This window comes from Xenopus laevis, chromosome 4L, assembly GCF_017654675.1.
Source record: "Xenopus laevis strain J_2021 chromosome 4L, Xenopus_laevis_v10.1, whole genome shotgun sequence".
Taxonomy (NCBI): domain Eukaryota; kingdom Metazoa; phylum Chordata; class Amphibia; order Anura; family Pipidae; genus Xenopus; species Xenopus laevis.
Window position 1 is genome coordinate 117,239,793 of NC_054377.1, and position 72,089 is coordinate 117,311,881.

Consider the following 72,089-nt stretch of genomic DNA (forward strand, 5'->3'; position numbering starts at 1 on the left):
ATATTCTGTAATTTGTATTGTTTTGTAACACATTGTCATAGGAAATTTTAGCACAAGAAGCTTGTTATCAGTACATCTTTTATTTTTTATAGATGCAACAATGTTGTAACTGTGGAACAAGCGACACATTTTTTTCACAATATGGACACTTTGATACATTTGTTGCATATACGAAACCTTTTATTCTTCACTACAATGTCATCTGCTTGGACACTTTCACAAGAATTTTATGAATGTTTTACTATTTTGTATGAACCCTTATAGGGGCTGGTCACTTTATTAATTATGCTAAACATGTTAATTGATCACATGTTATATACTTGCATTTTGGTCTTTTTTAGTATGCTTGATAAAGGGGTTGCCACCCCGAAACGTTGCACGTCCGCACAATAAAGAGCACGGGGTAACCCGGCACCTGAATTGCCACGTGTGCCAGTGATTTCGTTTGTTTCGCTCACATCACAACACTTTGCCAGGCGAAAATTCGCCAGGACAACGCTAATTCACTAAAATGTGAAGTTGCGTCCAGGGTGCCGAACGATGGCGAAGTTTCGCTAGCGTTAATTCGGCAAGCAAATCGAAGTTGCGCTAGCACTGGCTAATTTGCATACGCGGGAAGTTAAATTTCAATGGACGTATATTGCAGCAAATACATTACACTACACAAGGGAACCTTAATAAAAGAAAATAGAGTTGTTATAATGCCCTACACATGAGCCCAGTGTATAGTTTATGTGCCATATGTTAGGAAATGTAGGGGGGAAGCCGGTTACCCTAAAAAAAATGTACGATCTTTTGTAGCCGATCATCCTGAAAAACTGAAAAGTCGCCAGCATTTTTTGGGACTTAGAAAAATGTCGATCTCCTTCACTAGCGAATTTTCACCAGCTTTAGTCACTTCACCCTTTAGTAAATTTGACCCATATAGTGTCTACTCCGTAAGTCCTCTAGTTATTTTAATATGACTCACTCACAGCCATACTTTTTTGATTTTGCATTCAAGTAAAATGGACACTTCAAGCAACTCCCCTAGTAACCTCAGACCAACAACAAAGTGTTTTTTTGTCCAGAGATCAAAAGCACTGACTGCCTTTCCCTCAGATTTACTAATATCTACTACCAGCCATGCCACCACTTGTGTTATGGCCTGTATAGTGGTGATCAGGTAAGACTACCTGTAGAGAATATAGGACTCATTAACTACCCACAACCACAGTTTTGTTTGCAAATATTATTTGTTCTTTGTCTCTGGAATATTGACATCAAATTGCTATTTGCCATCTGTAAAATTACAAAGAGTGCAGGAGCCGCACATATATGCAATTGCTGCCTGATATTCACAATTTGGGAGGGTATACAATATGCAGGGCCGGCCTTAGGCCTATTGGACCAATTGGGCCCAACAGGGCCCGCACCTCTGGGGCAGCACAGATATTTCCCTCAGCACATGATGCTGCCTGGCCTGCCCCCAACTTTGAGAGTCCAGCCCATCCCCAAATCCATAGGTCCAGCCCACCCCCAACTCTGATAAGACAGCCTATCCCCCAACTCTCATAGGCCCAGCTTTCCTCCAACCTTGATAGGCCCTGCCTGCCCCCAATCCAACCAAGCCTGCTCCCAAGCTGAATCGGCCCAGCCTGCCCCAAACTAATTGGCCCAGTCCACTCTCCTATTTCCTCCCTCTCTCTCTTACCCTGTGTGCCCCTATTATGTGCCCCTATTTCATCCCTCTCACTCTCTTACCTTGTCTGCCCCTTTCCTTTCTATTTTGTGCCTGTATGCCCTTATTTTCCTAAATACTTGGTGTGTCAGTAGCCAGCAACACTTTTTCTAGGGGCCCCGCCAACAGGGTTCCAATTGGGCCCCACATTTGATAGGATCAGCCCTGACAATATGGGTGACTTGTCATACATTGCATGCAATAAGGACTCATGGATTAAGCACAGCAAATCATGTCATGTCATGTCATTACCCCTCCCTCCTACTAACTGATGTAATGTAAACAGAGCCTTTTCTAGAGAGCCTGTCAATTGAAAAATAGGCAGGTATCAAGATAACAGCTCTCACTGACAATTCTTCAGAAGGATTCTGCTGAATGGACTGAGAGGAGCTCTGTAGCTGCCTGCTGTTACCAGTGCTTTGCTCCACAGCCTTGGACTTTCTGAATTGACTTGTGCAGTAAGGTAAGTTGCTATGGGACACTGAAACTCTATAATTCCAGTGTGTGTTAATGCAATATTCCACACACACACTGCCATTGTAACTTTCTCTGTCTAACACTAAGGGGGCCCAGCCTAAAGGCCGTTAGAAGATTTGGGGTGAGTGATTATTTGTGCCCTAGGTATGCCCTTTTAGCAGGGTGACTGTTACCTCAATGTTTCTTTATATATCTGTAACCTTGTTATGAGCTAAGGGGGCCCAGATTGAAGGCCAGTTAGGGGGAGATTTGGGGTGAGTGCTTATTTGTGCCCTGGGTACCCCTGGAACTATAGCAGGGTGACACCCCAATGTTTCTATATATCTGTAACCTTGTTATGAGCTAAGGAGGCCTAGCCTGAAGTCCAGTTAGGGGGAGATTTGTGGTGAGTGCTTATTTGTGCCTAGGATTGCCACCTTTACTCAAAAAGATTACCGGCCAATGGGGGGCGGGCACAAAAAAGGGGCGGTCCGTGATGTAAAATGGGGGAGCTATGCGACGTGCCACAAAAGGGGCGGAAAAAGGTAAGTTCTTTGTGAATTGGGGGCAGGCCAGGGGCTTTTTTTTTAAGGGTATTACAAATTACCGGCAACTGCATTGCCGGTAAATTTGTAATACCGGCCCCGGCCTTGGCAGGTGTTTTACCGGCTAGGCTGGTAAAATACCGTCCGGGTGGCAACTCTATTTGTGCCCTGGGTAACCCTGGAACTATAGCAGGGTGACTGTTACCCCAATGTTTCTATATATCTGTAACCTTGTTATGAGCTAAGGAGGCCTAGCCTGAAGTCCAGTTAGGGGGAGATTTGGGGTGAGTGCTTATTTGTGCCCTGGGTAACCCTGGAACTATAGCGGGGTGACACCCCAATGTTTCTATATATCTGTAACCTTGTTATGAGCTAAGGGGGACCAGACTGTAGGCCAGTTAGGGGGAGATTTGGGGTGAGTGCTTATTTGTGCCCTGGGTACCCCTGGAACTATAGCAGGGTGACTTACCCCAATGTTTCTATATATATGTAACCTTGTTATGAGCTAAGGGGGCCCAGCCTGAAGGCCAGTTAGGGGGAGATTTGGGGCGAGTGCTTATTTGTGCCCTGGGTAACCCTGGAACTATAGCAGGGTGACTGTTACCCCAATGTTTCTATATATCTGTAACTTTGTTATGACCCCTGAAATTATTGCAAGGTGAATTGTAAACCAGTGTTCTGTCCTCAATACCAATCTTTAGGCCTGCAGCATTATTTGGGAAAGTAGACACAGACTAAGCCTAATCCTAAAAAGGAGACAATTGCATTAGAAGAATGAGACCAGACAGGTAGCTGTTGCTTGTAACATATTCAAGGTGTTTCAGACACAGACAATTGGCTACTCTCATTTGCATCTCTGAGCGCTAATCTATTTATGAGTTTAGCATAGTCTAGCATAAAAGACAATCATGGTGACATTGGGAATGCCTTTTTTATATTTTGCCCTGGGTACTCATGGAACTATAGCATAGTACTGTCAACAATATTTGTTATATATTTGGAACCTTGTTAGGAGCTCACAAGGTTGAGTCCTCAGCGTCCTGCCTTTCTCCCCGTGTGGTGTCCCAGGGCCTAGAAAAAAATTAGGTAATAGATTTTGGGACAACTCCACCTCTATTCTATTTTCACTTTCAAACTTTTAACTCATGAAATGCTAGCTATATAAAAAAGTTTTTAAAAAAAAACAATATTTGATTTATATTTAATAATTTAATTATCTTTCGGATGAATTTATATTCTAATTGATACGTTGCACGCACTGGCACTTTAATTAATGAATTTACAAAATTTGGTTATTAATTGGAATGTAAGTACTAAGTTGTTTGTATGAATTTTTAAATTAATTGAAACAACCAAAAGATGGATTAAATCATGTGTTAGTAATTAATTGCGCATATAATTCTTGCACTTATATTGAGCACTAAGCTCTTTATATCATTCTACTTAATTTATTCTTTATTCATTATTGCAATTGAGACAAATAAAGTAAACAGACAGTGTGGGGGTTACTACTTTTTTCGTCTTATGGTATATTTGTTGCCTGTGCAGTCGAAAAGCAGAAGCCAATAAGATGCCTTGTTCTGCTTTCCTGTTAGTTTGCTACTCAGCATTACTTAATGCTGAGCAATATTTTCTTTTCAGAGCAAGGAAAATGTGTTGTGTAGAACAAAAAAGGGAAAGTTGTGCTCACCATTACATTTTCAACAGTAAGGCGGGAATGCAATGAGGCTAACACTATTCATATAGACAAAGACAAAAGGATTCTGCACTCAACCCATTATCAAAACATTAAAGGAACAGTAACGTCAAAAAATAAAAGTGTTTTAAATATAATGCAGTTTTGCCCTGCACTGGTAAAACTGCTGTGTTTGCTTCAGAAACACTACTATTGTTTATATAGATAAGCTGCTGTGTAGCAATGGGGGCAGCCATTCAAAGGAGAAAAGGCTCAGGTTACACAGCAATAAAAAAATAAGCTCTGTCTTTCTAAAAGTATTATCTTTTATCTATTAGTTAACCTGTGCCATATAGCCGTTTTTCAATTTCCGCCATTGCTACACAGCAGCTTGTTTATATGAACTATAGTTGTGTTTCTGAAGCAAACAGATTAGTGCAGTGCAGGGCAACAGTACATGATATTTTCATTACTTTAAAACACTTAAATTTTTTGGTGTTACTATTCCTTTAAGGACATTGAGAAATGTTGTGCTTTAAACCATTAAAATGCCCTTCCCTTTAAACAAAACATGGATTGCAGCTACAGTCAGGTGATTCCTGCAACCACGTGGGAGTTTTAACCCTGAATGCGAGCAAGTTGTCTATTATAAGAAATTTTGCAATGTGCATTCATTATTATTTTTTTTAATTCCAAGATATTTAAGGATAAATGTACTGTTAACATGAATGAATTTTGTTACAACGGCGCCACCTTTAGGTGAATTTCTGACCATTCTCACCACCAAGTAGTCCAGGATGTTGTCAGGAGAAAGAAAGAGGGATGTTCTGGTTATGAAAAATGTCTATTTTTTTCCTAAGCAGAGCAGCCTCTTTCTTTCTCCTGGCAACTTCTTTGGCTACTTGGTGGTCAGACTGGCCAGAAAATGACCAGCAGGTAGTGCTGTTATAACCAAATTTATTCATGTTAACAGTACATGTATCCCTTAATATCCCTTAATATCTTGGAATTTTAAATGTTTACTCATCCTTTAAATATTTTGCAATTTATGGACAAACAATCATTGGGGGGGGACATTTTATTGTAGCTTAATGCACACAATGTCTCGGTGTCCTTCATATAATGATAATCGGTTGAGTGCAGAGGACCTTTTTTCTTTGTGTAGAACAAATAATGAGAAATGTAAATTGAGAAGCAAATGGAAATTCATATAAATTCAATGTAATGTAAGACAGAAAGGGGCATGACTGAAAAAGGCAATATGAGAGTGGAAATTTGTGTTTATCAAGAAAGAATAATGCAAATTTTGATGAAAACAGAATATATAATTAGAGCTAGAAGAGGAACATAATCAGAGAAGAGGAACATTACGAGATATAAGTCTAAATAAAGCAACTGATAGGGAGGCCATACGGGTTTGTATTGTAAGGTAAAAATTGTTCAGTATAAAAATAAAAACTGCATAAATAGATAACCTGTCCAAAATAATAAATGTTTCTAATATAGTTAATTAGGCAAAAAAGTAATGTATAAAGACTTGAGTGACTGGATGTCTAACATAATAGCCAGAACACTACTTCCTGCTTTTCAGCTCCACAGGCAGTAACCAATGTGTGACTTGGGGGAGGGCCATATGGGTCATAACTGTTGCTTTTGAATCCAAGCTGAGTGCTAAAGATCAATTGCAAACTCGCTGAACAGTTATGTCCCATGTGGCCCCCCTTCAAGTCGCTGACTAACTCAGAGTTAGAGAGCTGAAAAGCAGGAATTAATGTTCTGTTGTTATATTAGACATCCGGTCACTCCAGCCTTTATACATTACATTTTTTGCTAACTAACTATATTAGAATTTTTTTTATTTTGGACAGCCTATCTATTTACCCAGTTTTTATTTTCACACTGAACTGTTCCTTTAAAGGGGTTGCTCACCTTTAAACTAGCGTTTACTATTATGTAGAGTATGATGTGATATTTATGAGAAAATTTTCAATTGGTTTTCATTTTTTATTATTTGTGGTTTTTGGTTATTTGGCTTTTTATTCAGCAGCTCTGCAGTTTCAGCAATCTGGTTGCTAGGGCTTTAATTATGGGTAATTAATTACACAATTGATTTGAATGAGAGACTGGAATATGAAAAGGAGAGGGCCTGAATAATAAGATGAATAATAAGTAACAATAACAATACATTTGTAGCCTTACAGAGCATTTGTTTCTAGATGGGGTAAGTGACCCCCATTTGAAAGCTGGGAAGAGTCAGAAGAAGAAGACATAATTCAAAAATAATAAAAAAAGAAATAATGAAGAGTAAGTGAAAACTTGCTTAGAAATGGCCAATCTATAACATACTAAGGTTAACTTCAAGGTGAACCACCCCTTTAAAATCTGCTGTTGTTTTATATTTATTTCTGGTTTAAGGGGTGTCCTGGTAGGAGCTGAATAAAGGACAATGTTCACATAAGGTGTGACAAGTACAATGCTTTGCATCAGTAAGAAACCCATTATTGTACAAGCTAGAATGAAAATGAGGAGCACTGGGGCAAAGTTACTTTTGTCGCTGGTACCAATGGTACTAATGCCCCCATCATTGCTTTCTGATTATAGGTTCCTTCTCTTTTAACAAGAACTAATATAAAGACTATGTGCCAGGTCTAGGATTACTATCAAGAACTGAATGAACAGAAAGCCTAGTGGGGATATCTGGAGCTACCACCACAGTCAACCTGGCACCTTGGGATCCCTCTGCAAATGATGTCAATAGATGCACCAGACTTGCACTTCTGGATGTAATAACTGTTTTGAATACACTTTCAGGAAGTGATGCAACTGATTTTTTTAAACTCAAAACTGCAATTGCATCTGTTTTAATGCATCCGTCACAAAGGGGGTGGATGCAAATATGTTGGCAAATCAAAGATAAATATCCAGCTCTGGGCAGCTATGATATCTGTCAGGTCATTTACTCAATACTTAAACTTGACTTCAACAATTTAGTGCATCACTGTGGCCACAGAACTGATGAAATATCCTGAAATATCTGAAACCCAAGTGAAAGTGCGAAGGGGAAGTCCAAGGTCATTGGATTTTCCTCAAAACGTTAATTTCTGCCTCATCCTGGTGCCAGCTCATGGGCTGCAAATATTTCTGTTGCACTAGTTTTGTTCCATAAGCAGAAACAAAGTCAGTGTGTGACTGGTACTATTCACTTTATTGGGCACTGGACTTTTCTTTGCAAAGAGATCAAAATTCATTTTAATCAATTCAAATAAATGGCTTATTTAGATTTAGAGATATTTAGAGAAATAAATGCAGCCGTGAGGCTAAGCTATGGGGGAGACGCAGTTGGAAAGATTACATTTGCGATACAGATTGTCCTAAACAGAAGCAATTGCTGCCTTTAGCGCAAACTATTAATTATTTTTCTCTAAATGCTAGTCTGCTGACCAACTGGTAGGAGACATGACTTGATAGCTCAATGGAGACATCAATTTCACACCCTAAAACCATAGTCATACTTCTCTACTATTGGCTTAACTGAGAATTAGCAACCATAGTTGCATAAACATTGCATAGATATTTTGGGTTGCTGACACTCTTGGTCTTTAAAGGAAAACTATACCCCCAAAATGAACACTTAAGCAACAGATAGTTCATATCATATTAAGTGGCATATTAAAGAATCTTACCAAACTGGAATATATATTTAAGCAAATATTGCCCTTTTACATCTCTTGCCTTGAGCCACCATTTCCTGATGGTCTCTGTGCTGTCTCAGAGATCACCTGACCAGAAATACTTCAACTCTAACTGTAACAGGAAGAAGTGTGGAAGCAAAAGACACAACTCTGTCTGTTAATTGGCTCATGTGACCTAACATGTATGGTTTGTTGGTATGTTTGTGAGTACAGTGAATCCTACATTCCCAGGGGGCGGCCCTTATTTTTTAAAATTCATTTTCTATTTATGATTACCCAATGGCACATACTACTAGAAAGGGAATATTATTAAGAAAATGGTTTATTTACATGAAGCATGGTTTTACATATGAGCTGTTTTATGCAATATCTTTTTATAGAGACCTACATTGTTTTGGTGGTATAGTTTTCCTTTAAGGAGCTGCTGAGCTGAAGTAGTAGAGTAGTGCTCTAAGTGTGTTAACATAGTTTTTCTTATTATGTTGGCTTTGAAAAAGCCAACATCTTGATCTACTAGTTTTAAGTTTGAAACCCCATTTACTCCTAGCAACTTTCAGTTTCTATAATGAAGACTTCACTTTGACACTCTTGAGAAATAAAGGAAACAAGTATATTAAGAAATGTAGAAATTGGGCACTTAATGAGTGTGTTAATAAACACACTAGCTTGCAGTCAAGTTTATATCCACATATGCATTTTATTATGCATCGACGTTAATTGCAGGAGGCAGTTATCATAAAGAATGGAATAATACTTCCATGAGTTCTCCAATTAATATCTTTCAAAATAAGCACCTTTCTGATATGGGAGTAACATTGTTTTTTTTTTTTTTATAACTCTTTATTTATTCAACATAGAGTTTTCATTTTCATCTGTACAACATCTATGCAATGACATGTATAGACCTCAGATCAGCACATTATTTCACAGTATACAGAAAAAGCAATATAAAATAAAATACAAAGGCATGGCATCCATAATATGAAAAGAAATCATATGCATCCTAGGTGTACCTGTTCCCAATAAAGGGAAAGCTCTTCCGGATAATTGCAAACAGTGTCAGCATTCCGTACATGAATACAGAGAGGAAAAGGAGAACCGAAACAACAGGTAGGAGGAAAGAAAGAGAAAGAGAAGAAAAAGAGAAGGAAAATAAAGGAACATCATAAAAACAGCAAAAATGACCGAGCTCGGGAGTGAATTGAAAAAAATAAAAAATAAAAAAAATAAAAGGGTCCCTAACCGGGAACAAGTTAGCATGTCGTCGGGGGATATAAAGTGTCCCAAGGAGACCAAACTTTCTCGTAAATTGGTAAGCGGGAGGCATGCAAGGCCGCCATATATTCCATTCGTCGAATGTCCTGGATAGCTGTTTTCAATTCGGTTGCTGTGGGAGGTTGAAGCTTCTTCCAGTTGCGGGCTATAACCCGTCTAGAGGCAGTTAAAATCAAATTAGCTAATTTTTGGCTATGTTTCTTAAGCCCAGGGAGTGGAGATCCGAGCAAAAAAGAAAGTGGGTTTCGTTGTATATCGGTACCAAACAGTAGAGCCAACATGTCCCGCACTTCCTGCCAATAATGTGCCATAAGAGGGCACGTCCAGAAAACATGATAGAGAGTCCCCACGTAACATTGTTTTTTAATATTAAAGCCCTGCAAAATGTTTATCCATTTACAGCATTGGATTGGGTACCTGGGGCTCAGTGAGAATGAACTACCACTACCTGAAACCATGGCTACCAAGTTGATTCAGGGGAGTTTATGTTGGAGGGGACCACAATAACCAGTCCCAGTACTTCTTTATAGCTGTCCAACACTGTCTATTCTCTAAAACCATAACTATTCTGCGTAGTGCACTTTCAGTTCTGGAAAATGAATGTTCAGTGATTGTACAGAGGCAAGTAGGTACAAGAACTTAGTGAATGGCTTTTTAATTGGTTATAATTCTGTGCCCATTTCTGTGGTGCTATGCCTAGCCTTAGTATATAAGTCCTCAGATGTTTACTTTCTATTGTTTTGTTCACAACTAATAACTATTGCCTTTGTAAAACACAGCCTGCTTTCTTGAAGTAGTGATGTGTTTCCAGTCATGTTCTGTCTGTTGCACCTAGTGGCATTTCTAGTGAGTGAATTTCCACACAATTCTATTGAGGTTTACTCATGGGAGGGGAGCAGAGAGCGTGACTGAGGTTACCCAATGTATATTGATCTTGTAAACAGAGAAATGTATATCCCTCCTAGCACTCCCATGGATACATTAGCAGAGTGTGCAAAATGAATACAACCAAGGTATAAAATGTCTAAGAAAAGCATACCCACAGAAACGGACACTCACAGAACTTCAACATTTATAGCAACATTTGCTATTCTTAGGGGCACATTTACTAAGGGTCGAATTTCAAAGTTAAAAAACTTCGAAATTCGAACATCGAATGTGATACTTCAAAGTATTTTTTTGATTGAAAACAGCCGTTTTCGAGCGAAGAAAAAATCGTTTGATCGAACGATTTAATCCTTTAAATCAAACGAGGTTCTAGGAGGTCCCCCACAGGCTAAACAGCAATTCGGCAGGTTTAAAAGTTTAAAGTTTTTTAAAGAGACAGTACTTCGATTTTCGAATGGTCGAATTGGTGAAGTTTTTTCAAATCGAATTCAATGGTCGAAGTACCAAAAATTACTTAGAAATTCAAAGTTTTTGTATTTGAAAATTCACTTCGACTCTTAGTAAATGGGCCCCCAGTGTCATTTTCAGATTCAGAAATGCAAAATTAAAAATGGCTTTATATATTTGGATAATGCTTTTTACTACAAATATAGATAGGGTATTCAGCTTACTTTATTAAATGTAGACAGTATGAGACCTTTGGGTTGTGGGCCATCCTAACAGTTGGGATAGGGGCCCACAATAAAAATGATCTGGCCTAATATGGGTCATTTATTCTCTGCAAGCTGAGGTCCGCTACTTCTGGCATTGGTCTTGGTGCTTATTCACATTGGACTTGTGGCTGGAGTATTTTTAGTATTTTGCTGTTAAAGGCGGGTACTGTGCAAAGGCCTGAAGGCTATTCTGCAAAGTGGAGAGCAGAGTAACGAAGTAAAAAAAAATTGTGGTTTTGCACCCTTTCCATGAGGCCTAATATGTTTGGCACAATATAGAGTTAGGAGATGATTCATAACATGTGAAGATGAAAATGTAGTTCAGTTTCAACTAATATTCAATTTTTGTTCCTCAAAATATAAAAAGTCAAGGTGCTCCAACTTGAGATCCACTCAAACTCATGGGCATAACAGAGTATGTTTGAATGGAGATCTTTGGATCACTCTTCTAAAGTCTTTGGCAATATTTTGCAAGGCAAAAAATATTCTTGAAAAATCAAGCTACAATTGATAAATACCCAAAGTGAATAAATATATAAGAAATGCTCCCTTGACATTTCTTATCATAAAAATTCAATGAGAAAAGTCAAGAAGAGTTTATGAATTTTGATAAATGTGTCATTTATTGAACATTTTAATGAGCGTCTTTTAACAGGTTCACCTTGAAATATGTTATTTATGAGACATTCTTTAAATAGTTTTGAAATATAAAGTGACCTAGATGCAGGCACACCTTTCACCCAGAATATTACCAGGTTGCGTGTATGGTATGAGCGATGTATGTCATGTAGTCGGCTAAATCTGCACTTTGAATAGACTTTTTTTAAATTAAAGATGCTCTTCTGCTGAGCAACGCAGCAGACACTGGAGCCTTCAAGCTGGTCATAGACGCAAAGATCCGATCGTACGAATTTTCGGAATGAAATCCATTTCTCAAAAGTGCAAACAGAATTTTTTATATTCAATTTTGAAATCTGACATGGGGCTAGACATATTGTCAATTTCCCAGCTGCCCCTGGTCATGTGACTTGTGCTCTGATAAACTTCAATCACTCTTTACTGCTGTAGCAGCCAAACAAAAGAACAATGGGACGGGGACCAGATAACAGCTCCCTAACACAAAATAACAGCTGCCTGGTAGATCTAAGAACAACACGCCATAGTAAAAACCCATGTCTCACTGAGACACATTCAGTTACATTGAGAAGGAAAAACAGCAGCCTGCCAGAAAGCACTAGTCACATGACCAGGGGCAGCTGGGAAATTGACAAAATGTCTAGCCCCATGTCAGATTTCAAAATTGAATATAAAAAAATCTGTTTGCTCTTTTGATAAATAGATTTCAGTGCAGAATTCTGCTGGAGCAGCACTATTAACTGATTCATTTTGAAATATTATTTTTAAAAGATTTCTGTCGGCTGCCGATAATATCTCTGCGTGTATTGCCGATCGTACGATTTTCAGAGGAAGACAGCATTAATCGGACATAACTTTCGTATGATTGCTGTCAGGGGCAGAACATCGGCTCATCTGTTCTTTTACTACTTTATTTGATCGGAATGGTTAGTGGCAGGTCGGGAGATGAGGATTCGAACGATCGGATCTTTGCATCTATGGCCAACTTTAGGCCATTAGTTCAGAAATATGAGAACTTCCTATAAACAACCCTTTGCAGCCTTTTATTATACCCTTGAGGGTAAGTATAAAGAGATTGAGAATAAAAGGATTGAGAGTAGAAGTTTACCTGCTTGGGTAGATTTACATGTGCTGTTAGATAAAAATGTTTTAGGGTTTACAGAGTACAATACAATTAAACGGCACTACACACAACAGTTTATAAACTAAAGGGTTAGGGTACAATTGAGACACAGCGATTTTAGAAACGAATGTGTTATTTATAACACCTTTTTGACTGACTAATAAGAGACATTGAATAAGCTTCCCTAAACAGTTGGGTCTTCAGGGAGTGTTGAAAGTTTGGAAGGAATCCATACTGAAACCCAATCCCCATTGCTGGGAAATCCAACAATGAAGGATGAAGTGCATAAGGCTATGTAAAAATGTAATTTCAATATAATAATACATATTAAATAAAAATATATGTATCCTTGGATTGTCCATACAAGAATGGAGATGTTTGAATCATTGCTTGAATTGCTTTCTCAGACATCAAAGTACTGTTGCCCAAAGGGGGTTAATTTGGAATACAAGAAACTACTTTCTTCGACATAACAATAACTGTATGTGTTCACCCAGCATCCTCCAACTACTGCTCTATAAATTCCAGACTGTTGGGGAACACTTTACCTGTAAACATTTATAAAAGCCTTTCTTTTTTACAGAGCTATATAGAAATAAATCTGCAATTAACAGAAAAATTATCATGTTGCATAAAGGTGGCACCAAATGATGTGCTAATTTCATACATTAATTAGTGGCATGGTTCCATGCAGAATTTGGGAGGAGCCTAGTTAGTTTTGACCTTAAATCATCCAAGGTTTAAGTTTATGCAGGTTTCTGGGATGTGCCATAGTTATTATGCTCCTTCACAAAACATGTACAGGTATATGATCCCTTATCCGGAAACCCAATATCCAGAATGCTCCGAATTACGGAATGGCTGTCTCCCATAGACTCCATTTTATCCAAATAATCCAAATTTTTAAAAACAATTTCATTTTTCTGTGTAATAATAAAACAGTAGCTTGTACTTGATCCCAACTAAGATATAATTAATCCTTATTGGAATCAAAACCAGCCTATTGGGTTTATTTAATGTTTAAATGCATTTCTACTAGACTTAAGGCATGAAGACCCAAATTACGGAAAGATCTGTTATCTGGAAAACCCCAGGTCCCGAGCATTCTGGATAACAGGTCCCATACCTGTATATAGTTGTAACCTGCTGCCCAGTGACCTGACTGGGAGATAAAAGCAGCCCTTGTAACGGTTGACTACAAGATCTCAATAAATTCTGTACTAAAAACTTTGCTTATACACTCTACAGTCAGACATTCCTCAACTCATTATAGGTCTGATTCACCAAATAGCTCTATTGCACACAGTGACGTACTCTTAAAGGGAATGTCCACTCAAAAAGTAAATTTACATTCATTGCAAAAAATGTTTTGGTTTTTAAGTTATTTGTATATGTACTGCCATTGAAAGCAGTGTTTGTCTACCTGTTTCTATTTTCTGCACTGATGGCTCAGACTGTTGATACAATGTAAGACAAGGCAGCTGATTACCGTAACAGACCTGTCTTTGCTGGGGAACTAAGCCTTCTGCAACATTGTTTACAAAGTTACAACCAAAAGTTAGGCAAACGCTGCTTTCAATGGCGATTGTTTTTAAAAATATTCAATATATGTATACTGGATATGTATGCTTAGAATTATGTTCTCTTTTTTAAGGCACATTTTTATTTTGGGGTTGACTCCTTGGGCATATGGCACATGTGCTAAGGCTCTCTCTGATTGTGGCAATCAAAATATCTTTTACTGCCAGTCATTACCAGTTGACGCTGCTCAGCATTTAAATGTTTCCAACCTGTTGCCACCACTTTCTACCGTTGAGTGTTTACAGGGACCTGTTTACAAGAAATTGGCTGATACAGTTTTTTTACTCTGATGGTATAGCCACCAGAAAGGAACTAACCCACCCAGCTTGCATGCAACATATAAGTGTTCCAATATATATGTTATGTATTATTATTACCCCACATGAGTTGGCAGGGCGTGCCAACTGAGAACCGATCTGTGGAAATTTGATTAATGAAATGCTATTGTGACTGTGCTTAGTTTAAATACACAATAACCAATAACAGTGGAAAATTCTCAAAGCCCATTAGATTTAGCTCACTGAGTTTTTAAGACTTCATTTGATCTTACGCAAAACTGAATCTTATTATTATGTCTCACGATTTTAGCTGTTTATACTGCCATCTGATTTGCATGTATTTATATGTGTGTGTGCGTGGAATGACTTTGCACACGATTATATGTCTTCAGGCTTTTTGCCCCTATTAGAAATACCAGACGTCATGAGTTTTGTAATTTTAGGGCAGCTTAGAGGATTTTTCCTTTGCATCTCACTAAAGATTGAGGTAAATAAGTAGTGCCATTCACAATCAATATAGCAGATCATAGTATAGTCACTTTTGTAAATATATTTTAGGTGGAAAAAGTAAATATACAATAGAACAAACAAAATAAAAAATGTGTGTATTGTTATTATTATACAGCAGAAAACAATCGGACTAGTTCTGCCATAAATCTACTCATGTGGTCCATTTATTTTAACCTATTTTCATTTGTTTAATTTTAAGCCTGAAGAGTTTCATAAAAACACAACCAAGCTGCTGTATGTGCTGGAGGAACAGCAGTCTACGATACAAAAAAAAAAAAACAGCCCACCGTTTATAAAGCTACCTTCTCCACTCATCAGTGCTCTACCTAAGCCATTTTTATCATGCTGTTTTGGTGAGCCCTTGAATATGCAGACTTGGCAGTAAGCAATTACCCCAACACAGCACTTTGAGGGTTGTTAAAAGGGAGAGGAGTGCATATCTTATGATGGCTGTCATACATAGTAACATAGTAACATAGTAAGTAAGGTTGAAAAAAGACACGTCCATCGAGTTCAACCTTTTTTTTTTTTTTTTTTTATTAACTACCTATCTGCCAGTTGATCCAGAGGAAGGCAAAAAAAAAACCCATCTGAAGCCTCTCCAATTTGCCTTAGAGGGGGAAAAATTCCTTCCTGACTCCAAAATGGCAACAGACTAGTCCCTGGATCAACTTGGACTATGAGCTATTTCCCATAACCCTGTATTCCCTCACTTGCTAAAAAGCCATCCAACCCCTTCTTAAAGCTATCTAATGTATCAGCCTGTACAACTGATTCAGGGAGAGAATTCCACATCTTCACAGCTCTCAGCTCTGTCACTATAGATTCATATAGTATTCCTATGCCAAGTTGGTGCTAACAAAATTGAGAGAAGAACATGCAATCTAACTGTGGGCAAATGCCCTACTGCATTTATTACGAGAAAAAATGGATAGCACAAGCCTTCGTTCCTCGGGTGCAAAAAAAATGTTTTGCGTAAAACTATTGCAAGTTTTCCCAGAATTATATCAGTTGATTGGGTCAAAAATTTGCTGATTATAAAATTATTTTTTGTCAGTTGAAATTCTTATAATGGGTGTGTATCGGAAAGTCTCACGTGCTGAAGAGTATTATTTTGCACATTTACAGGCAGGAAAAACAATGTCGCCAATAATCGTGAAAACCTTGAACAATTAATTTTCACTTGATAAGCTTGAGAATGTTTTAATTAATTCTAGTAAAGATTAAGGATACGGTTAAGGTTTTGCAGGCTGAAATAAGGGCACACATCCCTTTTTGGAAGACCCCCCCCTTGGATAGCCCTGTGTGTGTCTTGTAGGAACTAACCTGAAAAATGTCCATTCTCCATTTAATTAATCTGGGGTTCAGAGATTATAACATAACTGTACACAGGATAAGAAGTCAGCACTCACCAACAGGAGAAGATTGACATCAAGTGCACGTCTCTGGCAGCCACTCACAGCCGAAGTATTAAACTCTATTTAGATTAGACAGCACCGAAACAAGGCAATTTTTCTTAAAAAGCCTTTATTTAGAGGGCTTTTTCTCCGACAGACATACAGCTCAGCAACGTTTACTTACAATAGCCTTTCCAACACACCCAAAAACTGAGCTGACCTGGTGGACATGAGCATGTTATGTTTTAGAGCAGTGTTTGCCAAACAATGTGGTTCCTTCCCCCCAGAGGGTCCACAGTCTTGTCAGGGGGATTCTGCCTTAGGTCCAGTTAGGGTGAGGTTTTGGGGAGAATGTTAGTTATTCTTATTTATATTCCTGGAGTTCCGGTTTGAAAGCCAGTTACAATGAGATGTGGGGGAGAACTTGCTGTTCTTGATATTATATCACTGGTTTCCTATGTCAGTAAACTGTTCATTGAGCTGAAGAGACACTGACCAAATGATGATCCGAAAAAAGTAGTTATGAACACATTTATGGCCACCTTTGTATAGCTCCTTTTGTTTGGGCAGACCACCCAAATGATTGAACAGCACAAAGTGAAGAGGGACGGTGACTCATTTTCACTTGCTTTTGTCCAACTAACAGAAATTTTCAATCAAGGCAGATAATACTTGATTCATCAGGACTGCAGGATCATCCTCTTAAATGATCCTCCAACTAGCCAAGCTGACCAGATGGTTGGGCACTATGGTCAAAATGACCAAAACGGCACTCATAAATTGGGCTTTGTACCACTCTAGCAGGAAAAGCACAATCGTTGCTGATCTAGTGCAATAATTAGCTGGGGCAGACAGTTTTCATAATATGCAAACAATTTAAGAAGCTTTTACTGGTTGTACCAGTAAGCAATGCCACTCATTGAGGGACTGCCCATAACAAATGAATCATATGGTGTGGGAGCTAGTTTTTTAAAACATTTGGGGGTTTTCTTTTTCATTTCACAAGTAGACAAGTTGTGAAAGACTTTGACCAAGCAATAAACAAAATACAAATCAACATCTGGATGCATATATCAATCTTGTGACATCTATCATAGCAGTAGTTATATACCAGAAACAGTTAGGTCCAATACACTGACCCATTAGTAGACAAAATATATAATAATTCTCCAATTATCTATTATTGAATGCTTTATATACATCAGTACTTATAAATGTGCTGCCACTATTCTACATTAAAAAGCTATTTACAGCATCTTTGATAGGAAATAGTAGTAAATACCGTAGCCCCCTACCACCAGGAACCCATCAATCAGTAGGGGTAAATCTTTACCAATATTAGGGGGTTGTAATTGATTTATGTTGCAAAACCTGTTACAGGAATATTACGACACAGCCTTGCAGATTTTTTGTATCAGGAACAAGGTGGCTTAATAGTATATAGTGTAAATATATAGTATTTACATCTGCCCCCCTACCACCAGACACCCATCAATTAGTAGGGGTGTATCTTTATCTGTTTATGGGTATGTAATTGATTTATGTTTTTAAAACCTGTTACAGGACTATAAGGGCACTGCCTTGCAGATTTTTAGTATCAGGAACTGATATAATAGTATATAATGTAAATATATATATAGTATTTATCCGTAGCCCCCTACCAACAGGAACCCATCAAGCAGTAGAGGTAACTTTTTACCAGTGTTAGGGAGATGTAATTGATTAATTTAGTTTACAAAATTAATTTAGTTTACAAAAGCTGCTACAGGCAGGGGTATAACTACAGACCCTATGGTTGCAGGGGGTCCAGGAGTGTAGGGGGCCCAGTAAAGCTGTAATGAGCATTTTCAAAATATCTTTGGATAATAGGTCAATTTACAAATGCTTTGGGGAACTAAATTGAATTTGCTGTGGGACCCAGTAACATATGGGGGCAGATTTATCAAAGGTCAAATTTCGGAGTGAAATATACTTCGAAATTCGACCATTGAATGGCTATACTTCGACTTCGAATATCGAAGTCGAAGTTTTTTTTACCGAATTTGACCATTTTGCGGTCTAAGTAAAATCGTTCGATCGAACGATTAAATCGTTCGGGTCAGCGATCGATCGAACGATTTTACTTCGACTACAAAAAACTTAGAATAATGCATTAGAAGGTCCCCATAGGCTAACATAGCACTTCTGCAGGTTTAATTTGGCGAACTATTGAAGTTTTTTTTAAAGAGACAGTACTTCGATTATCGAATGGTCGAATATTCCAACGATTTTACTTTGAATCGAATTCGAAGTAAATTCAAAGTCGTAGTAGCCTATTCGATGGTCGAAGTATCCAAAAAATTACTTCGAATTTCGATTTTTTTTACTTCGAAAATTCCCTCGAATTCGCTTCGACCCTTGATAAATCTGCCCCCTAATTTCGCCACTGGTTACAGGAAAGTAAGGGCACTGCCTTGCCAATGTTTAGTATCTGGAACTTAGTAGTATAATAGTTTATACAGGGGCGTAACTACAGAGGAAGCAGACCCTGCGATGGCAGGGGGCCCCAGGAGCTATAGGGGCCCCATTAGGCCCTAATTCATGTACAATTTCAATAAATATTGGTAAAAACATGTCCTCTGCTAAACATTTTGGGGACCTGAAAAATAATTTGCTGTGGGGACCAATTAAATATCTAGTATTTACCCCCCTACCACCAGGGACCCATCAATCAGTAGGGGAACATCAGTGTTAGGGGGTTGGATGTTTACAAAACCTGTTACAGGACTATAAGGGAACTACTGAATTTACTCTGTAAAAATCATTTTTCTTATGGAATTCAAAGGCTGTTGAGCTTTGTGTGTGAGGGAATCTGTCAAGTGCCAACAAGTACTTGACTCCATTCACTACGTGTGTGTGTGTGAGGGGGTTTGTCTGTGATGATGAAACCGCATCGACCCCTCTGAAGGAATTCCCCTACGTAACGGGGAGTGCTGCTGGTGACGCCCGCGTTTCCTGTATAAAAGAAGCGCTATGAGGCTCCTACTTCAGACTCCAGAGCTAAAGCGATAGCATCAGCGGCTCCTTAGTGGGAAATACAAAGAGCACAGGCCGCCTGCACCTCTCACTCTCCACTGGAATGATCGTACTACCCGCCGCTGTGTTCCTCTCTCTGCTGCTCTTCTCCCAAGCAGGTAACTCCGTCTTCTATACATTCTTTCATTCTGTACAGCATCCCCTCCATTCACACTCAGTAGCCTTTAAATGCCAACTGTCCTGTAGTCACAGCGCTGCTCACTATTCTTTATACTCCATTTACCTTCTATCAGTTCATATTCCACTTACTACAGCTATGGGACCCGTTATCCAGACTGCTCGGAACCTGGAGGTTTCTGGGTAACGGGTCTTTCTGTAATTTGGATCTTCATGCCTTAAGTCTACTATAAAAATTACATAAAGCCAGTAAGTTGGTTTTGCTTCCAATAAGGATTCATTATATCTTAGTTTGGATCAATTACAAGGCACTGCTTTAATATTACAGAGAAAAAAAGGAAATCGTTTAAAAAAAAAAAAAAAGTGATTATTTGATTATAATGGAGTCTATGGGAAACAGCCTTTCTGTTAATGGGTTTCCGGATGATGGATCCCTTACCTGTACCTGAATAATTGTCATCCTTATCCCTTCATTTGCACTTGGCACTGGGAAGCAGTTTGGCAGCACCTTTCTGGATAAAATCTAGAACAGATTTCAATTGATTCCATTTCTAGGTGTAATTGCTTTTGGGGGCGGCTAATAAAGCAGGTGCCTGTAGCAATTAAGGCAGACTTGGACTGGTCAATGATTTCTATACTGTAATCAGAATAAGGTTCATTATACTATGCACCCTTGGATACGTTTTAATGGGCTTAAAGCAGTTTAATATTGAGCAAATATGTTGATGAAATAGGATTTCTTTATAGCTATGACATAGAAGAAATCAGGTGTGAAACGCGTCGGTTGAATATAACTATGATTTGTACAATATAATGCCCTGTGATTTACAAGAGGACACTGGACGGGTTTTATTGATATGAACGTGTTTCTGTAATTATTATCAATTTGTATTGATGTGTTTATTTCCGTTCCCCTAGCAAGCCCATGCTGTTCAAATCCCTGTCAAAACCAAGGGGTGTGCATGACCGTTGGCTTCGACCGCTATGAATGTGACTGCACGAGAACTGGCTTCTATGGAGAAAACTGCACCACACGTAAGCATTTCTTCTTCATCATGACCTGCCTCCGATAGGATTTATTCAGCTTTTTATAAAAACGATACTTACCTATCGGCGTTCCTTACAGCGGAATTCTTATCGTGGTTGAGGCTGAAGCTGAAGCCAACCCCCAACACCGTGCACTATATCTTGACTCACTTCAAAGGAGTATGGAATATAGTCAACAGCATCTCCTTCCTGCGGGACGCCATTATGAGATATGTCTTAACATGTAAGTACTAGTTCATATTGCAGTCTGTACTGTAACTGGAATTAGAGGCAGATTTTCCAGATACTCTCTTATTGGCTGGATTTGTTTTTTTGGGGGGGGGTGGGCTTGGGATTTATTTTGCAAGTTTTACCTAGAAAATATGCTCTGTATTAGAAAATCCAGTAATTCTTTAAATTCTATAGTTGGAGCAGTAGAACATTTCCATAGCTATAATATATATATAAACAAAAGTCTAACAGGGGAAAATGCATACGAGCAGTGTGTTCTATAAAAGTCAGATGTGCTTTACTTCCAGTAACATTTTTCTCTTTGCATTTCCAGCACGGTCGCACCTGATTGACAGCCCACCCACCTATAACAGCCACTATGCCTATAAAAACTGGGAGGCATATGCCAACCTGTCCTATTATACCCGTGCCTTGCCTCCTGTGGAACGTGACTGCCCTACCCCAATGGGAGTTAAAGGTAAGATAAATACCTTTTTGTATGTATATATGAATCATAAGTGTAAATACTAATAGCATTATATGTTAGATATGTTTTAAATCTCATTGAAAGACAAGCAGAATGCACAGTCACATAAATCCCAATTGTGATGATATATTGAGCAATTGTAAATATTCCTATGAATCATCAGTTTAGGCGTAATATCGTTTTTAAATGGGCTGAATGTAGTTAACTGCTCTTTAAAAGCTAAACCTTGCCTGGGAACTTAACCTAGTGGGTGGCAGATTAGTACAGATTAGTGTTCAGTTAAATTACCAAGAATATTTGGGCTGATACAGGTGTGGGACCTGTTATGCAGAATGCTCTGGACCTGAGGTTTTCCGGATAATGGATATTTCCATAATTTGGATTTTCTTACCTTAAGTCTACTATAAACCCATTTAAATATTAATTAAACCCAATAGGCTGGTTTGCCTCTAATAAGGAGTAATTATATCTTCATTTGGATCAAGTACAATGTACTGCTTTATTATTATAGTGAAAATTTGGATTATTTGGTCCATGGGAGGTAACCTTTGCATAATTCAGAGCTTACTGGATATGGATTTTCTGGATAACTGATTCCATACATGTACTGGAGAGTTATATAAATACAGCATATAAAATAAAAATCATGTACAGCCACACAAAGGTTTTTGCAGCGTATTGTGATGAGTCTTCTTGTAAGGCTTTAATTGGCAGATGTGTTTTGTATGACTTTCTGGCATATACACCTGCAGCTAGAACACTAAAGGTTACATGTCTTAGGCCACTAAGCAAGCAACTTAGCCATGTAGTCCTAGCCATAAGGGTTTGGTATATGTACATGTAAAGAAAGACTTAACATTGCAAAAAAAATCCAGCCTTCAGAGACTTCTTCCTCATATGATGTAATGTAAAACTAAATGGATTCTTGCTGGGTTGTGTTGCCATACAACTTTCCATAATAGGATTACAAATACGGTTCTGCACAAACAAATGCAGATTCTATTTCATTTTCACCATGAGTTGACCGTTTGATGATAAATTCCTTTGCTTTTTTTTTTTGTACAGGACTGAAAGAGCTTCCAAGTGCAAAGTTGGTGGTGGAAAAATTCCTGATGCGAAGAAAATTTATTCCTGACCCTCAAGGCACCAATGTGATGTTTGCTTTCTTTGCGCAACACTTCACACACCAGTTCTTCAAAACGGATATGGCAAAAGGAGCCGCCTTCACCAAAGCATTAGGCCATGGGGTAAGGGATACATTGCCTTTCAGTTCCTTTCTTTTCTTTTGTCTTTTTTATAAAGGAATAAAAGTAACTGATTTTTTTTTGTCTCTTCTCACAGGTTGATCTCAATCATGTCTATGGGGAAAATTTAGAAAGGCAACATAAACTGCGTTTAATGAAGGGCGGCAAACTAAAATATCAGGTACATGTCTTGTATTTCTTGGCAGCCCTTAATTATATCTTGTATATTCAGATGGTAATACGATAACTGGCACACCACTTGTACCATATCTAGTAACCCATAGCAACTAGAAGTTTTCTTTTTTTAATCAGGACATGCAACCTGGTTGCTTTGGATTTAAAGAATGGGTGCAAATTTCACCTGCTACAGTTAATAAGACAGGGAAAATTGGCAACACCCTGTAGACCAGTTATTTAATTTTTTTTTCCTTATTGCTTTCAGATGATAGATGGGGAAATGTACCCACCAACAGTGAAAAGTGCAGGAGTAGATATGATGTACCCACCCCATGTTCCAGAACATCTTCAGTTTGCTGTTGGGCAAGAAGTTTTTGGCCTTGTTCCTGGGCTGATGATGTATTCCACAATCTGGTTACGGGAGCACAATCGAGTTTGTGACATTCTTGCTGGAGAGCATCCAGAATGGGACGACGAGCGTATCTTCCAAACTGCAAGACTTATTTTGATAGGTAAGTAGAAGTACAGATAATACAGCACATCATTTAACATGACTATAATGCTGTGTTAATAAACAGAGAAGCAATGTTGACTTGGTAGGTACTATAGGTATACTTATGCCATCATGTCCTATTTATGCACTAAAAAGTTTATTGGCTTAGTGTAATTATGCTTGTAACACTTTTGAATTATACGTTTTGAAAGCAAATGTCAAAGTAAAGCTTCAGGGATTAAAAAAAATGCAGCTCTGACTGTAAATCGTAATATCAGTGCCATTGGCTTGCACTGATTGAGAACATAGAGTATAAATAGAAAATTTGTGTTTTCTTAAGCAAACAGCAGTATACACCCCTGCAAAAAAATGGAAGGAATGCAGAGTACATTAGCTTACAGCATTTTGCTTCTAGAGAATTCCAGTTCATTCAGGTTGCAGGTACTTGTTTCACTCGGGTTCTAGATATTTCGAAAAACCATAGCATTAGATTAACAAAAAGGCCCAGTAGCTTCTTCCTCAACAAGACCATAGGTATCTTTTATAGAATAGACTTCAAAGCACCCCTAAATGTCTGCGCTTTGTCCTTTCAGTGGTTGGATGTAATTGACTAAACTAAGTTTTTAAAGATCTGAGGAAAAACTTGAACCATTACATTGTTGGCATACAGAATTACATACAGTCAAGTCGCCAGTTGAAGAAACTCTTTTTATATGATCATCCCATCTTGTTTCAGGTGAAACCATCAAGATTGTCATAGAGGATTATGTACAGCACCTCAGTGGATATCACTTCAAACTCAAATTTGACCCACAACTGTTGTTCAACCAGAAATTTCAGTATCAAAATAGAATTGCTGCAGAATTCAATACCCTGTACCACTGGCATCCCCTTCTACCCGACACTTTTGCCATCAACGAAAAGGAGTACGGTTACCCACAGTTTCTCTACAACAATTCGTTGATTTTAAACCATGGCCTCACTCAGATGGTCGAATCTTTCAGCAGGCAGTCAGCAGGACGTGTAAGAACCATTTTTATGCCTTAAAAATATCTATGAATTCTAATGCAGGCATTGGACCTGTTCTCCAGAATGCTTGGGACCTGGGATGTCCATACATTTTCTACTAAAAAATTATTTAAACATAAATATGATTATTTTGCCTCTCATAATAAATATATCTTGGTTAGGATTAAGTGCAAGGTACTGTTTTAATACTACAGAGCAAAAGGAAATACTCTTTACAAATTTGAATAATTTGATTAAATTGGAGTCTATAGGAGATGGCCTTCCAGTAATTCAAAGCTTTCTGGATAACTGGTTTCATGATAACAAATCCTATACTTGTATAGGAGATTTGTTTTTTAAATGTTTAAATCCATGTCATTTTATATCTAACATGTTCTTTATCTGCATAGGTTGCTGGAGGTAGGAATTTCCCTGCTGCCATAACCAGAGTAGCCGTGGCATCCATTGAACAAAGCAGAGAGATGAGATACCAGTCACTAAATGAATACCGCAAGCGTTTCATGCTCAAACCCTTTGAGTCGTTCGAAGAGCTGACAGGTGAGTTGCAGAGTTACATTTAATGATACACCATTGGTTTATTGTAGCAAGGTGCTCGGAGAAAGGCTTACCCAGCAAAGTTGATTTAATGTTGTGTTTGCTTTTCTTCCAAGTCACTAGAAGTCCAAGTTCTTATCAAACGCGATTGTTTAGAACTGACAGTGTGTTGTAATGGCCCTGAAAGCAATGTTGAAATTACACACGCAAGCAAAACAATAGTCACGATCAGTTAACCTTGTGACTGCCAGTAATCTCACTAAACTAATTAAACACAGCGCAGACATTATCACTTTCCTCACATTTGCAAGAAATCCCTGTAGACTCGGCTATTTGATTGTAATGTTCCTAATATGAATATCACATTTTTAACTTTTCCTATGGGATGTAAAGGCAGACTGGCCCTATTGTGGTTTTCTATCTGTAGATCATAGTTGATGTGAGACTACATCGTGGAGAGGCTGTTTAATTGCACTTGTCATTTGTTGACACGTTTTGCTCATTTTTTTTTAGGAGAGAAGGAAATGTCAGCTGAATTTGAGAAACTATACGGTGATATTGATGCCATGGAACTTTATCCGGGACTACTTGTGGAACAGCCTCGCCCCGGAGCTATTTTTGGAGAGACCATGGTAGAGATGGGAGCTCCATTCTCTCTAAAAGGCCTGATGGGAAACCCCATATGTTCTCCTGAATACTGGAAACCCAGCACCTTTGGCGGAAGCGTGGGTTTTGATGTTGTAAATTCCGCCTCTTTACAAAATCTGATATGCAACAACGTGAGAGACTGTCCTTACACTGCCTTTCACGTGCTAAAAAGCAAGCCTTCCGGAAAGGATTTCATTAATGCGAGTTCAGATTCAACACTGGAGAATGTAAAGCCATCTTTAATCCTGAAAGAGCATGCGTCTGAACTTTAAACTGACACTTTAGTATTTTTTCTTCTGAAACCACTGTCACCTTGTTAGATGCTATACACAATGCTGGTTGGGATTGATAGGATTGCTGGGTAGGGAAAAATACCAGCAAGGTTCAAACTCCTTCATAAACAACCTGTGTGTACAGTTTCCTTTTTTTTTTTTTCATTAAGGGGGGTTAATTTATTTATTTATTATTTATGATTTAAATATTATTTAACTGTCATGTCCAGTGCTGCCTCAAAATGTCTTATGGTCATTATATATTAATATATATTATGATTATATATTGATTAATATGTCGTGTTCCTCCCTGTATTTCACATACAGCTCTTTGCACCATTGTGCCTTCAAATCATTTCTGTATACAAATCCTGCATATACTTGAATATGTGCATTTAATAGATAAATTAAACACAAGACCATTAAGTCTTAAAGCAATCGTCCCTTGTCTTCCAAAAATGTTTGGAGGCATAGCGAGCTATTCTTTATACACTCCTATATATTCGTTCTTTCAAAATTTTAGAAAAACCACAGGTTCATTCTTGAAACCCTTACTTGAAATATAAGTGTAACTGCACTGGACAGTGAGCCAGTGAAGGGCCAATGGCTTTCATTGGTAAAACAAACCTGTCACTTTACTCATTAAATGTAGTTGTTTTCTAAGATAGATTTACCATGCTGCTACTTTTTCATGATATTTAAGGAAATATAATATGGTATGTATAAATATTATTTATAAAACTGCTTACTTTTTTTATCGATTTATACTGAGTGTCACTCTTGTAAATGGCAATTTGTACAGTCAGGTGGAAATATGTTCTGTCTGTGGTCAACATTCCATTGTTACTGCCAAAAGTTGTTTTACGGAATAATTTATGCCTGAGATAATGGATAATGTATTTATTTAAGTACTGTTTTATAAAGATTGTTTTATTTTTCTTTGTAATAAACTGAGAGTTAGCACAGAGCAGGTTCTCTGGGTTATCGGAAAGAAGTGCTGGGTAATTCGGCTTATTTACAATCCATTGCTTTTGGGAAATCATGCGCTAATTGTGGCACATGGTTTTTCTTTTGCATTTGTGTTCGAATTCAAGCACGAAGTTAATAACGTCATTAATGTCTGATTCACTTGGTGCAAGTCAGTTGTAACTATTGACCCAACCCAGTAAGGAAACCCTGGAATTACTGAAAAAACTGGTAATTCCATGGTTTTCTTGTGTCAATATGTCCACTTGCATGTGGTGTATCAGAGTAGTCTGAATGGGCTCATGTCACTCCCTGCAGACAAAAAAAAGCTTCTTTGGATTGTGTCAGTTTGTACCATTAGCAATTTGTGTTTGTAAATAAGCCTCATGAATATACGTTACAATACATCATTCCAATTTTTTTCTTATTAGTATTTTGTAGTGTTACACGGAATAGCAATAACACTCAAGTCACAATCAATCAAGTCGGGTCATTTTTGGAATCTGTCTCGAAAGCCCATGTAGTTTGAACTTGGCATTATAGATTTACAAAAAAAAAAATCAAATGTCAAAGAAATGTCAAGTCTGTGTAATTTGTTGAAAGTTTTTTTCTATTTTGTATAATTGAACTGCGATTGTCATGATCATGTCACCATCAAGAATGTTTAGGTTTTTTTTACTGAACAAAAAAAGAATATTTTTACAAATAAAAATATCTGGGAAGTAAATTTTTTCGAAATGTTTAATTTTCAAAGAAGATGTTAGTAGATTTGCGGCTGAATGGCAGCGAGAATGGGATGTTTCTGATGATGAGTGAAACTTGTGTTTAACAGGATGACTTTTTAGTGCATAAAGGTGTGCCTCCCATAGACTCCATTTTATGCAAATAATCCAAATTTTTGGATCTCCATTTTCTCTGTAATAATAAAACAGTAGCTTGTACTTGATCCCAACTAAGATATAATTAATCCTTATTGGAAGCAAAACCAACCTATTGGGTTTATTTAATGTTTAAATGATGTTCTAGTAGACTTATGGAATGAATATCAAAATTATGGAAACATCCATTTTCCCAAAAAACCCCAGGTCTGGAGCATTCTGAATAACCAGTCTCATAACTGTATTTTGTACCATTTTCCTCACAGCCAGTAAAGCAAAAACACATTTATACTAAAGCCTGTTGATAATATTCCATCAAAACATATAAAAGTAAGCCATATGATAACTTGCACACATATTAGCAGCTTCATATGGCTCTTTGCTTAGAGTAACTTGAGTTCTTATGTGGTCTGTTTTTACTATGTAACTTTCTAATATCTGTACTTTACTGGAGGGTTTATATTATTATTATTTTAGAGTGGATAGAGCTTTGCAGAGGAATATAAAATGTACACAGAGGTTAAATACATGGTACATCCAAGGAGAGGCCCACTTTCAAAAACAGACTTTCTACGTGATCGCAGAAACCCCCCCCCCCCCCGAGTTCTTGCTTTCTTCTAGTTACTCCTACAGATGCTTGTGTAAACATGTTTAGTCATTTGAGAGATGTCCTTAAGAACCCGACTAATCTATCAGGGTCCCCTGCAGCCATCACTGGAATGTATGTGCATGAGAAGACTTGCCTTGCTCAGTGTTGGCTCAAAGATATTGGTACATTATCTGTTTTTTCACACTATCACATCCATCTCATGGGAACTTTATCTTTTTTTATAGTACCTCTGGCAAAGCATTTTAATGCTCCAAAAAAGAGCAGGGCGTCTGTATCCCTTTTCCGTAACTGGATACATAAAGTATATGATGCTTAGTACAGATGTATCCATTGTATTGATGAACTTGCACCTTGATACAAGACATGGGTACCATGGGCATCATGTAATCAATGCATCAGATGCAGGAAACAAGCACAGAACAGAGGAGTTCTGCAAAAGAAAGCGGGTATGCATATCGTTTTTTAACCAGTGTTGCATTAGAGCAAAAAATATGGGGAAATGAAAGTGGAATTGTTGTGCATTTGCATTTTATCAAATTGTGCACAGTTAAGTGCAGTACTTTGTAACCTTCCCATAGAATTTTAACAAAACTCTGACAGTGCACCTCTTTGGTATCTTCCCATATTGACAATTGTGCCTTTGTGACATACTTCAGAAAAACGTGAGCACATGAAAGACACATGGTATGACCCTTTCTGTGGATTAATACTTTACATTACAGTGCACAGGACATGTGGTATTCTCTATATGTGGCATGTGCATATTATACAGCACTTGGAGGTTAACAAATTAATTGCTCAGGACCCCTCTGCACCCAGGGGAAACCCAGGCAAACACAGGCAGAACTTTACACTGATAATGTCACATCACAAACTATAAAAATACAAGTATGGCTGCTGGCATCCGTTATAATTCTTAATTTAGGGGTGATCTTATACAGGTATGAGTTTTATCCAGAATGCTTGGGACCGGATAAGGGATCTTTCCGTAATATGGATCGCCATACCTTACGTCTATTTAAAAATCATTTAAACATTATTTAAACCCAACAGAATTGCTTTTCATCCAATTAGGATTTATTATATCTTTGTTGGGATCAAGTACAAGGTGCTATTTCATTACTGCAGAGAAAAAGGAAATCATGTTTAAAAATGTAAATTACTTGATTAAAATTGACACAGCCGTTCAGTAATTTGGCATTTTCTGGATAACTGGTTTCCTGGTTATGGATCCTATACCTGTACTAATTTGTAATGGCAGTTTCAAGACATTACCAAAGTACAAAGGCTGAGGAAACTGAAGGAGCTAGGAACGGTATATGAACTAAGGGAATAAGGGATCTTTCCGTAATATGGATCTCCATCAATTTAAAAATCATTTAAACTTTAATTAAACCCAAACATGCTTTTTGCATCCAATTAGGATTAATTATATGTTAGTTGGGATCAAGTTCAAGGTACCATTTAATTACTACAGAGGAAAAGGAAATCATGTTTTAAGATGTGAATTAAAATGGAGACAGCCTTTCTGTAATTCTGAATTTTCTGGATAACGGGATTCCAGATAACAGATCCTATACCTGTACTAATATATAATGGCAGTTTAAAGACATTACCAAAGTACACTTTCAGCAAAGGATGAGGAAACTGGAGTAGCTCAGAACTGGATATTGAAACCTGGTCTTACATATGCATTATTATGCAAGTGGAGGTAGTGCATTTAATACAGTGAGACAACAAATCTAACCATTGGGACACTGGCCAACACCAATGTTCCCACAACTTTAGATGGCTAAAACCTACATATTTTAAGCAGTATATGTTATTCATGACATTTTAATATTGATAGTTATTTATGCGGTGCCACTAGGGTGACACCTCCATCTGTGTTTACTTGCATATAGCTACCAGTCTTGTATAGCTACCAGTCTTGTATAGCCAGTAAGGGTGCTGGCAAAGTGCCTGATCATTGGGACTCGATAAGATGTAGTCTATATTCAGTTCCTGTTCTCTCTGTATGTGTTTGTAAAATCATAATTACCCTATCCTAAAATAAAACACAAAAGACTGAATAAATCAAATGTCCAAAAATGAGTGGTGTTTCTTGTTTATTTAAAGCTTCCATTGTGTATGCCCTTACAGTATGAGCATCAGTGTGGGTTTGCATAGTGTCAATGTTTGCTTTCCTACTGTGAGTATGTTAAAGAATTTCAGGACCTCACCTCTCTGTCTGCCATATACTTTCAAGTAAAAGAGCAACAAGATTTCCAAGTTGCTCTTTCTAATATGAATACCATAGACTCTTTTCTGCCTGTCCTTTGTATTTGTTACCAACAGGGCTGCTACCAGAAGATTTTCTCAGTTCCAGGATCTATTTCAAGAAGTGTGTTAAGGGCTTTTGCTTTGGCTCAAGGGAACTAATTTACAAAGGTGCAACGACCTCAGAATAGAAAATTGTTCTATTATCTTTATTCACGGCTCTTTGCTGCATATGTATTTCATACATGGACATGGTATTTACCTTGCAGAACTTTCTTAGTGTTAAGTTGGGCATAGATGGTAAACTTTTCCCAATTTGGCCACCACCACAGAGGTACAAAGGATGATCTGATTGTTTGTTCCCACAAAACTAGAGGATTATAATGGGGCCTACTGAGACCTGTTGGGAGAGGACAACATCAATACACCACTGAGGAGTGAGGTCCTTACCCAACAGGATTTTCAAACCTGCCTTATCAATCAGGCATGACCTTCACACAAGAATCAATAAATGACCAACTATAGTCCAGATTCAATTCAGCGAGAAAAAGGATTTTTCACCAGTGGCGTAACTACTGGGGGAGCAAGGGGTGCAGTTGCACCAGGGTCTGCACCGCCTCAGGGCCCTCCAGAGATCGCAGGCACAGCGAGCAAGGTAAGAAAATTGTGCGTCTAAAGGGGTGGCCCAGATACACATCCTGCGCCCGAGCCCAGACTGGCTTAGTTACGTCACTGTTTATCACGTGAAAAGTGGATGAGTTTCAATTTGAGATGCAATTCAATTCAGAAAAACGTATCTCACGGTTTATCACATAAAATGTGGAAGTGAATTAGGATAAAAAAAATTGAATTGAATTGAATCTTGCCCGTGAGTTTTCACGTGATAAACCATGAGATAACCTTTTCTCACGGAACTGAATCAGGCCCAGTATCTGAAGGGGCAGACTCTGTCCCTGTATGGCCAGCTTTATCTTCTGCCCCTGACTATGAGTTTAGTGTAGGGCAACCTAGACAGAAGTCAAAAGGACACAAGATTTCACGCGCTGCCCCCTTATAAGGTATCAGTTCTAATGAACATGTAGTGGTGAGGTTAAAATGTAGTTGGAGATTAAAATGCCTCCAGTGTATTGTAGCTGGTGGAGAAACATCTAATATTGTTCTCTTGTCAAGGACATGAATTGAAACCACTCCACTGGCTGAATTACACACAGCTTAGAAATGCTTTATCATATCATAAGGCTATGGGCACACGGCCTGTGTATTTTTGCAGGTTGAGAGAAGCAGATTGCTCCCTTCCCCTGCTCTGTTGATTTGAATCCAATTAGTATATGTGTGTACACACAGTGGAGCTGAATCTGAGTTCAGCCAAGAGATGCCTCCTTTTGCACATTTGGACTGAACTCAGCCTGTGGAGCAGGGGACACTGAGCAGATCTGCTTCTCTCAACCTGCAAAAATATGCAGGCTGACAACAGCAAGAACCTTCAGCCTGTGTGACCATAACCTTAGGGTAAGGTCATGTGTGGTGTTTTTACATAGCGTTTTTAAAAATGCAAGGTTGAGTGTAAATATGCATAATTGCGCTCTCTGTGATAGAAGAGCCGAAATTCCGGTTTTCAAACCAGAAATTCGGTTCTTAAAGTACCAGGAGCCTCATTGGCACAGCGCCCCTCTGAAGAATTTTACTAAAATTTTGTGAAAAAAAGGTAAACGGAAAAGCAATTTACATGTACAATATAGCCATACTGTACGTCAATATGCTACATAATTACGTCACCAGCATACAACCCCACAAATACCTATATGCGTACTCCATCTTGCAAGAGTTTGGCCGCCATATTGAAAATGAGCAGCCTATTTCAGCGAAGTAAACATATGGATTCCATAGAGTTCAGTAATATGGTGTTTCCTTGGTGTATTGGCGTTTCTGCTGAAAAACGCAAATACTGGCATTGCATGGTGCAAGTTGGCTCGCAAGCGTCCTGTGGGAATTGCTGTAGTGCATATTCCATTCTTTTCAATAGGGTTTCATTTTGTGCGTATTTACGCTCGGCTGCACATTTTTAAAAACGCGACTTAAAACGCCACAACCTTGCCCTTAGCTTTAATTCTGCCTCTCACCAAAGCAACAGATGAGGCAGAGCTGTATCATTGCGACCACTGTCTATTGTATGTTTTGTGCCCCTAAACTACACACTACTGAAAGTTGATGTCCTGGATTCTCAATTGTGAAAACTTAACCTCCTGCAGACTGCTGTGTTCCACACCAGAGCATTATGTATTAGTCAGGCCGCTAAATACATTTATGTGGAACTAGTCTGGTTCATTGAGAAGATCTGTAGATGTTTCCATTAGGTATAGGCACCCAATTTAATACTCTTCTACAACTCGTTTTGGGTGGAGTGGGTGTAGGGGTCTTGTAATCCTGTAACAGCTGGTGACATATAGAAAGATGATCCACATCAGTCGCTTTCATCACAATTTTAGCATCTCATGCTGTAAAGGCAGAACACACAGAGATTTACACTAGAGCTTTCTCAGGATATATTTATGGCTTGTAATTTATTTAGTGTGACTAGTTCATGGAAGTTCTGTATATATCACAAACATAATGAAGTCCATCAATTAAAGGTTTATGTAACAGGCTGCAAATGTTATTACGTGAATCCTTAAACAAGCAGTGTTTGTAAGAACAAGCTGTCACGCCATATAAACACACCTATCCCACACATGTAATCACATTGCATGCACATAAACATATGTTTGGTAAATTGCCTTAACAAAATGAAAAGAATTTACTAGTGATTTCAGTATAAAAATATTTTCTTTGAAGCAAAATTCAGTTTTGATTGTAGTGTGTTTGCAGTCTGCTCTGGTGTCTGAAAACATCTTTTGTCTCTTTTCTACACAAACCTCCACGAGGACAATTGTGTTCATTTGAACTATAGATAATTATTGGTTCAGAAAGCCTTACAGAGAGAAACTTTAGTTCAAAGTATTCTGATTTCCATAATTTATTTAAAATATTGTTTCAGGCCTGCTTATCTGATAAAGTTACAGATACACTATATAAAAATGTTGGTGTTAGGCTGGTGGCACACGGTAAGATTCGGGGAAGATTAGTCGCCCAGCGACAAATCTCTTCTTCTTCAGACGACTAATCTTCCCGCAATGCTTTCCCGCCAGCAAGAACGTGAATTGATGACGGGATGGCATACGTATTATTTCGTTTTCCGAAGTCGCCTGATGTTGCCTCGAACTACGTATGCCATCCTGACGGCGATTCACATTCTTGCTGGAGGGAAGGCATTGCGGGGAGATAAGTCACCCGAAGAAGAAATTTGTGGCTGGGCGACTAATCTCCCCCGAATCTTACCGTGTGCCACCAGCCTTAAGGTGGCCATACATGGGCAGATCCACTCATTTGGCGAGGTTGCCATTCAATGTGAATCTTGCACCAATTTTTGCGATACGATTACAAGGCCAGGAAATGGAAAGAGGACCACATCAATAAAACAATGCGGTCCTTGATCCGACAGGAATTTTAAGCTTGCCCGATTGACATCTGGCAGATTTTCAGTCAATTGGGGAAGCCAGTTGGAGGTCCCTGTACACTGGCTAATAAGCTACTTTGTCTTATATCGGTCCGTGTATGGTCACCTTAAAAGTCACCCTACCAGATAATTCCATGGGTATCAGGGGCAGGATATAAACACACTCCTTTAATCTATCCCACAAGTCAGCCTTTGGTGTGTGACCTGTGTGACCATACAGGACTCCACAAGGAAAGAAGGTACCACACTGCCAATAATCAACAAACACTAAAAATGCAGCAACAAAAAAATACAGTAAAATGTATATTTCTTTTTATATCAGTCCCTAAGAGTGCACAAACAGGTAAAATACTGTAACTAGCTGTGACTTACAGCAAACTGTAAATGATACACTGTGCTTAATAAACATTTTTATGAACTGCTTTTTCATTGTTCAGGGGTCCCCATTCCATACAAGGCACAACTTACCTTAAGGCTTGCCCAGGATCAAAGTTCAGGAACATTATACATTGTTGAGGGGACAAAGCACAGACATATATGACCTCATTAACTATTGCCCCAGGTATTAATTGCCAGAGGCTCTATAATTAGAGCAGATTATACGCAATGTTTTTGGACCAATGCCCCTCCTCAAGTTCAGCCCCACAGTTTTGGAACATCTGCTCTGATGGTAACAGTTTTAGACTGCAGAGGGGAAACAGTTGTGAAATACTTTGTATTTGTCATTGAAGTGTGATGTAGAGGACAAAATCTATAAACTTCTGGTTCTAGACCATTTATGCACATATCTTCCTGATAGCAGCAACGAGAGGAACATAGTCTGTGAGAAGGGTTATATGTGATAGAGAAGTCTGCTATTGCTTCTGTAACACTTATGGGCTGGGATGGATTATAGCTGCAGAAAGTAATGCTTGTGGCTCCTGAGGCTCTTGGGAGAGGGAGGGTGCTGTGTTAGTGGAATGGGTGCCATCCAGTCTATCCTTGAATATTATGTACTGGCTTCTTGGTAAGCCCTCCCTGTTCACCCAGGAAATTTCGTTTCTACAATTTATCATAAAAATGTAAAGAAAGTATTTCCCAATCCACTTTATAGATCATTGTAGGAACTCCTTTTGAATGACCTGTAATTGTAATACCAACAACATCTAATATAAACTATTTCAGTAATGTCTTTACTTCCCCTCCAATACTGTTTCTCCTACAACCACTTCCCCTTTCACTAGCTAGTTGATGTGATGGGTGCAGTTCTATTGCAGGCCTAAGATGATGCTGTCCCAACTTAACTATTCATAGCATATAATGATCTCTGTTAGTAATGGGCGAATTTTCCCGTTTTGCAGCTGGCAAATAAATTCACGAAACTGCTGTGAAATTATGAAAGCAGATTGCTGCCCACAATTCTGTGTTTTTCCCAGGAACCGTAATTTGGCTACACTTTTAAGTTGCAGCCACCACAATTGTGGTTGAGAATTCATATCTAACGTTTTAAGAGGGATGATGGTGTCACTTTGGGTTAAAAAAACAGCGTTAGTGTTCAATTTGCTGGGTGCAAGTCTGTGGCACCTGTTGATGCAATCCAAGGTGAAAACGTTTGAATTGTCACAACGTCAACATTTGCAATTGTGCATGATTCAGCAGAAGAGGCAGGACGGATACATCAACACAGTACCTTTTATGAATATCATCAACATCCGCACAACCATTCATCCATTTAAGCACATCAGCATTGCAGTAAATGAGACTTATAGGGGAACATTTACTAAGCTCGAGTGAAGGATTCGAAGTAAAAAAACGTAGAATTTCGAAGTTTTTTTTTTTGGGTACTTCGACCATCGAATAGGCTACTGCGATCGTCGACTACGACTTCGATTTGAACGATTCGAACTAAAAATCGTTCGACTATTCGACCATTCGATAGTCGAAGTACTGTCTCTTTAAAAAAAACTTCGACTACATACTTCGCCACTTTAAACCTACCGAGCTACAATGTTAGCCTATGGGGACCTTCTCCATAAGTTTTCTAAGCTTTTTCCGATCTAAGAAAAATCCTTTGATCGATGGATTAAAATCCTTCGAAGCGTTCGATTAGATGTTTCCTTCGATCATTCGATCGTAGGATTTGGGGTAAATCCTTCGACTTCAAGGATTTTACCTTCGAGGGTCGATTCGAGGCTTAATTAACCCTCGATATTGGACCCTTAGTAAATGTGCCCCATAGTGTGCTGTCTGAACTAAGATCATCTCGATTGCTCCTAAAAGAAAAAAATATGATATCAGTCTCATGACGCAATCACTAAAATTCCTGTAGCGCCAATTGCTGTCACCAGTTTAAGAATGCAGTCGTTTCACATACCATTACTTGCCCTCCTACACATTTTAAACAAACATATATTAAATAGTATCCGTCTCTACATGAAAAATGTACTTCCGACTGCTTCAGCTACTGGTTATGCAACCAGTAACCCCTCACCTCTTCTGTTAGGATTATTAGTCCTAAATGTTTATTTAGTGAATAGATGAGGGTGTGTGAGAGTCCTGTACTCTGCATTCGGTGAATAACCCATACTGAATAATAAGGTTGTTAAACAAGAGGGGTAGTGTAAGATCTTGACACACACACTCACAGAAGGCTTTGGTTGTAGGATTTATTCAACAGGCTGTAGAACTGCAATCTCTGCTCCACATGGCTGTGCTAAAACCACAGTGCCTAGGAAACTCTCTGGTCTGCTGTAGATGGTGTCCTCTAATGTCAGCAATAAACAAAGCATAATAAACATGTTTTTATAAGGGTTGTTGCTAAATACTACAGGTAGGAATAAAATGGTTCTGCCTTCCAGTAAAGCAGTAATTACATTCTGACACGGGTGTGGATTTCTATTTGCTCCTTTGATGTATCCCTTATTGCATGTTTTCTTACAGTGCAGTTGGGATCTACTTTTGGCATGGTTATGAATCATATGAGCCCTATTTGTATCCTGACCAATGCAGTGCAGTTATGGGACCTGTTATCCAGAATGCTCAGATTTCCGGATAACAGATCTTACCTTAAGTCTACTAGAAAATCATGTAAACAATAAATAAACTCAATTGACTGGTTTTGGCTCCAGTAAGGATTGCCTATATCTTAGTTTGGAGCAAGTACAAGGTCCTGCTTTATTATTACAGAGAAAATGGAAATCATTTCTTAAAATTTGGATTATTTGGATAAAAAGGATGGGAGACAGTCTTTCCACACTTCGGAGCTTTCCAGATAACAGGTTTCCAGATAATGGATCCAATACCTGTATATGTTCTACAAGAAGGCCCTATTTGTATCCTGAACAATGCAACAGGTATGGGACCTGTTAACCCAGGACCTGGGGTTTTCCGGATAACAGATCTTTCCGTAATTTGGATCTTCATATCTTGTCTACTAGAAAAGTATGTAAACATAAATAAATAAACTGAAGAGACTGGCTTTGCCTCCAATAAGGATTAATTATATCTTAGTTTGGATCAAGTACAAGCTACTGTTTTATTATTACAGAGAAAAAGGAAATAATGTTATGTTTTCCAGAAATATTAAAGGGCCCACCCAGTGCAGTGGCCACTGGGTAAAATCCAACTATACTGGTAGACAAGTTGAACACTGTCCATACTGTTTATCAGCTTAGTTGCTGTATCCCTTATTGCATGTTTTCTTACAGTGCAGTTGGGATCTACTTTTGGCATGGTTATGAATCATATGAGCCCTATTTGTATCCTGACCAATGCAGTGCAGGTATGGGACCTGTTATCCAGAATGCTCAGATTTCCGGATAACAGATCTTTCTGTAATTTGGATCTTCATACCTTAAGTCTACTAGAAAATTATGTAAACATTAAACAAACTCAATTGACTGGTTTTGGCTCCAGAATATCTCTGTTTCAGTAATGTCCCATTTATTTATAGGAGACTAAAATTAGACGGGCACAAAATATATATAGAAATGTCAAGTGTCTACAAAATCACAACTATGGTTATCCTTGTCCATCTTGTAAACTGTCATCAAGGTACAGCCAATCCCTGCAAGAGAGCATGTAGCCAACAGAAAAATGTTCTCTACACAGCCCAAACTATCCTCCTGATTCTTCTTAGGCATGTGTTAAGCTTTCACTACCTCCCTAATTTAAAGTGTACTCACTCACAAGTCCTGAGGAGCAACTCCTGCCTTGAACTTTTCTGAATTTCTCCAAAATGGAGCTCAGAGATTGTAATTCGCCCAATGAATACAACGCAAATTTTAGGGATGGATAGTGGGGGGGGAGGGCAGTCAACTATTTGCCTCCCCCACCTATTGTGCAGCTGGTATTGCAACCTGCACGTAGCAACGGATTCCCAATCTGGCACTAGGTGAAAAGTGCAGCTAGATCATAAACATAAGAACTTTGGCATGCTTTTCTGGACATTAGTATTGCAATACTTGCATCTAGGCTTGTAGTAAATGACCCCTCTAGTCTTCAGCTGCTAACTTCATTTCAGGTGAGGTTTCAAACCAACATATATTCTAATTGTTTCCAAGCTGGCAATATTGATTTTTGAATCAAATGGACAAACAAGAACAATTGCATTTAATATTTATACAGGTGTGTCTTGGAAGTAGTGTATTGTGTGCATACATAATATTGTTTTGTTTGCTTTGTGCTAAAACCTGTTAAAGAAGAATACATGGCAAGACTGAGCAAAGATTCTCAATCAAACAAGAAATAACAAAATGAACAATGACACATCTCCCTAGATACTGATACAAACAACAGGATCGGGCATGGCTCGCAACAGGGAAAAAAGAGTTTCTTGGTCAGGAGTAGTGAAGGGCGAATTTATTCGCCAGGTGTGAATTTGTGGCAAAATTGCGCCTGGCGAATAAATTTGTCCGTCACTAGCAGCCAACCTTGGGGAAGATTCGCTAGCGTTAATTTGTCAGCGCAAGCATTTCTCTAATGTTCATTTCTGCCTAGCGAAACTTCGTTAGTACACTTACACCAATTTGAATAGGGCGGGTACATACAGGTCGTATAAATGTCTTTATTAGAGATGTTGGTGCAAATGCTTGAAGTGGTCACTGATTATTAAAAATGTCCAAGGAAGCAAAATAAAGACAGAAGAGATCCTCTAATGCCCTAGCCATGAGCCCACTCTAAAACAAATGTGACATGCCCCTCAAATGGTTCATAAAAATTGTTAACTCAAAAATCTTTAATAGTTAGAACTTTGGAAGCCAATCCTACTTTGAAATATGAAAAAACGCCAGCGTTTTTTAGAACTTTTATGACTTTTCGGCATACTGGATATGATATCATTGACATAAGATTGAGGAGGATGGAGCTTCATCTTATAAGTTCGACAGATCTAAGGTGCTGAAGGACACTCTGGTGAAAGAAGTAACGTCCTATAAAATTCGCACTTTAGTGAAATTGTGAAGTAACAATCGTCCGCCTGAGTGAAAATTCGACTGGCGATAGGGCATGCAATTACGCTAGCGACAGTCTCTTTCGCTTGTGAATTGTCCTCAGTAAATTGGAGATGTTCCTGTGGATGAGATTTCTGGCGAATTTTCGCTAGCAACGGCCACTTTGCCCTTTAGTAAATCTACCCCTAGAGTCTAGTTAAATATAACAGAATATCATTTGCTGCACAATATTAGAAACAGGACATCATAACCCTGCTCTACCTTGGCATCATTTTTTTCTGTGTAGACATCTTGGCCACAATGTGGCCTCATTAGTATCTTGTACTGTGTATACCACAATATATTAAGAAGTAAGTTTAACCCATGTGCTGCACACTACTTTTGCTTTATAAGCATCAATGCTTAAAGGAAAACTATGCACCCAAAATAAATACATGACCAACAGATAAGTTATATGATGTTAAGTGGCCTATAAATGATTCTTACCCAACTGGAATATATATACTGTATATTTATATATGTATGATATATAAATAAATATGTATAAATGTATAAATATAGTCCTTTTACATCTTTTTCCTCCCCACCATTTTGTAATGGTCTGTACTTCAAATGGAAATTTGCTATTTAGGATTATCTAATGGCATATACTACTAAAAAAGTATATCTTCATGGAAATGGTTTTACATATGAGCTGAATAAGGGGTATAGTTATCCTTTAACAGAACCATTTTCAGGGAAAGGTGATGTTTCTTCAAGATACTTTGGTTCTTCCCAACTCTGGACAGTGGCCAGATACCCGCTTTCCTGGGCAGGAATAAAGATTACAATCAATTGCACTGCCCATTATGGAAGTAGATAAAGGAACAGTAACACCAAAAAATTAAAGTGTTTTAAAGTAATTAAAATATAATGTACTGTTTCCCTGCATTGGCGTGCTTGCTTCAGAAACACTACTATAGTTTATATAAATGTGGTGCTGTAAAGCCATGAGGGCAGCCATTCAAGGCTTATGTTACATAGCAGATGCACTCTGTAGAATACTGTTTTCTATTATAGAGCCTATCTGTTATCTGCTAAGTAACCTGTGCCTTTTCTCCTTTTCAGCTTGAATGACATGGCTACACAGTAGCCTATTTGTATAAACTTTTATAGCTTTTCTAACATAACATTTACCGATGCAGGACAACAGTACATGTTAATTACTTGAAAGGGATACTGTCATGGGAAAAAAAGTTTTTTCAAAATGAATCAGTTAATAGTGCTGCTCCAGCAGAATTCTGCACTGAAATCCATTTCTCAAAAGAGCAAACAGATTTTTTTATATTCAATTTTGAAATCTGACATGGGGCTAGACATTTTGTCAATTTCCCAGCTGCCCCAATTCATGTGACTTATGCTCTGATAAACTTCAATCACTCTTTACTGCTGTACTGCAAGTTGGAGTGATATCACCCCCTCCCTTTTCCCCCCAGCAGCCAAACAAAAGAACAATGGGAAGGTAACCAGATAACAGCTCCCTAACACAAGATAACAGCTCCCTGGTAGATATAAGAACAACACTCAATAGTAAAAACCCATGTCCCACTGAGACACATTCGTTACACTGAGAAAACAGCAGCCTGCCAGAAAGCATTTCTCTCCTAAAGTGCAGGCACAAGTCACATGACCTGGGGCAGCTGGGAAATTGACAAAATGTCTAGCCCCATGTCAGATTTCAAAATTGAATATAAAAAAATCTGTTTGCTCTTTTGAGAAATGGGTTTCAGTGCAGAATTCTGCTGGAGCAGCACTATTAACTGATGTGTTTTGAAAAACACATGTTTTCCGATGATAGGATCCCTTTAAAATGCTTTTATGTTTTGGTGTTACTGTTCCTTTAACAGATTAATCTAATTATTAATTCTATAATCTAGCAGTGCAGATCTACACCCAGCAACATGTTGGCATATGCTAAGCCTTTGTGCTAATACACCCATGCTTTGGGGTGATTTTGTACATTTTTCAATAAAGACTCACAAATGTTACCTCTCCTCTGAATTCCTTGTCATGAAAAAAAAGAAGTTAGACAAATCATTACTCATGTAGGAGTTCTGTGACTCATGTAAATATAGGCTACATTAATATCTAACAGTCTGGATGTACTGAATACCATTCCTGGTTTTATACCTCTAGGTGTATGAGAGAAAGGTACGCTTGAGGAGTGGCTGAGGGGTGCAGTTAACTGATTTCTCGGATTTTTACAGGGAACTTAACAGGACAGTGAGTGTTGGTCATATGATAAATCACACCTGGATAATCATTACATATATGAATGGAGACGACTCCTAAACACTTGTGGCAAGTTCAACCAAGTGATGTTGACAGTGAAAAGCTACTTGTTTTAAGACTAGACAAAATGCAGAACAAAATTACTGAATTTATTGTTATTTAAGGTTCTTGCATTGGCTAAAAACCAAAAGCACAAAATTTGCAGATTTCTGTTATAAGCACATTTTGGTAGTGAAAACCAGAATACATAAATGGGACCTGTAATCTAGAATGCCCCAGTTTACCGGATAATGGATCTTTCAGTAATTTAGATCTCCATATCTTAACCCTGCTAAAAGAATAGGCAATTTGCAATTTATTTTCATTAGGGGCCAAATTACCCTAGAAACCATGCATTGATTTGAATAAGAGACTGGAATATGAATAGGAGAGGCCTGAATAGAAAGATGAGTAATAAAAAGTAGAAATAACAATACATTAGTAGCCTTACATTTGTTTTTTAGATGGGGTCAGTGACATTTAAAATCTGGAAAGAAGGCAAATAATCTAAAATAAATAAATAAAATAAGGAAGACCAATTGAAAAGTTGCTTAGAATTGGTCATTTTATAACATACTAAAAGTTAAGTTAAAGGTGAACCACACCTTTAAACATTAATAAAACCCAATAGTATTGTTCTGCCTCCAGTTAGGATCCATTGGTCGTAGTTGGGATCAAGTACAAGGTACTGTTTTATTATTTAAGGGGAAAAAATTAACTTTTGGAACTCTCTGGATAACAGGTTTCCAGATAACAGATCCTTTATCTTTACCATAAATTTACTAGATGCATGAAATTTTCCAATAAAATGAAGGGGTTTATTGTGCCAAGCCAAAAATTCTAGACACACTTTGGCTTACAGGGATACTGTCATGGGAAAAATTTTTTTTCAAAATGAATCAGTTAATAGTGCTACTCCAGCAAAATTCTGCACTGAAATCCATTTCTCAAAAGAGCAAACAGATTTTTTTTATATTCAATTTTGAAATCTGACATGGGGCTAGACATTTGGTCAATTTCCCAGCTGCCCCTGGTCATGTGACTTGTGTCTGCACTTTAGGAGAGAAATGCTTTCTGGCGGGCTGCTGTTTTTCCTTCTCAATGTAACTGAATGTGTCTCAATGGGACATAGGTTTTTACTATTGAGTGTTATTCTTAGATCTACCAGGCAGCTGTTATCTTGTGTTAGGGAGCTGTTATCTGGTTACCTTTCCATTGTTCTTTTGTTTGGCTGCTGGGGGGAAAAAGGGAGGGGTGATATCACGCTAATTTGCAGTACAGCAGTAAATAGTGATTGAAGTTTATCAGAGCACAAGTCACATGACTTGGGCAGCTGGGGAATTGACAATATGTCTAGCCCCATGTCAGATTTCAAAATTGAATATAAAATAATCTGTTTGCTCTTTGAGAAATGGATTTCAGTGCAGAATTCTGCTGGAGCAGCACTATTAAAACATTTTTTTCCCATGACAGTATCCCTTTAATGAGAAGTATATTGACTCATTATCAGTTACTTTGCTAATATACCATAAAATATTGTGAATCTGAGCCAATAAAACCTTAAATAGATATATACATTTAGCTCTTAATATTCCCAAATAAAACCAAAAATCCTAATAATAAATGAAGTTACAATTGCTCTTAAACAAAAGCATAGCCTGCATCTGGTAAATATATGAACACAATATTTATATATGACAGATATGTTTGGGGTGATTCCTGTGATGATAGTAAAACGGCTTTCCCATGATAGGGTTATAGAACAGCAGCCAGAGAGATCGAGAGATAAGCATGAATAAGGGCAACTGTTACGTAAATGTGGTTCCGTCTGCATAATTTTGCTCCCAAATTCTAAAAAGGGCTGTTACTTTTCAAATAACATAGTACAGACTCGTGCAGTGGCTGCTGGTAAAGTAAATGGAAAGTATGTTGAAGGCATCAGATGTGGTGAGCAACAACAGACTTTGTACATTGCTACATATTTGTAATGTTCATGGTGTTTGTGTGGCCTGGTCAGCAATACTCCTCCTATTCTCTCTTTACTCAATACTACTTACATTTATTTTATCACTTCCATCATTTATAATTTCTAAGGATTATAATAAAACTGCCTTTTACTCCCACTCTGACTCCTGGCACAGACATGTACGAACAATGCAGAGTATTTGATGTATTCCATCTTGCATACCTCCCAGGCTAATTCTGCTAGCAATAACCACACATCCTATTCCTAAACAGAATCATTTAAGAAGAGGCCCGGGGCAATACAGGATCCTCACAGGCAGCATGAACAAAAACACAAATTAACCTCTTGCTCCAAATCAAACTTGTCATTCACCCACTGAAAATAACTGACCCTACATTTATTTTGCTGTTCTTACTGAGTTAGAATAGACAATTTTCTGCCATGGTTCTCAGATACACACTGGTATTTTATTGTGTAAATTATGTAAATGGGAGCTGTCATACCGCATCATCTGCTAAATTTTTCTTTTGCATATTGTACATGGGCTCCAATGTAACTCTATTATTTTTTTAAAAATTTGCAGTTGGTTACTAAGAGGTTAATTTAAGAAAGCTTGTGCTTTTAGGCTCGAGTGTTCAGCTACTTAAACCAATGAAGAGTTCCTAAACTCTTGATGGTTCCTTCATCCGAATACCTCAACTTCCTACCAAGGTATTTGAATGAAGCCTCAAGCATTCTTAAAGGGATACTGTCATGGAAAAACATGTTTTTTCCAAAACACAACAGTTAATAGAGCTGCTCCAGTAGAATTCTGCACTGAAATCCATTTCTCAAAAGAGCAAACAGATTCTTTTATATTCAATTTTGAAATCTGACATGGGGCTAGACATTTTGTCAGTTTCCCAGCTGCCCCAGTCATGTGACTTGTGCACTTTAGGATGGAATTACTTTCTGGCAGGCTGGTATTTCTCCTACCTAATGTAACTGAACCAGTCTCAGTGGGACTTGGCTTTTACTATTAAGTGCTGTTCTTAGATCTACCAGGCAGCTGTTATCTTGTGTTAGGGAGCTGCTATCTGATTACCTTCCCATTGTTCTTTTGTTAGGATGCTGGGGTGGAAAGGGAGGGCGTGATATCACTCCAACTTGCAGTACAGCAGTAAAGAGTGATTGAAGTTTATCAGAGCACAAGTCACATGACTGGAGGCAGCTGGGAAACTGACAAAATGTCTAGCCCCATGTCAGATTTCAAAATTGAATATAACAAAATCTGTTTGCTCTTTTGAAAAATGGATTTCAATGCAGAATTCTGCTGGAGCAGCACTATTAAGGCTAAGGCCACACTAGGCGATAGCACCGCGATTTGACTCGCGGCGACTTTTCGCCGCGACTTTTAAGCCGCAATCGCTGGGGAAACTTTTGCGCTGGCGTCTATGGGGAATCGCGAAAAATCGCCAGCGTAAAAACACACGCGGCGATCTTTTCTCTACTGTCGCTCGAAATTGCCTCGCTAGGCGATTTCGAGCGACAATAGAAAAAAGATCGCCGCGTGTGTTTTTACGCTGGCGATTCCCCATAGACGCCAGCGCAAAAGTTTCCCCAGCGATTGCGGCTTAAAAGTCGCGGCGAAAAGTCGCCGCGAGTCAAATCGCGGCGCTATCGCCTAGTGTGGCCTTAGCCTAACTGTTTTCCCATGACAGTATCCCTTTAAATCAACCCTCCCATGTTCCATTTTTATGCAGCAATAATTTTTTTTTAACAATGCACATTTAGGAGTCTATTTATCATACTGTTATAAAAAGTGAAATGAAGCATTAGGAGTAGTGTTTCACTTCACTTTTTTTACACAGCATGATTAATAGACCCCTTAATGTTTAAATATATAAGGCGCATTTAGCGACCAGAAGGAGAAGGAGAATAACTGCTGCAAAATTATCATTGCAAATAATTTTACAAATGAACTAATAGTGGGTTAAAGGGGTGGTTCCCGTTTAAAGAAGAACTAAACCCTCCCCCATGATGATAAGTCGGTAATCATCGCGAAGTGAGCGGCGTATTGGCGCATTCGCAGTTGGAGCAATATTCTGGATCACGACAATTGCGCATGTGCCGAAAGAGACTTAACTTGCCTACGGGGAGGAAGAAGACACGAAGATTACTGAAGAGATGAAGATGGTGCCCATGAGCTCTGCTGCACTAACTCTGCATGTGCGGTCACTATTTCTAGAGGGGACAGAATTCAGGGGTAAGACTGTGCAGGGAGAGGCAGGGAGGGGGGCCAGTGGGGACTTATCACCATGGGGGTTTAGTTCTCCTTTAAGGTAACTTTCAGTATGTTATAGAATGATTCATTCTAAGCAACTTTTCAATTGGACTTCACTTTTTCTTTTTTATAGTTTTTGAATTGTTTGCCTTCTTCTTCTGATTCTTTCCAACTTTCAAATGGGGGTCACTGACCCCATCTAAAAACAAGTGCTCCGTAAGGTTACAAATGTATTGTCATTGCTACTTTTTATTACTCATCTTTCGAACTTGGCCCTCTCCTATTCACATTCTAGTCTCTTAGGGTTGCTAGGAGAATTTGGACCTTAGCAACCAGATTGCAAACTGGAGAGCTGCCGAATAAAAAGCTAAATAACTCAAAACCACAAATATTAAAAAAAAATGAAAATTAATTGCAGATTGTCTTAGAATATCACTCTCTACATCATACTAAAAGTTAGTTAATTTAAAGGTTATCTGGAAACTGGTTATCTTATCCAGAAAGCTCTGGATTAGGGGAAGACCATCTGCCATAAACTCCATTTTAATCGAATGTTTTTAAAAATTATTTTCTGATAAGAAAAAATGCCAACATAGGAAAAACCAAGTTCTAAAGTTTTTCTACAAATAAATACCTACATAAGTAAACCTAAAAACTGGTGATTTATACATTTCTTTTCCACAAATGTGAATTACAGTATCCTGGAACTGATCCTCAATACAAAGATTATTAGGGGGTTATGTATTAAAGGCACTATGTTTGCCCAGGAGCAGTTACACATAGCAACCAATCAGCAGGTAGCTTTTACTGTTTACCTGTTTAGAAGCAAACATCTTATTGGTTATTATGGGTTACTGCTCCCAGGCAAACTTAGTGCCTTTTATTACATATGGGGGAGTGTGTTAGAGGAGCCGATAAAATCTGTTTTAGCAACTGGAGTATAAATATATTATACATATATTTAGCTGGCAAAAACAGGTTTCATTGGCTTTTTGTAGGAAAACCAGTTCAGCTACAAGAAGATATAAATCACATTTTGAGAAATCTCTGCCTATAATGATATTGTAAGCTGTAGAGTTTGCTCCTAGATGGCTTAAAAGATCACTGCAAAAGACTGCAATGAAGGAGAAGAAAGATGTGCTGGAACCATTTCTAACAGATGTTACCATTTGGTGTATATGTCTGTGTGTGTCCCATTAAAGGTGTGTACCTGAAACACTTCCGTTGGTGCTTATTTCCTCAAAGTCCATCTCTATCACACACATGTAAATACATAATGTTGCTCACTTGTTCTGTATTTAGCTGTTCTCACAGATGCCAGACCATCACTTCTACGCTGAGCAGTGTTTAAGGGTAAATAATACAATGAAGTCAGACGAGGACTAAATCAGCTGCCATTTGTTATGCTGGCCATTTTGGGAGTGACCCTGTTGGTCAATTGGCTAAAAGTACATTTGTGAAATAAATTATAATGTATTTTATAATGTATCATGGCGTTGCAGCTTACTGTAAGGTGTTTTTTTTATAATTATGCACTCATTGTAATTATTCAACAAATAATTATACATGTGATGTATGTCAATAGGTGTGATCTCACTATTTTCTTACTAACTAGTGGTTATCAAACTTCTAAAGGGTTTGTGATTTGTTAGTGAGTGCAGGTGGAATTGTGGCCAGACCATATAATGTGCTTTGTCTCGTGTTTTAGGAAGCTCTAAAGGCTCTGGCACAGGAAAATGTAGCTCAACTATATATATATATATGGAACATGGAGGAGCACTCACCAAACAAAAACGGAACATGCCTTGGTGCAGGAAAAATTCCGCACTCAACAGGCTCAGTTAGATTGAGTGATTTTAATAGATTTTTTTGCTTGTCTATTAAAATCATTTACAATAACTGAGCCTGTTGAGTGCAATATTTTTTGTTATTTATATATATATATATATATATATATATATATATATAGCCTCCGTGTAAGTCCGCACACGTCACTTCATAAATCATATATATATATACATATTTTATATATGTATCAGAACACATCATCCTTGATCTCTGGATCGATTATATATATATGTATATATATATATATATATATATATATATATATATATATACATATATACATATATATATATATACACACATATATATATATACACACACACACATATATATATATATATATATATATATATATATATATATATATATATATATATATATATATATATATATATATATATATATACATAGACAAATGCAAGAGTCCTCTGCACTCAACCCATTATCAATATATTTAAGACAGAGACATTTTGTGCATACTGCTACTAAAAAATGCCTTACCCTTTAAACAACACAGGGATTGTTTGTCCATATATTGCAATATATTTAAGCTGGCCAACTACGTCAGTCATCCCATATCTGGCCAGTCCTATGCTCAATTTTCATCTGGTTAATTAAGAATTCTATTACTTCATTATACATTTTACAAAGTGTTAGTCCCTCCTACAACTCCCAGCAAGAATCAGCTTTGGAAAGATTACTTTAAAATACAGTGGGGCAAATTTGCCCATGGGCAGTAACCTACTGTATAGCAACCAATCAGTGAGTGGCTTCTTTCAGCCAGCTGCAGGTAGCACAATGAATGCAACATTTTGATGCCATGCATTACTGCCCACAGGCAAATTTGCCCAGTGTTGAAAAATGACCCCCATTGATATTAGAAGTTGTGTTTCCATCTTTCTTTAAGAAGGCGCTACTCTATGACATTTGTTATATTTATCTTTTCTTTTTTTGTTTATTTTCCAATTTCTTTTTCATAGATACTGTGAAAGATATTTTTCTGCTATGAGAAATGTAAGTTTAAAAAACAAATAAAAATTATAGTATTAAAAATAAAAAACCTGAACTGAAATATTTAAAAAATAAAAAGTTCAAATGTGGTGATGGTTCTTCTTTAGAATGTGTAAGCAATGCTTGCGTTCACTGTCTAGCTGGCACAGCTATTTCCATTGTGATCATCAAGCGAGCCATGTCGACATTGTCTTTTTCCAAATTGCTAGTTGCTTAGGATCCCTGAAGTCCGCTGTAGTTCATAGGGTTACAGCAATTTAACAAAGTTCTACCCAAGTAATACCTGTATGAGAAATATTCCAGCCAAAGAATAAAAGCAAGTTCAATAATTACCTTCACTAATAATGTATTGTGAATAAATTAAAACAATTTAAAGGGTTTAACCAGTCAAACCCCATATATGTGTTTGGGCTCCATTGGTTAAAGAAATTCTTCCCAGTTCTTAATAAGGTGCAATCCCATGAAAAGGGTTATTTACTAAAATCCAAATGTTTCTGGTTATTTAAATAAAAAAAAGTCAGACCAAACTAGAATCCACAATTTGACCTTATTTATTATTAAAAAAAAGCTTGATTTAATCTGTTCAGGTAAAACCCGATAAAATTGAGCGAAAACCTGAATCATACGATTTTTTCTGTGTTTTTCCAGAATCCCCAAAAAGCCTGAAATTTTCAGATTTTTGCCAGAAAAAACAGAAAAGGTCAGATTTTTGGGCTAATTCCAGTGCTGACCACAGAAACTTCAAAATAGGATAGGGACCTCAGCCATTGACTTTTACACAACCTCAGCAGCTTTGGGATGGCGGATTTTCCGATTTTGGCTTTAATAAATCTCAAACTAATTGTGTTTTTTTAAAAAAAAAATAATAATTTGACTTTTGCCCAAAAAAACCTGACCAGAGTTTAGTAAATAACCCCCTCAATGTCATTCATGGCTTGTGAACCAGGAATAGTATTTCCACTGTTCCCAGTCATTCACAACATAAAACCAGTTCATCAGTGACACAAATAGGCTATATCTTACTGCGTCTCAGTAAATCAGTTAAACACTGTAATGGAAAAACTTGATCCTCTAAGGATGATTACGGTCTTTCCTACAAAGGTTAAACATTGTGTTTTGCTATTGTAGTGTAGACAACACAACATCAATGGCTTTGTTAACATTTCATGGATGTGCAGTTTAAGAAAAGAGATGGAACCTGCATTTCCAAAAGCCACGCAAACATACTTTGCTAAGCATTTTTACACTAAATAGAAATGATACCCCATTTTTTGGCCACTTCTTATTGTTTTATTATCTTTATGTGTATACATTAGAACCCCCATTATTTATTTTTCTGGGGAACAAAAAAATTGGTGTAAAATCATGGAAATGCATTATGCTCCATTCTAGCTCCAACATATTACACAGCACTTTAATATCAGCCGCATTAGATCTTATTAGACGCCATATACACATACAAACATTGTAAGGTCAGTTTAATTCAGAACCACTTATCCTTCATCTATATTTCTGGGGTAAGGGAGGAAACTCAAAGTACCCAGTGGAAACCCCACTGTGATTCTATTTTCACACCCTGCGTCAGTGATCCTCTTTCTTGACACCCTGGTTGAACACAGGCATGGAACAGTACTACTTTACTTAGGTGCAGGAACACAGAAAAAGTACCCCAGAATGGTGCAGTTTTTGAAGAAAGGAGGAGCATTGGCCTGGGGTAGAAGGTGAGTGACTGGAATAACTGGGGACTGCCTAACAACTTAATGCAGTCCAGGGATTCTTCCTTTCGTTCTTATTTCAATGAATATGCCTAGATATGCTGTATTTTATTAAATGAATTTACTACATCAGCCTAAAGAATTAGCTAATCTATAGCAGTAATGATCCAGACCTTCAAAATTGTCACAGGAGCTCACCATCTTGGTTCCTGTTTGGAGTGTCAGTGACACAGCACATGCTCATTATGCATTATGATTCTGTCATGATTTTTCTGATGTAGTTTTTATTTCTAAATTACACCGTTTACACTGCAAAGTATTCACTCTACCATATAAAATTTAATTCCTGAACCAGCAAGTGTATTTTTTTATTGTAATATTGGTGTGTAGGCAGCCATCTCAGGTCATTTTGCCTGGCCATGTTTTTTTTCAGACAGAGCCGTTACTGCATTATGGAACTGCTTTCTGGCAGGCTGTTGTTTCTCCTACTCAATGTAAACTGAAGGAGTTGCAGTGGGTCCTGGATTTTACTATTTAGTGCTGTTCTTAGATTTACCAGGGAGCTGTTATCTTGTATTAGGGAGCTGTTATCTGGTTACCTTCTCATTGTTCTGCTGTTAAGCTGCTGCGGGGAGGGAGAGAGGTGATATCACTCCAACTTGCAGTACAGCAGTAAAGAGTGACTGAAGTTTATCAGAGCACAAGTCACATGACTGGGGCAGCTGGGAAATTGACAATATGTCTAGCCCCATGTCAGATTTCAAAATGAAATATAAAAAATCAGTTTGCTCTTTTGAGAAATGGATTTCAGTGCAAAATTCTGCTGGAGCAGCACTATTAACTGATGCGTTTTGAACAAACCTTTTTTTCCCATGACAGAATGCATTTAAGGATCGTCACAAATCAAGTACAAAATAAGGCTTGCCTGTCATAGAAGCTGATGCTGCAGGGTTGATGATGCCATTCTGATGCAAACTTCACTGGTTTTGGAGATGCCATGTAATGAGCATCTAAATTAATTATTTATCGGTCTTCTGTTGTTATTTTATATTCTATATACACAGTATATTTTGTATCTGTCTATAAGCTTAGGTAATTGATAACAACTCAGAGCATGTGCAGTGAATCTTCATGAAAGAATTTGGGGAGCTACTGGGGGCATTTTCAGAGGCACAGATCTTCATCTGTCCACCAGCCCTGGACTAGTACAGAAGCCTAAAACATTATATGCAGAATTACTAGCCCACTTCTTTGTTAAGCTTTAGGTCTTGTTTCATGGCTCAGTACACAAGGTTTCAAGGCATACATACAGTCACTCACAGACAGTATGTTACACAACTTCGCCTAACGTGAGCTTTATTCTTCTTATTCTATACAAAACATACCTTAGTGGTAACTATTTTAGGAACTTGGCAACAATGAATAAGAAAAGGATCTGAATAGTGCTTGTATACTTAGCTTTCAACTTGCTTTATTCAAAAGGTGATGTCATTTTCTTCCATACTTACTTTATGCTAGAACACTTTTGTAGAACGAAACTTTACTAACTGCCACTTTGTACATGCCAGATGCTGTAGCCATACTATGATCCAAGCTGGGAATGGTGACAACTTATTTTATGGGGGAATTCCAACTTAGAGAGGTACTCCCTATGTTACATAATGGATCTGTTTTGCACCTTTTCAGCCCTGGGAAAACACACTTCTTTGCCTTGTCCCCAATGGCAAATATTACCAAAACAGCTTCCAGGTTGGGTATAGTATTTCTACCCCTGATTGGTCATATTCTTCCTTACTAGGTAAGTTGCCACTGCACTAGAACAAATTTAACCTCCCACCCACACAACCAGAAAATAGCAACTTTAAGGGGCAGATTTATTAAGGGTAGAATAGTAAATTCAATTTTTTAAACTGTTTTTTGGTATCAACATTCGCACATTAGAATTTTAATCCCCCATTTTGAATGTAAATTCCAATGGGAGATTTATCACACCTTGACCATGGAAACAGTTTTTAGAATATTTGCCACCTAAAACCTGGCAAGTTAATTTACAAGTCAATGGCAGAAGTCTGTTGAACCATTTGAAAATGTTAATTGACTTCCTGACTTTCAAGTTTTTTTCCGGAGGAAAACTCGATTTGTAAGATCTAAGGACTATACGATCGAATATTAGACATTCACATTTTTTCTTAACCGCCCATGCGTGTTTTGAGTATATTCGATTTATTAGAGTAAAAAAAAAAAATCACATCAATTCGAAAATCGACCTTTGATAAATCTGCCCATACATTTTGGGCATGACAGAGGTGCAAAGAATTTGGTTTCCTCCTACTCTAAATCCTGAGAAAACTCATCCTAGCATGTTTATGGTAAGAACCTTAGATTGTAAACTTCACAAGTCTGAGACCTGTGGGTGTAACTATAGAGGGAGCAGACTCAGGGGTCTTGGGGGACAGGGTGGCCTGGACTGGGGTCTGATTTCTTTCTAGCTATTCTCTAGTCCCTGAAAATGTGTGTCAACTATCTGCAGTGGGCATACATGTAAGTGAGTGGGTGGGTGGCTGAGTAGTTTGCTGTGTGCGCCGAGCCCCATGAAGAATTATTTGTGGGGGGGAAAGGGGGCCTGGTGCCATGTTGTTATGTTTTTGGGATGATGAACAATTTATGTAAACTCCTGAGGAATATGTTGGTGCTATATAAATAAAGATAAAAAAAAATAGAATAATAAGTAACTAGGGGGTCTGATGTCTATTTATCATGAAAATGCTAACAAAACCATTAATGCTCTGCCGCCTACACTCCCATAGCAAAATGTAACATTTAACATATTTTGGAATGTAAACTGTAGACCGTAAACATCCCTAGAAAATCAGGTTTTTCCATGACCCTGTTGCCTGTTTTATTTTTCAATTTGATCACATTTAACATGTTGACATGTTTAACTGATTTTGTGAGACATAGGGACAAATTTACTAAAGGGCAAAGTATGGTTTTTTCTAGGCAAAATATTCGCTAAGATGACAATTCGCAGGGACATCTGCAATTTACTAAAAGGCGAAGAAGACAATTCTCTTGCAAAGAAGCTCAGTGCTAGTTAAGTTTTGCGCTGTTCGCCAGGTGAAATTTTCATATCTGCAAATTTATCAAAGTGTGAACTTTTTAACACGTTACCAAAGTCTATTTCGCCAAGTTCTGCCTGGCAAATGACACGGTGAAGCTACATCCTCAATATTATAATGTCAGTGGGGGTCATTTATAAAGTTCGCGCAGGGCAGATTGGTTCGCAAAGTGAATATATTTGCCCTGCGCATGGTTATATTTATAAAGCTGAATAAGACGGTGCAAACAGAATTGCAAATTTTTTTCCACAATGCAAATGTCTATAGGAGCTTTTTAAATATTTCACAATTCGCAAATTGCGGATATTTATGTGCACAGTCTGCGACTCAATTACACCACAACTTTAGTGGCGGATAAAGTATTCGCAAAAGAGTTTCGCAAACTGCAAATTTATGTTGCTGTCAACACTATTTTTGTGCACAACAACCTCGCACATTGGGTGCGCTTGGCAAACTCCCGTCTCATTTGCGCACCATTTGCGAAAATTTATTCACAATGCGAATTCGCAAAAACCGTAAAGACGGGCAGAGCAGTGCAATATATTTATGCTCAGGAAAAAACATGCGCAATACAACCATCTGCGAAAAATATGCGCTGAGTGAACTTTATAAATGACCCCCAGTGACATCATATCCTGTACTCCAGAAAAGTCTGAAGTTTTTTCATATTTTAATGTCAGATTACATTTAAAAGTTGTAACTAGTGATTGGCGAATTTATTTGCCAGGCACAAATTTGCGGCAAATTCCTGCGATTCGTCGCAGGTGAATAAATTACCGAAACCGCCGCGAAATTTCTCCGGCGTCCAAAAAAACGGACGCCGGCGTCAAAAATGAGAAGCCTGCGCCATTTCCCGAATTTTTCGACGAAACGCCCCAAATTCGCCCATCGCTAGTTGTAACTGTTAAATATATGTTATTAACACTTTTTTTTACCATTTCAAGCTCATGCCACATGTGGGCTCATGTCTGGGACAGTAGAGATTCTCATTGTCTTTATTTTGCTTCCTTGGACATTTTTAATACTAAGTGGCCACTTCTAGCAATTTCGCCAACATCACATGTAAATAGATCCATATGAACTTTATGTACCTGCCATATTTTAATTGACGTAAGCGGAGAAAATTCACTAAGAATCTTTCGCATTGGCAAATATTTGCTGGTGAAATTTGCCGAGAAAAAAATTCTGACGTAATTGCGCAAGATGTGATGACGTTTTTAAAAAAGTATTTTTTACAAAATAGCATATTTGTGTCACTGATGAACTGGTTTTACGTCTTAAATGACCAGAAACAGCTAAAGTGGAAATACTATACCTGAAGCCTTATACAAGTCCACAAACCATAAATAACTTTTTGTTCTCAGCGCCAGAGATGAAATGGCAGCTAGCGGCCATGCTCCATCGATTCAGAGTGCTTAGTCTCCAGTGAAGATCAAATTGTCAACTAACTGTAAATAACACAGCAAAGCACACTGTAAATTCTGAGACTTCCCATGACAGTGATACATGATTGGAGGTGCATATCTGTGTTTTCCATTGCATTACATTGCTTGCACCAGCCTGGGGAGAAAGTAGCGCAGCACCACATTCTTACACACGTTTCTCAGATGCCCCTAACTCAGGCCTAGAATTGTACTGTGCATACACGGTATCAAGGGGCAGATGTATCAAGGGTCGACTGCTGAATTAAAATCCTTCGACTTCGAATATCGAAGTCGAAGGATTTTGCCCAATTGTGTTCGACCGAACGATCGAAGGAATAATCGTAGCCAAAAAAAACATTCGAAATTTGAACTATTTTTCCTCTATTCCTTCACTCGAACTTAGTGAATGGGCCCCTAAGTATAACACTTTCCCATGCACAGTGTAGAGTATGCTGGAGTTTAAAGGGGTCAATGACAATCACAAGGACAGTCGAGTTCCAGCACTGATCCCCATAGGGATTCCGTCATGATTCTGTCATGATTTTTAAGATGTAATTTTTATTTCTAAATTATACTGGAAATAATTCACTCTACAATATAAAATGTCATTCCTGAACCAGCAAGTGATTTTTTTGTTGTAATACTGGTGTGTAGGCGCCATCTTAGGTCATTTTTACCTATGTGCTTTTAGAAAGAGCCAGCACTGCTTTCTGGCAGGCTGTTGTATCTTCTACTCAATGTAACTGAATGTGTCTCAGTGGGTACTATTGAGTGGTGTTCTTGGATCTACAAGGCAGCTGTTAGGAAGCTGCTATCTGGTTACCTTCCCATTGTTCTGTTAGGCTGCTGGAGGGGAAGGGAGTGACTGAAGTTTATCAGAGCACAAGTCACATGACTTGGGGCAGCTGGGAAATTGACAATATGTCTAGCCCCATGTCAGATTTCAAAATTGAATATAAAAAAATGTGTTTGCTCTTTTAAGAAATTCATTTCAGTGCAGAATTCTGCTGGAGCAGCACTATTAACTGATTCATTTTGAAAAAAAATGTTTTCCCATCACAGTATCGCTTTAAGTTATCTTTTAGTATGTTATAGAATGGCTAATTCTAAGCCATTTTTTAATTTTAATTTTTTTATTTTTATAGTTATTGAATTATTTGCTTTTTCTTTTGACACTTTCCAATGGGGGTCACTGGCCCCCATCTAAAAACAAATGCTCTGTAAGGCCACAGATTTACTGTTATTGATACTTTTTATTGCTCAACTTACAAATCATTTGCTGAAATTGCAAACTGGAGAGCTGCTGAACAAAAAAACAAATAACTCAACAACCATAAATAATAAAAAAAAATTAAACCAATTGCAAATTGTCTCAGAATATCACTCTCTACATCACACTAAGCGGCAGATTTATCAAGGGTTGAAATTTCGAATACATTTTTTTTGAAATTCGATTAAAAAAAGACCAACCGAAATGTATTGAAAAATGTTATTTTAGGGTGAATAAACCGCTTTTGTTCGAATTCGAATTGTACAAATCGAAGTAACATCATATCCAATCTAATTCGATTTGAAGTTTTTTCAAAGTTCACTAATTGACTCCAAATGGATTCTAGGAAGTCCCCCATAGGCAAAAACAGCAATTCGGCAAGTTTTAGAAGTGAATGATCAAAGTTGAATTTTTAAACAGACAGGACATGATAAATTATGAATTTTCAGAAAATAATTTCAAATTCAAATAGAATTTGGATTATTCCCTAGTCGAAGTACACAAAAAATAGCTCAAAATTCAAATTTATTTCATTCGAATTTTCACTTCAATCCTTAATAAATCTGCCCCTAAAAGTTATTTTGAAGGTGAACAACCCATTTAAACATTATAGGACACCCAAGGAAAAAAGAGTAAGTGCATACAAAAAGTAGATGCAGTGAGTCAACTATTATTTCCTTAATTCTAATGACAGGCGTAAGATGTTTGGTTTCAGTGTGTCTGGGGAGGAATTCTTTGCAGATATGCCTTGTCAGGGTGTGTTGGGAAAATACTGGTGACATGTATCCATACATTTTAAAAAGCAAGAGACATCTTGAAGGTATGAATGACAAAGGATTAGCAAATTAGACTGTTTTTGTATGTTTAGCCTGAAGGCACAATAATGAGAAAGAAGTTGTAAGGATACCTATACTTTATTCTTTAGCAAAGGTGTGTCAAGCAAAATGACTCAACCTTTAAATAACCTGTGGCTGAGCAATGCGGTTCCCATTAACCTGCGCCTTCCTTATAGAACAATTTTATGGTGCAACCTTCAAAGCTACTGAACTAATATGACTGTGCAAATAGTATGAAATTTATTAACAGGTGCTTAAAGATATCGAATATTTCGCCAGTAGCTGATATACAGTATATACCATCATAACAATTTAGCAGCATTTGATAACTCTCCAGTCATGCTCTTCGTATTCACTTATCCTTTAAAAATCTGAACTATGTTGTACGATTAGGTAATAGCAATATGCAAACTAAAGTGAACATGGAAGACACTTGTGAGTCAGAATTAGTAAAGAGGATATAAATTTCCACATTTCACCGCTGGTAAATAAATTCATGAATGTGGCGTGAAAGTTCACCAGTAGTGATGGGCGAATTTATTCGCCAGGCGCGAATTTGCGGCGAATTTGCGTGATTCGCCGCCAGCGAATAAAGTCGCGAAACGCCCGCGAAAATTCGCGGCAAAAAAAATGGGCGCCGGCGTCAAAAACGGGCGCCGGCGTCAAAAACGGGCGCCGGCGTCAAAAACGGGCGCCGGCGTTAAAAAACGAGACGCAAATTTGCCCATCACTATTCACCAGTGTAAATTACATTTTTGGATGCGCGTTGGAGTCGCTCGCATTAAAACTGTAGCGCGTCAACATTATTCAGACGCCCATTGACTTTAACACTGGCTTCATTTCGCTAATTTTTTGCCGTTTCGCGAAATTTGAGAATCTTTTGGCAAATCAAAATGAGACAAATTCGTCCATCACTAGATATAGGGTAAGATTGCGTTATGCTAGATTAAATATGAAGCAAAGCAAAAGCTTTTTTATTACATGCCACAAATGAATTGAGATGATATTTTGTAACTATGAAACCAAGCAATTACATGTTCACAGTGAGAAAATGCTTGCAACGATTGTCAAGGGTTGGGTTACCACAATCCCTCCACTTTAGGTCAGAAGTCATTACATTATGCTTCAGTGATTGCCTTAAGTCATCACTCCTCGCTCTTTCCTCTACATGTCTGAGATTGACATATTTTTACTTGAATACATATTGCCAGTTTCTATCCTGAATTAACATGTAAAATAATTTTATCCGAAATTTATATTTTTTCTATATTAACAACCTTGAAACACCCCCAAAGAAACAGCAGGCAAGGCATATTCATATTGTACGGTCTTCCTAAAAGCAGAATATTACAAGGTAACTCTTCTGAAATAAAAAATAACAAAAGTGGCATAAAGGTGATACCGCGGCAAATTTTTGCGTTTCTCCGCAAGCAAATTAATTCACAAAACGGTGGCAACAATTTGCTGATGAAAAATCCGCTGCGTCAAAAAAAAAAATTGGTGCATGTCAAAAATTGGCCAAATAAAAATGGCACGCATCAAAATTATCCGGACACCCACAGGGGCAAATTCACTAACTTTTCAAAATTTGCCAGTGACGGCTTCGCTCACAGCAAAAAACTTCGCCAGGTGTAGATTCAGCGAAGTTGGACTAGCGTTACTGCACCAAGCAAAGCAAAGTTGCGCTAGCGATGACTAGTTTGCATGCGGTGGGAAGTTAAAGTTGAATGGACGTATATGTTGCAGCAAATACATTAAACTACACAAGGAAAACCTTAATAAAATAAAATAGAGTTGTTATTTTGCCCTACACATGAGCCCAGTGTATAGTTTATGTGCCATATGTTAGGAAATGTAGGGGGGAAGCCGGTTACCCCAACAAAAATGTACACTCTTTTGCAGCCAATCACCCTGAAAAAAGGAAAAGATGCCAGCGTTTTTTGGGACTATTATTTTAGGAACTCCTATATACACTATTGCACTTTGCCTGGTCTGAGGTGGCGAAGGCAAGTCTGGCGCAAGAGGTAACGTTCAGTAAAATCCGCATCTTAATGAATTTGCGTAGTTACGTCCATTCGCCAGACCCCAAATTCGGCTGCAGTCAGGGAGCGAAGTACCACTAGAGACTATCTCCTTCACTAGCAAAGTTACGCCGGTGACTGCGAATTTTCACCAGCGTTAATCACTTCGCCCTTTAGTAAATTTGCCCCATTGACTTTAATGCATTTGGACCAAATAGTACACAGATCAAATGACCAGCAAAAAGGAGTGTCCATCTATGTGTGAGGTGTCAATAAAGTCCTTTACAAGGGGACGTGCAAGGGATGAATAGATATGGTACATGACAATGTGGATCACAGTGGCTGAATATAAATGAGGACTTAGTGAAGTGTGAAATAAAAGGAATTTCATATGATTAATTAGTCCAGTGTCTCCACACGTTTGTATTTCTGACTTGGTGCAGGCAGTCCTTATGTAATGAGCCATAAATCCTATCCAATCCATATTAGTTATAGTGATGAGGTGGTGTGTATTTCTCTTCCTCAGACTTTGAGCCAAGAACAGTTGTTTGATCTACATTGTACCTTATCTATTTGTCTCTTGCATGTCCCCTTGTATATAACACCTGACACAGAGATGGCTATCCTTTTTGCTGGTCATTTGATCTGTCGGCTGAATGTTGTGTGTATTTATATATATATATATATCAGAGAACACAACAGCTTAATTGTTATCAGCTTGAAAAAGGAACTAAAACTTTCTGAAAGCTTTGATTATCTTAGACAATAAAGGTGTCACCTTTATACCACTTTTGTTATCTTTCATTTCAAAAGGGTTTAACATTCTGTAACAAAAAAGTATTTTGCAGAGATGGTTTGACAATGACATATGCCTCCAGGAACCCCCCGGAGATAGAATAGCATGTGCCATTAGCATAATCCTTTAAAACGCACACTTTTATTTTACGGATGGCTTTCACACAGCTGCACATAGGGAAGATAGCTTGGAGGCCATTGGAGGCAAGTTTTTTTCCAGTGTCTTGGAAAGACTGTAGCAATAAATCTTCATGTATCCCCTAACAAAACTTGGAGTAGCTCTGGAGGTCTCTAGAAGTCCCTTGCAGTGTCCATTTAAAGAGATACCAACACCAGAAAATTTACTTTTTTGTAATATCCATCATAACATTATCTTTGAATGCTATTATATAATTTTGCCATAAACGTATCTGCCTGATGCTTTTAAATTACCATTCCTACCCCCTTTTTTCCCTATGAGGGGGCTGCCATATTTGTTCCAGCAGTAGTCCGGTAACATTAGAAACTCTAACTGACAGATTAAGAAGGGACAGTCAGGTTGGCAAAATAGTCAGGCTTAGGCACTTCAAGTAACAATTACTAACATGATCTATAGGTAACTTTTCATGTAGATTAATATTTTTGAAATAAAATTTTTAGTGTCAGTATCCCTTTAAGCCTATATAGCAGATAGGGTAGTCATCTTTTCTGGAAAAAAATACCGGCCTTCCTATATATTTAGCTTTTTTTCCTATTAATAACATTGGGATCAACCATCATTTTTACTGGCCAGGCCAATAAAATACAGGCCAGGTGGCAACCCTAATAGCAAAAAGACTGGCAAGTGACAACTGAGATCATTTGTAGAACTCTGCAGCATATCTTAAGGTTTCTACTGCTGGTTAAATGGAAACAAACCTGCCAATAACGTTCCAGCAGCTGGTGGAAGGCCTTCCCAGAAGAGTAGAGGCTGTTATGGGGTGCCATTTGTCCCAAATACATTCTGTATACAAAACTGTCCCTAATACACAGAATGAATGTCTCTCATGTTATATAAGTATTTGTGACCAGACACAGATAAAAAAAAATATACAAAAGACTTATTTCTATTAAAGATTGAAAACAAAATCTGGTTAGTGCACAAAAGGATGTCATTATATCACAAACTCCATTCTGTACAGTTTAACAAGCAATTTAATCTGTCTCACAAATGTATAACCTCCATGTAATGGACTCACTTATGTGCAAAGTTACTTGGACATAATATATAATAGTGTAAGTAACTAGTGCTTGTCAAGCTAGATTTGACTGACAAAATAGATATCTGTGACAGAAAGCAAGATTTTATAGCACAGTATTCATTCTTTCCACAAAATGACAGTTTTGTTTCACAAAACAGATAAAATAACCATTCTGTGAAGCAACACTGTCAGTCACATTCCTGAACCAATAAGAACAAAGCTTATTGCCATATAACAAACAAGATGAGAAGTTACCAGCTCTGCTCCACATGGCTAAGGCAAAGTATCTGACCTGCTATAGAGGCGCCTCTAATGTCCCCTGTGCTGCATAGTAATAAACGTGAACAAACATTTCCTAAAAGAGCTGCTGTTAAACACTACAGGTTCATAAATGGAAGTTCTTACAAATGGCTGAGAAATATAATGCCACATCAGAGTGGGTGGAGGGGGGCACAACACTAGAGCAGAGAGCACAACTGTGCCCATGTCACATGCATGTCCAGGGCCGCCAGCAGGGGGGACAAGTGTTCCGGGCCTGAAGGGGGGCCCAGAAGTGCTGCATTTTTCAAAGAGCCGGGTCCCCTTTACGAGCGCCCGAGCCATGCGGCCATTTCGCATATTACAGAATGCGGAAAGTGCCGAAAAGACGAAGCTGAAGTCCCGAAGCGGTGAAAAGACCCGAATTCACGAAAGGAGGTGAAGTTGAAGTCCTGAAGCCTTTTGTTTACACACAGTACTCAGGAGTGGCTGCTCATATAACTTACACATCATACTAAACACAGTGGGGGTCATTTATCAACACTGGGCAAATTTGCCCATGGGCAGTAACCCATGGCAACCAATCAGATTGCTGCATTCATTGTTCTACTTGCAGCTGGCTTCAAAAAGCTAATCACTGATTGGTTGCTATAGGTAACTGCCCATGGGCAAATTTGGCCAGTGTTGATAAATGAGCCCCATGTGTGCACATGATCAGTCCCATGTCTCTGACTAAAGCTATTATTAGGGTTGCCACCCTGCCAAGGCCGGGGCCGGTATTACAAATTTACCAGCAATGTAGCTGCCGGTAAATTTGTAATACCATTAAAAAGAGCCCTCAGCCTGCCCCCAATTCCCTTGAACTTGCCTTTTCTTTGTGGTTCTTTTAGTGTCCGTGACGCGGCCCCGTCCCCTTTGACGTCATGCCCCGCCCATTTTGACATCACTGACCGCCCCTTTGCGTCCCCGCCCCCCACAAGCCGGCAAAGAAATTTTAAAAAGGTGGCAACCCTAGCTATTATGTAGTAGTTGAACTATAGCTAAGCACATTATTACTACAATAAGAATAGCCATATCACCTAAAATTATCATATTTATATAAGTTTTGCATACTTTTCTTTTCTCTACAATCATAAGTGCAGCATTATATTTCTCAGCCATTTGTAAGAACTTCCATTTATGAACCTGTAGTGTTTAACAGCAGCTCTTTTAGGAAATGTTTGTTCATGTTTATTACTATGCAGCACAGGGGACATTAGAGGCGCCTCTATAGCAGGTCAGATATTTTGCCTTAGCCATGTGGAGCAGAGCTGGCCACTTCTCATCTTGTTTGTTATATGGCAATAAGCTTTGTTCTTATTGGTTCAGGAATGTGACTGACAGTGTTGCTTCATAGAATGGTTATTTTATCTGTTTTGTGAAACAAAACTGTCATTTTTTGGAAAGAATGAATCCTGTACTATAAAATCTTGCTTTCTGTCACAAATATCTATTTTGTCAGTCAAATCTAGCTTGACAAGCACTAGTTACTTACACTATTATATATTATGTCCAACTTTGTTTTTACATAATTCATTCTGTAAGTAACTTTGCACATAAGTGAGTCCGTTACATGGAGGTTATACATTTGTGAGACAGATTGCTTGTTAAACTGTACAGAATGGAGTTTGTGATATAATGACATCCTTTTGTGCACTAACCAGATTTTGTTTTCATTCTTTAATAGAAATAAGTCTTTTGTATATTTTTTTATCTGTGTATGGCCACAAATACTTATATAACATGAGAGACATCCATTCTGTGTATTAGGGACAGTTTTGTATACAGAATGTATTTGGGACAAACGGCACCCCATAGGCTGTTACAGCAGCAAAGGGAGAACCTTTGGTTTGGGAATGAGATGTTGGATAGGCAGGTGTCTGGGTATTTATATTAATATATTGATAGCTCTAGTTGGACAGCATAGAGGTAAAGCAAGTGCTGCTTCATGTTAGTAGACTGCATAGGAAATACCTTCTCTACACTGTTGTATTTATAAATGTGTAAATATATCAGTCTAGCGAATAAATTCGCAAGGCGCAAATTCGCGGCAAATTTCTGCATTTCACCCCGGCGAAAAAATTTGTTAAACTGTCGAGAAAATTCGCTGGCGAAAAATCCAACACGTCAAAAACAATTTGGGTCATGCGCCAGAACAGTCGCGCAGATAAAATTGTCACGTGGCAAAATTATTCGGACACCCATTGACTTCAATGCATTTCACAATTTTTTTTTTCTGCCGTTTTGCAAATTTCACACATTTGGACAAAGGCGTGCATATAAAAATTGTCACGGGCGTCGAAATCAGGGCACGTCAAAATTATTTTGATGCCCATTGACTTTAATGTGTTTCGCTAATTTTTTGCCATGAAATTTGCAAATTTTTCAGAAAAGGAGACGGGACCAATTCACACATCACTAGTGTAGCTGTCACATAGCTTGAATTTTGCAGTCATACAGTTGCACTAAGCTCTTCTCTTTAAAGGGGTGGTTCACAAATTAATTTAACTTTTAGTATGTTATAGAATGGCTATTTCTAAGCAACTTTTCAATTGGATTTTTATAGTTTTTGAATTATTTGCCTTTTTCTTCTGACTCTTTCCAGCTTTCAAATGGGGGTCACTGACCCCATCTTAAAGCAAATGCTCTGTAAGGCTACACATTTATTGTTATTGCTATTTTTCATACATTTTTCTATTCAGCCCCTCTCCTATTCATATTACAGTCTCTTATTCAAATCAATGCATGGTTGCTAGAGTAATTTAGACCCTAGCAACTCAAACCACAAATAATAAAAAATGAAAACCAAATTGTCTCAGAATATTACTCTGTACATCAGAGGTGAACAGCCCCTTTAACTTGGAGAGAGAGGGAACATTCTCTAAATTCAATAAACAATGGCATGAAATTATAACAGATTAAGGGAATTATAGGGTTTATAGTCAAATTATTTCTATAAATGTTTAGCATGCAGACTGTATGATGTGTTTTTTAGAATGTGTAACCACTTTATATAATGCCCCTATAATGGAAATTAAATAAAAGATAAGCTTCATTATAAAGAGAGAGTGTTATTTCCCATTTGTCAAAATCCCAGCTCAGAGATGAATTAATGGAGAAAGCCGCACCAGACAGATTTATGGGTTTGGCTACTTAGCAGTCTTGTGTGTTTGTAAACGTTCTTCAAGTAGTGTAACATTTCCAGGGTTTGGCACCAGAGCCAACATACACTCTGTTCTGCCTTAGCAGATAATCCTTCTCATATTGAAAGGTGCTGGGATAAGGAGTTTAATGTTTGCAGGTTCTTGTTCCACCATTAACCCTGTCCAGACTGGCTTCCTGCCATTGTACTATAGAATCCTTGGTCTGTTATCACTGATGATATCAGTTATTTCTTTTCTTTAAAGGAACAGTAACACCAAAATGAAAGTGTTTTAAAGTAATGAAAATATCATGTACTGTTGCCCTGCACTGGTAAAACTGATCAGTTTGCTTCAGAAACACTACTAGAGTTCATATAAACAAGCTGCTTTGTAGCAATAGTGGAAATTGAAAAAAGGCTATACGGCACAGGATAAATAATAGATAACAGATAACATTATGTTCTACAGAGCTTATCTGCTATCTGCTGTGTAACTTGAGCCTTTTCTCCTTTGAATGGCTGCCCCGATTGATACACAGAAGCTTATTTACAGTCGTATGAAAAAGTTTGGGAACCCTTCTTAATTCTTTGGAGTTTTGTTTATCATTGGCTGACCTTTTAAAGTAGCAACTTCCTTTTAATATATAACATGCCTTATGGAAACAGTAGTATTTCAGCAGTGACATAAAGTTTATTGGATTAACAGAAAATATGTAATATGCATCATAACAACATTAGACAGGTGCATAAATTTGGGCACCCCAACAGAGATATTACATCAATATTTAGTTGATCCTCCTTTTGCAAATGTAACAGCCTCTAGACGCCTCCTATAGCCTTTGATGAGTGTCTGGATTCTGGATGGCTGTATTTTTGACCATTCGTCCATACAAAATCTCTCCAGTTCAGTTAAATGTGATGGCTGCCGAGCATGGACAGCCTGCTTCAAATAATCCCATAGATTTTCCATGATATTAAAGTCAGGGGACTGTGACGGCCATTCCAGAATATTGTATTTTTCCCTCTGCATAAATGCCTTTGTAGATTTCCAAGTGTGTTCAGGGTTATTGTCAACCCCTGCATAACTTCAACTTTGTGACTGATGCTTGAACATTATCCTGAAGAATTTGTTGTTATTGGGTTGAATTCATCCGACCCTCGACTTTAACAAGGGGCCCAGTCCCTGAACTAGCCACACAGCCCCACAGCATGATGGAACCTCCACCAAATTTGACAGTAGGTAGCAGGTGTTTTTCTTGGAATGTGGTATTCTTCTTCTGCCATGCAAAGCAATTTTTGTTATTACCAAATAACTAAATTTTTGTCTCATCAGTCCAAACCACTTTGTTCCAAAATGACTGTGGCTTGTCTAAATGAGCTTTTGCATACAACAAGCGACTCTGTTTGTGGCGTGAGTGCAGAAAGGGCTTCTTTCTCATCACCCTGCCATACAGATGTTCTTTGTGCAAATAACGCTGAATTGTAGAACGATGTACAGATACACCATCTGCAGCAAGATGTTCTTGAAGCTCTTTGGAGGTGATGTTTGGGTTGTCTGTAACCATTCTCACAAACCACATATGCTGCTCCTTTATTTTTCTTGGCCTGCCAGACCTGGGTTTTACAGCAACTGTGCCTGTGGCCTTCCATTTCCTGATTCCATTCCTTACAGTTGAAACTGACAGTTAAAACCTCTGAGATAGCTTTTTGTAGCCTTCCCCTAAACCATGATACTGAACAATCTTTGTTTTCAGAGGAGAGTCAAACAGAAGCACAACTTGCAATTGGCCACCTTAAATACCTTTTCTCATGATTGGACACACCGAGCTAATCCAACCAATTTGGTGTTGCCAGTATTTAGTATTGAGCAGATACATGCATTCAAATTAGCAACACGTTTGCACAGCCAGTTTTTCACATTTGATTTAATTTCATACAACTGAATACTGCTTCACTAAAAATCTTTATTCAGAAAACACCCCAGATGTTCCTGGGAAATGAAAGACATACCACTGTTTTCTTTTTTGTTAGAAGTGGAGTAAACTATTATGAGGGGTTCCCAAAATTTTCATATGACTGTATATAAACAGTAGTAGTGTTTCTGAAGCAAACACACCAGTTTTACCAGTGCAGGGCAACAGTACATTATATTTTTATTACTTTAAAGCTCTTTCATTTTTTGATATTACTGTTCCTTTAAACAGCACTCAATAGTAAAAACCCATGACCCACTGAGACTAGGAATGTAGCGAACGGCGGAAAAAATGTTCGCGAACATATTCGCGAACTTGCATCCAAAAATGCGAACGGTTCGCGAACGTCGCGAACCCCATAGACTTCAATGGGAAGGCGAATTTTAAAAGCTAGAAAAGACATTTCTGGCCAGAAAAATGATTTTAAAGTTGTTTAAAGGGTGCAACGACCTGGACAGTGGCATGCCAGAGGGGGATCAAGGGCAAAAATGTATCTGAAAAATACATTGTTGACACAGCGCTGCGTTTTGTGCTGTAAAGGGCAGAAATCACACTACGTCACTCAGGTGATGTTTCTGGACACGGAATGTGAAAAAGCTCACACAGCTAGGTGGCACTTGGTTAAAGACTGGGCAAACAATGCCTGCAAGGGCAACGTATACAGTAGTGGATACGGAATATATTATTGCTGCTGTAAAAACATCACTCAGGTGATGTTTACGGACACGGAATTATTATTGTTATTTAGACAGAATGTGAAAAAGCTCACACAGCTAGGTGGCACTTGCATACCTCCCAACTGTCCCTCTTTTGACCACTCAACCCCCTGTCCCTCTTTTGTACTGGAAAGTCCCTCTTTTCTCTGCACTGAACAGCCAGAAAAAAAACAGTTTCTAACTTAATTGGCTTTTGGCAGAGAGCTCAGAACAGCTAACAGGTGCAAATAAGATACTTTGTAACAATTTTGACTCTGGTTGGTGCTGGTGGTGGTGAACTACTAGGAGGAGCAGCACACCAGTCCCTCTTTTCTCTGCACTGAACAGCCAGAAAAAAACCAGTTTCTAACTTAATTAGCTTTTGGCAGAGAGCTCAGAACAGCTAACAGGTGCAAATAAGATACTTTGTAACAATTTTGACTCTGGTTGGTGCTGGTAGTGGTGAACTACTAGGAGGAGCAGCACACCAGTCCCACTCCCCAACACAGCTAGACTAATAGCACTGGGCTCTTATAGTAGCAAAGTAAAAAAACAAAAAAGAAAATAAAAGCAGTCCTTACAAGGACTATTGGGTTATTACAGCAGTCAGCAGATGAGATCAGAAGAGATCAGTGCCCACAGCATCTACATACAGAGCACTGCAGTAGAAGGTAGATTACTAGTCAGCAAAGCTAACTAACCTAAACTCACTGTCCCTCAAATCCCTGCAGAGTTCTGTCCCTACAATACAGAGCAGTATCAAGTAGATTACTAGCCAGCAAACTTACTATCAACTGTCCCTCAAATCAGTGAAATCACTAGCAGCTCTCTCCCTACACTAGCTCTTCCAAGCACACACAGGCAGAATGAAAAAACGCTGCAGGGCTTCAGTTTATATATGGAAGGGGAGTGGTCCAGGGGGTGTGGGGGTGGTCCAGGAGGGAGAGCTTCCTGATTGGCTGCCATGTATCTGCTGGTCTGGGGTGAGAGGGCAAAAATAAGCACCAGCTAAGGCAAACCCAAATTGGCGAACGTCGCGCGACGTTCGCGAACATTCGGCGGACGCGAACGGCCGATGTTCGCGCGAATTCGTTCGCGGGCGAACAGTCCGCGACATCCCTAACTGAGACACATTCAGTTACATTGAGAAGGAAAAACAGCAGCCTGCCAGAAAGCATTTCTCTCCTGAAGTGCAGGCACAAGTCACATGACCAGGGGCAGCTGGGAAATTGAAAAAATGTCTAGTCCCATGTCAGATTTCAAAATTGAAAAAAAAAGTTTTTCCATGACAGTATCCCTTTAAGCTATTTTTCAGGTACAGCCGACAAAAGCTATGTGGATGACTTTTGCATTTTTCCAAATCAGTCCCTTTTATAGAAAAAGTTTAATTCACCAATGGACCATTAAGTGTTCAGTTTCTTGTCTAAAAATCACCCTTTACCAGAACTTGTGGCAAGCTTTATGCCTCTCCACGTGTTTCCATCTTGCCTCTGCATCATGAGTATTAATACATAATGGTATTGCACGCCGTGGCAAGACTTCTCTTTCATCTGCACTTCACTTCCGATGGAAAATCTTAGATATAACGAAAAGCACTCAAAGATTTCATTTGCGTGCATTATTCTCATGTCAACAACTTTCAGTGCTATTTGAATTGTTTCTCCAGCCCATTAAAGGAGAAGTTAAACAAACACATTTGGTTTAAAATAAGATTGCATGCAGAACCCTGTGACCTTTGTATGATTCAGATAAAAGGAATGCTTTTTTGTAGGCCATTTGCGAATGTTTATAGTGAGGTTAAAGAATAGAATTATTTGCTCGAAGGAATATATTTAAACAAATACGGGTGGCTTTAAAGCTACAGTATACCAAGTAGGCTTTACAGTCACAAGAAATCAGTAAAACATTCTGGAATATGCTGTTTTGTGCAGGAAGCCATAGTTATGTGCATTGTATTCGTTTTAGAAGGGGCAACGTCTAATGACTAATTATCATTAAATATCTTGGAATGCTTGATATTTAAGAGAATAAAGTTTCCCTCAAAGATTATTATTATAATTATTACTATTATTATTGTGGACATATTTCTCAGCATGTTACAAAGATTACAAATTATTCGCATCACCCCCTGATCAAATGGAGCTTAAGCCATGGGCAAACAGAGCGTAAGCTCTACTGCTCTCAGCTTGTGTATTTTTTCAGGCTGAGAGAAGCAGATCAGCTCTGTGCCCCAGTTCCATATGTTTGAACCAATTCTGCTTATGTGCAGACACACACACAGTAAAGTGGATTGGAGGTTGGCCTGAGAATGCCTGCTTTTGTGTATTTAGATTGACTTCCACTCCTCCACGTGTAACTGCACACAAGCAAAAGTGGTTCAAATGAATGGAGATGGGGCAAGGAGCTGATTCACTTCTCTCAGCCTGAAAATAATATGCAGGCTTAGAGCAGCAGTGAAACAAAAAATTTATAAGTTGCAATTTGTATCTGGCATTTATGATCTGGGGGGGGGGGGGGTGCTGGAGCTCAGTGCTGAGCTCTAACACCCATTATTGCAGAATGGTGTGCAGTCAAATACACAGCAGCAGTGATAAGAGAATTTCTTCCGTTTTTTCTTGCGGAAAAATTCTCCAAAAAATTGTGAAAATCTAAATTGACGGCTGCGTCCAATTTTGGACACGTGTCCGAGAAGTCGCACACGTCAATTTTGACGCTGGCATTAAAGTCAATGGGCGTCCAAACAGTGTTGACGTGCAGCGATTTTGACACGAGCGACTTTTAAAATTCGGAAATTCGCCGCGAATTTGTGACAGACAAATTTATTCGCCCATCACTACACAGCAGTCAAATACATTCTGAAATACACTTTAAAGGAGAATAAAAAGGTTAAATCAGTGGGGGTGTGGAAGGTGTCAAAATGTTGGCAGTTAGTGATGAGCGAAATTATTCGCCAAATTTCACAGTGAAAATGACGCCCATAGACTCCAATGGGAGTCGCCATTTCTCAAATTTTTAGCATAGCGAAATGGGTTAGATTGGCCCATCACTATTGGCAGTCTGTACAGGCCCTCAGATTTATCTGACCTGCAATTTAACGTGTAATTTGTATCAATGGAGTTTGACTCACCTGTGAATAAGGATTACCATGGAGACCACTTGGGTGATCGCTCATCGCCACCTAATGGGCAGTTTACATATCAATAAATATATTCACCTTGGTAACCAAGCAGAAATATATACACACACACACATATATATATATATATATATATATATATATATATATATATATATATTTCTGAAATGCTGGAATACCATTATTCCACGGAAATGACAAATCTGTAACAGATTTTCAATTCCTGCCCTGACTCACATAATGCATCTTAAGCCTCCAGCATGAACATGCTATGAACTTTTATATAACGTTTATATTCTCTTAGGCAAGTCATAATCTATTATACTGTACCTTGGGTATTTGTGACACGAACAGGAAGAACAGGTTGTGTCTCACTTTCTACATCTGTTATTAAAGCTTGCACAAGGTTGGCTTAGTGTTTAGTAAATCACATATCTATAGCAGAGGGTTTTACACTGATTAGTGTTTGTGCCTTATTTCTTGTGATGGTTCCCTGGATGCTCCGTCTCCGGCACCCTGTATATATCCAATGTATTGTGAAGTATGGGAATCATTCACGACAGCAGGTTAACTGCAATTATGCTGTTTATTGTGTCACCACACTAGCTGCTGCAGTTGGCAAGCCATGAGACTAAAACCTGATATTCGTGTCATCACTTGCACAAACCAATCACCAAAAGCCAATGCACAACCATAGTATTAGTAGAATTAGTAAAACAAAATACAAAAAAGGTATGTTTGAAGCTATATCAATTCAATAGTTACTGTATCTACCAGTAAACAGCATCACATGTAAGTTTGCATAAATATCACCAAAATGCCAGTTTGGAGTCTGCCCCCCAAGGTGCATTAAAGAGGACTTAAAGGGGAAGTAAAGTCTAAAATAAAACAAGGCTAGAAATGCTGTATTTTGTATACTAAACATAAACTTACTGCACCACAAGCCTAATCAAACAAATGATTTATGCTTTCAAAGTTGGCCACAGGGGGTCACCATCTTGTAACATTGTTAAACATCTTTGAAAGACCAAGACTGTGCACATGCTCAGTGTGGTCTGGGCTGTTTAGGGATCGTCATAAATTATCAAAACAGCACAAGTCAAATAATATCTGCCAGAAGCCGATACAGCAAGACTAATAATCAGAATAGGCAGACTGCACTGGGTTCTGTGTTGTCATGTAATCTAATGTGGATTTTATAGTTTTTGTATTGTTTAATACAAACTTTCCTGCAGAACCAGCGGCTGCAGCAAAATAATCCTCCACATAGAATCCCAGTTTATCTGTTTAAATCTGGCTCCATGATCTTTGTTCCTGCAGCTGGAGTTGGAAACAGTAAAGATAAAAAATAAAATCCAATACAAATCACTACTCAGTCACTGACTGCTCTACAGGGAAACAAACAAAGCTGCTTGAGTTCTGCATGGCTGGGAAGTAAGGTGGGGGCTCCCCCTGCTGTTCATAAGTATGATTGTTTCCCAGCAGAGCAGTTAGGGACCATCTGACAATTCCTATCCACAGCAGTAAATGA

General features: G+C 38.2%; 1 protein-coding gene across 1 annotated transcript; it reads left to right on the top strand.

Moving 5' to 3' along the window:
* The first annotated feature begins 19,162 nt into the window (after window positions 1-19,162).
* Window positions 19,163-27,515, top strand: ptgs2.L (prostaglandin-endoperoxide synthase 2 L homeolog). The gene is made up of 10 exons (XM_018258803.2): window positions 19,163-19,662; window positions 20,600-20,716; window positions 20,808-20,951; window positions 21,273-21,416; window positions 22,491-22,672; window positions 22,767-22,850; window positions 23,112-23,358; window positions 24,076-24,362; window positions 24,758-24,905; window positions 25,416-27,515. The coding sequence occupies exons 1-10, from the start codon at window positions 19,608-19,610 to the stop codon at window positions 25,820-25,822; spliced, it is 1,815 nt and encodes a 604-aa protein (XP_018114292.1). The 5' UTR covers window positions 19,163-19,607; the 3' UTR covers window positions 25,823-27,515.
* The last annotated feature ends 44,574 nt before the right edge of the window (window positions 27,516-72,089 follow it).

Coding starts and splice junctions, on each gene's coding strand:
- ptgs2.L (XM_018258803.2), top strand. CDS start 19,608: ATGATCGTACTACCCGCCGCTGTGTTCCTCTCTCTGCTGCTCTTCTCC. Junction 20,952..21,272: donor TATGAGATATGTCTTAACAT/GTAAGTACTAGT, acceptor TTGCATTTCCAG/CACGGTCGCACCTGATTGAC. Junction 22,673..22,766: donor CCAAAGCATTAGGCCATGGG/GTAAGGGATACA, acceptor CTCTTCTCACAG/GTTGATCTCAATCATGTCTA.